The sequence below is a fragment of the Hibiscus syriacus genome, unplaced genomic scaffold (assembly GCF_006381635.1).
Source record: "Hibiscus syriacus cultivar Baekdansim isolate YM2019G1 unplaced genomic scaffold, ASM638163v2 tig00113124_pilon, whole genome shotgun sequence".
NCBI classification, from domain to species: domain Eukaryota; kingdom Viridiplantae; phylum Streptophyta; class Magnoliopsida; order Malvales; family Malvaceae; genus Hibiscus; species Hibiscus syriacus.
This window is the reverse complement of record NW_024063444.1, coordinates 3,759,377-3,820,324: the sequence shown is the minus strand read 5'-3', so window position 1 is coordinate 3,820,324 and position 60,948 is coordinate 3,759,377. Positions and strand designations below refer to the sequence as shown.

Genomic DNA, 60,948 nt, shown 5'->3' with positions numbered 1-60,948 from the left:
AACAAATTAAACTTTTTAAACTAGTAAAATTAACGTCATATCAACAAAAGGGTCAAAATGGAATAATATTAATAGTTTGAGGATCAGATACAATGTTTTAGTGTTTAGCGGCCAAATTAAAATAAGGATCATAGTTTAAAGATTGATTAGAATGTTTTAAGATTTAGAGAATAGTCGTATGTAATTATCTCTTTTTTATAAATATTATAATAAAATATATTTCATTTGAATGCATCAAGAGATTTTATTTTGAGAAGCGTACAAAGCCAAAGAAACGTTGAAAATTACACATGATCTTAAAATTCTTCCTCATTCTATGATGGACCAAACCATAGAGTCCGAAACCTTTGGGATTTGGGAGTAAAATAAATATATATTTTTATCGAACAACACAATTTTATTATATAATTATTTTCTACTAATATGCCAAATATTCATTTTCATCCAAAACAAATGGAAGTAATAATCCAAATTTAAAAATGAAATCTTAGAATAAATTCAACTTCTAATTTTCAACTTTAACCCATCTAAATGATTTTCTTTCTTTCTTTCAATACTGTTAATTTAATAGAAAAAGGGTAAAGCACTCTACATATCACTGAACTATGCTCAAATAATTATTACTGTCATTAAATTTTTAAAAATGATAAATAATTATTAAATCTATCAAAATATTATAAAAAATCATTGACATGAAATAATAATAATAATAATAATAATAATAATAATTTTTATAAATTATTATTATTATTATTATTAAATTTAATGACAGATTTATAATAACTACATTAATAACTATTTTGTAACTTTTTAAAATTTAATTATTGAAATGACCGTTTGAATATATTTCAGTGACTTGTTTTTACTGTATTTTACCCAAAAGTTAATACAAAATGCAAACACATCGGCGAAAGCTGAATCAGCAGTAAAACAAACAAGACCTAACAGTTCTCGCGTTAAAGTTCCCCCCTCTTTTTTTTTTCTTTTACTTTTTAAACTAATTTTTTCTTTCCTTCCAAACACAAATTTTCCTTCCGATTCCTTCATACCTGCAACTTTTCAATTCAAATTCTTTGATTCGTTCTTTTCATATTCTTCCCCACTAATTGACATACGATTTTTCTTGATGGTGGTGATTTACAGTTACCACGAAAAAGAGAGACATAGACAAACACAGTGATTCGTTCGATATAGAAAATTTATTTTTGATTTGATTTTGCTAGTCTTGATTTGGAGGAAACAATGAACAGGCCAAAGCAAAAACAAGTGACGGTTAGTGACTTGGTGGAGGAAGCCAAGAAGCGAATTGTGATTTTAGCTATATGCGTCGTCGGATTGTCCTATCTCATGTCACGTTAAGTTATCAAATCCTCTCTTTTTTTCATCTAGTTACTATTGAATTTACTCTATGATTTGGATTGTTCAATTATTCTTCCCGATCTTCAAGTTAAATCTGATTAATGCTTTTATTCAAGTACTTGTTTTTGAGTTCATTAGGGTTTTGATTGTGTTCAATTGGAGTTAAAAGAATTTTTATATGTTCATTAGGATTTAAATTTTTTCGAAGTCTCGTAACATCACTTTTTAGGATAGAAATGGGTCGGTTATTTATGTTAGTAGAATTGGAGTTTTAAGAAAAGCCAAATTTACGTTGGCACCTTGATTTATAGTTAGGCTTCTTCCTTTTTTTGGGATAATTGAGTTAGGGTTCTCATTATTGACTGGAACCGCAGTCCTTATTTATCTCACCATAATTTAACTAGTCCTGCATTTGTTTGTCTAGGTGATAAATTGCCAGTTGCAACCACTATATCTTTAGCTGTTGTCCTGGTCTCATATTTTCTGAAATAAGATTTTAAATTAACATCCCTAATTGGTTGACATATTTAAATTTAGTGGTACTTAACTTTGGTTCTTTAATGTGAAATTACCATTGGCCTTTAGTGAGAAAAGATAGAGCACACTGGTTCCTTCACATTTTTTACTAATTGCCTGCTAGTGCAGTATAATGCTATCAATCAATGTTGGAATTATATGTATGTAGCCCTGAAATTTTGAATCATATGAAGTTCATTCATTAATTTTTTTTCTTAATTTGGACTTGGATTTGAATATATTTAAGAAGACATTTTCGTTACATGATTTCCATCAATTCATTTCAATCTTCTGAATTGAAATTTACTTCTTTTTTATTATATCAGTGACAAGCTCCTCTGTTTTGGTTAATCTGCCTGCTGCTGCATCCTTAATCATTCTCCTCCGATATTACTCACTAGATTATGAAATGCGGAGAAAAGCTGATGCATACAACAGCCAATCTGCATCTACAAATGCCTTGACTCCAAAGCAACCACCAGAATTTCCTAAAGTTGTTGAACATTGTGATTGGAGAAGGAAAGTAAATTCTCCTGTCGTCGAGAATGCAATAGATCAGTTCACAAGACATCTTATTTCTGAGTGGATGACAGATCTATGGTATTCTCGTTTAACACCTGATAAGGAAGGCCCAGAAGAATTGGTTCAGATCATAAATGGGGTTCTTGGGGAGTTCTCCGAGCGATTGAGAAATATAAATCTCATCAATTTACTCACAAGGTCTGAGTCCATTCCACCATTGATTTTGTTATTATATTTTAAGATGCTTAAGAGGGAGCTAATCTATGTCTAGGATGATGCAGGGACCTTATTAATCTCTTTTGTTCACACTTGGAGCTTTTTCGTATCAATAAAGCAAAAAATTGAAAATCAGCAATCTGAACCACTCACTATCGAATATCGAGATGCTGAAATAAGATGTGTTCTGGCTGCAGAGAACAAACTGCACCCAGCTTTATTCTCTACTGAAGCTGAGCACAAGGTTGTTAAGTTTTTAGTTGACCTTCCAGTTATGTCACAATTAGTCGATTAACCCGAAATTCCTATAAGACTTTTATTCCTTGATTATAATAGTGTCTGCCCTGTTTATTTCAGGTATTGCAACATTTGATGAATGGTCTCATTTCTTTCACATTCAGGCCCAAAGACCTGCAGTGCTCTTTCTTTCGATATACTGTCAGGGAGCTTTTGGCTTGTGCTGTAATTCGACCTGTCATAAACTTAGTGAATCCAAGGTGATCAGTCTTTCTACTTTTCCTGACTTCATTATTTATGTTGCTATTTGGCTCAATCATATTGAATTTTGGTGACAGGTTTATAAATGAGAGGATCGAATCTGCTGTTATATCTAAGAAAAAGGCTAAAGGAGAACTTAATGCTGCTCAAGATGCATCCAAATTTAAACCAAATGGCTCCTCGAAGATCCCATCTGACCATTTTTCTAAGTCGCTAGATCCTTCTGTTACTGGTGTTGAACTTGTACAGTTAAAAACTAATCAGTTTGGAGTTGCTGGAAACACCGCTGCAACAGACAACCTAAATGGAACACAACTTTCCAAGGATCCATTGCTTTCCATGGATACTCGAACTTCCCGTTCATGGAGCTCTGTGCCCATGAACTCACAAACTGGTGCTGAAAGAGGTATTGAAAAAAATCGTTCAGGCGGAGAATGGGGTGACATGTTAGATCTCATTTCACGTAGAAAGACTGAGGCCCTTGCTCCTGAAAATTTTGAGAACATATGGACAAAGGGGCGAAATTACAAAAAGGACGGAGAAAAACGATTAATTGAGCAAGTTCCACGTCATTACTCTGCTGGGAACCCTGCTGCTGTGGAACATGCAAAAGCAGTATCTAAGACCAGAGAGAAGTATCCAGCCAAGCTTAACTCATCTGAGAGTCATGTTTCTCAACCTTCATTAATTGATCAAAGCAAAATAGAAAAATCATTCCCGCATGAAGTTCAGAATGTATCATACTGCTCTTCGGTTGTATCTTCTCAGGAAGATGATCACGACCTTGTTGATTTGGTGGAGGTTGAATCAGAAAGCAGTGATCTCGTGGGCCATATTGTAAAGAAGGCTGGTGGAAGGCATGTCCAATATCGAAGATTAACTAAAACTCCATCCAGCAGGAAAAGATCTAGATCTACCCGTCAGAAGTTGCCTGTCTGGCAAGAGGTTGAGAGGACAAGCTTCTTATCAGGGGAGGTAAGAGTAACAGAAACCTGACTGTTTCTCATATTCATCATCCACTTGAAAATCTCGTGGGCCATATTGTAAAGAAGGCTGGTGGAAGGCATGTCCAATATCGAAGATTAACTAAAACTCCATCCAGCAGGAAAAGATCTAGATCTACCCGTCAGAAGTTGCCTGTCTGGCAAGAGGTTGAGAGGACAAGCTTCTTATCAGGGGATGGACAAGACATACTTAATTCACTGAATGGACATGGAAAAGCTGAATATTCCAGTGATGATTCTGAGACTGAATTCTTTGGTAGACTTCACAGTGGAGCAACTGCTTCTTCTCTCTCTATTGCTGAAAGTCGTAGTTTGACTACTAATTCCTTGCAAAATTCATTGGCTGGAGGTTCTTTTTTTAAATTGAGATGTGAGGTACTTCATAATGACAAATATGCGCTTCATGTCGGTTTGCTATAATTTATTATTACATTATTGCAATATTATTCCTTTTGCAGGTTTTAGGTGCAAATATTGTGAAGAGTGGTTCTAGAACATTTGCTGTTTACTCCATATCTGTAACAGATGTAATACATAACAATAGCAGTTGGTCTATCAAGAGAAGGTGTGTAGAGTGTGCTATATACTTTCTGGTCTTCCGCCCATATTGCATCCTATAGCATTCATTCTTCATTGCAGAGGCATCTCGGTTGGATTTTTCTAAAATGTCAAGCTAGTTACATTTATCTTCACCTCTATTAGAGTTTCTAGTCTTTTTAATTGTTTTCATTCAGGTTTCGCCATTTTGAAGAGCTGCATCAGCGTCTTAAATCATTTCCCGAGTATAAACTTCACTTGCCCCCAAAGCATTTTCTGTCATCGGGTTTAGACATCCCTGTAATACGAGAACGGTGTAAATTGCTTGATGAATATTTAAAGGTTAAATGCTTGAACTCACTCAACCAATTTTCTTCGTGCATGAGGGGATATCTGTTGTTCTAAGTTATTTAAATTGATATTTAACTTCTATACCGAGGTTTCTTCATAAAATATGTTTGTTGGGCTGTTGTTTGATCGCTAGTACTTCCATCTGCAAAAATTGTCATTTAATTTATATATGAGAAATAAACATAGCATATGCTGTATACACTAGATTTGCATATCTTTATGTTTTTAGAGGACTTATTAATATTTTTTTCGTCTTCAGATGCTCTTGCAGCTTCCTTCTATTTCAGGATCAATTGAAGTTTGGGACTTCCTAAGTGTTGATTCCCAGGTGAACTATTTTCCTTTTCCTCCAGGGGAAAATGTTCCTTTTCCTTTCTTCTCTGGGAAGAGAAATTGTTTTATTTTTTTGGTGGTGGTGGTGGGGGAGTCGCAGATTTTCCCAGTTAAGCACAATTTCTTATTATATATATTTTTTGTAATGCAGACATATGTATTCTCGAGTTCTTTTTCTATTGTCGAAACATTATCAGGTAATTCAAACATAATTTGTTAGGTTGTTTGCATGGTTTGCTTTTCCCCCCTTAATCTGTCATCAGATGATTATATTTTGTGTTACTTGGAAACTTTCTAGTTGGCCTTGATGATAATCCGTCTGAAAAAAGCAAAACGGCTTCAAATGTTATGGGGCCTCTGATGGTTCCCTTAACTTCTGGGGGACAACAGTTGGACACTGAAAGCAACGAACCTTCATTGCAAATAAAACCTAATTTTGCAACTGATGGATTGAGAAATGCAAAAAATGTGTTGACTTCATCAAAACTTCCCACTGAAGCACGGTGCAAGTCCTCTGAAGATACTGGCAGTGATTCGGATACTAGAGTGGGAAATACACTGTTGGTAAGGAACTCAAAGGAAAATGTTAGAGGGAGAGAGAACAAAATAGTGGAAGATACTTCTGAATTGCTTCTAGATTCTGCCACGTACCCAACCATTCCTACAGAGGTAATCAATTTAATGTCAAACGTAAAACTTTCATGTTTCATACTTATTTGCAACTTGATTTGAACGGACGTATCTTTATGTGCAGTGGGTGCCACCAAATTTAACTGCTCCTATATTAGATTTGGTGGATGTCATTTTCCAGCTCCAGGATGGTGGATGGGTCAGGTACGTAAATGGCTATATGACTATTCACTTAAGTTAGCATTATATTTTGATTTTGCCTCCTTAAAATGGGAATTCATCCACCCTAATGTAAGTGTAGCATTATCACATCTAATTCTAACTATATGCACAATATTTACCTACTTTGCTTGTGTATTTCAGGCGTAAGGCTTTCTGGGTGGCCAAACAAATTCTACAACTTGGAATGGGTGATGCTTTTGATGACTGGCTGATAGAAAAGATCCAGCTGCTGCGAAAGGGGTCAGTTGTTGCTTCAGGAATCAAGCGGGTTGAGCAGGTAGTCATTTGATCTTGGATTTTCCCCCTTTTAAAATTATAGCAAATTTATCCGTAAATTTGTTTAGTGGCATTAGAGACCTAAAAGAAGTCTCCTCTTGACCAAGTTTGCAAGAGGATGGAAGGGGCAGCTAAACCACAATATTATTTGCTCAGCCTTCTATACAGCTAGTCTAGATCTGTCCAAAATATGCTTTTAACAGCTAGATCGATTGGGATTATGTTCAATGTCTTATCTGACTTGAAATTTATATTTACGTCCTTTGTCTCGTACGTTTTTGCCATGTTGGTGATTCTCTGTATTTTCTTGTGCTTCTATGTACTTCTAATACAGGATGACTGCAATTTCCATGCAGATACTTTGGCCTGATGGAATATTCATAACCAAACATCCAAGGCGACAACGTCCGCCACCACCCAGTAGCCCATCCCAAGCTTCAACACGTCCACAATCTCCTGAAACTTCTTCACCTATATCGAGTGATGAGCAGAAACAACTGGAAGCAGAACGTCGTGCAAAATTCGTTTATGAGCTAATGATTGGTAGTTTGTTTATCACTAATGTTTCTTATTAGAATCTGCATTGCACATTATCTAATGTCACTGAACTGAGTTTTAAGACAGTCAATTAACTCAATTTTCTTGATACAGACGAAGCGCCTGCTGCTATTGTGGGTCTTTTTGGTCACAAGGAGTATGAACAATGTGCCAAAGATCTCTATTTCTTTATTCAGGTAATTTAGGATATCAATAGATTTTTTTTCTTTTAATGTGGAACAGGGTCTTGTTTTTAGAAACAACAGTTATATTATTAACATTGAGTTGAGTAGAACATGATCGCTGCATCTAGTTATGCGTCTGTTCTCTTTTTGTTGCAGTCAAGTGTCTGTTTGAAGCTGCTGGCATATGATGTTATCGAGCTATTGCTGTTGTCTGCAATTCCAGAGATGGATTATGTATTCAAGCAGTTGCATGACGAAAAACACAAGTTTGGTGATTATAAAGCGAACTAATTAAGATTTCGAATGTGGAGTTCGAATAATAGAGAGGTTTGGCCTTATATTTCACATCAAGTAGAAGGTTGAGATCCATGTTTGAGATTCATTGCATCGAGAATATATTTTACTTCATTAATATTTTGCAGTGCCAATATCTTCCACTTCATACACAGGTTTAAATTCTGTAATTAGTCTCTCTTTTCCTTGAGACGAAAAATTTATCACTCTTGGAGGAAAATTGTAAGTAAACCTTGAACCTTGAGCACAGTGAATATATCATATAACTGAAAGCTTCTTGCTGTGGTACCTTCTCTTTTTTTCTCTCGCTATATTTATTCCCTTAAACAGGTGCAATGTTTAGATTAATTAACAAAATAAAAAAGTCAGAGCAATTATTGTAGATAAAAACATGATTTATCTGCGTTGTTTGGCTGAATTTTCATTCATTTACATTATAAATCTTTTTCATTCCCTGATTAATGATAGATAAAAACAAATATTATTTTATCACCAAGATGCATTAATCTACTCTCAGATAAACGAAGAAAACTATTTTTGCTGCACATACCATCAAAATCTCTTGAGAAGAATTGTTCAAGAATCAGACCAGATTCTTCTAAACTATAATTAACTCATGAACCTGTCTCTAAGCAACAATTCTTGAATCCGCCAACCGCGATTATCGACTACAATTACACAAAATTATATAATTTGAGATGCATTATTTTTAAATTTCCAACCATCCGAAACAAGATTACAGGCATCGTAACTCAAACAAGAACGTAATTAACTTCATCAAGGAAAAAGCATCAAGTAACCAAGAGTCGAACACCAATAGCCTAAGCAGCTAACATAAAAAAATAGAAACTAAAAACAATAATGCATCCAACATAACAAAACGACACTTTCTCAAGTAATGTTCCCAACGAAAATTCTCAAAAAAGATGGATTCATCTAAATAAACTCATTGCAATTTAAGCTGAAGAAACAGCTGCAACCTTCTTCCTCGGTGCTGCTTCAGTACCTAGATCATGATCCAGCAGCAATGAAAATTAAGAAGAAAAAAAAATTCTAGGGGAAGATAAACTTTAAACTAGAACAGAATATGTTCAAATAATGAAATTAGAATTCACACACCTTCTCTGAAACCGGTCTTGAACCTGCGAGGAACGTGGCGAAGATACCTCATCCTACCAGTCCCAGTGGTCTTTCTTCGGATTGCCTTAACACTCCAGTTATCTGATTCCCACAATAATCAAGTTCCCCTTAGGTTTAACAATTAATTGATGTACCAAATTACAATCCATTTACACACTTAACATCTTAAACATAATAAACAGGCAAGACCTGAGACTGCACCCTCATTACTGCGATTAGAGGTTACGAATACAAGCACATTTCTTGTGACATTAAAACTCACAAATAATCTAACCATTGTATATGACGGCCGGTAGTACTATGCAAGTAAAAAATTTCGAAGTATACAAGGAAAACAAACCCAGAAAATAATCAGCTAAACACAAAGAAATCCAGATTTAAAAGCAGAACTAATAGCAGGAAGCAAGCAAGCAAGCAAGCAAAAATAAAAAAGAAAACAATAAAGATCTAGAAATGAATGGAACAGAGGGGCACTTACATTTCCTCTTACGAGCAGCAGGGAAAGCACAAGCACTACAACGGCTCTTCTGGAGATGAAAGCTGCGGCGGCCGCATCTCACACAAAGAGTGTGGGTCTTGTTCCTTCGTTTACCAAAACTCCCGGTTCCTTTTCCCTGCAAATTACAATATTCATGTCATTTGTGAACATTCAATCAGATCAAAGGAAGAAAAACAAACAAAAAAAAGGAAAAGAAGAGAGTGCTGCATTTTGCTGTAATACCATTGGAGCTGATGAGGGAGAACCCTAAGATATTGTTCTTCGGGCTCTTAACAAGAAAGAGAGCGGCGGGGGAAGAAAGAATTATGGCACCAAAAGGGGTTTTCAGGATTGAGTTGAAGAGATTGATTTCCTGGATGGGCCTATCTCTGGGTTCATTTTTCGCTTTTGGGCTAACACCAGCGAATGACCTACTTTTTTCATTCCAAATGGACTTAGGTTTGAACATTCAACAACATGATTGAGAAAATATAAATAATTTTTTAAAAAAGATAAAAAGACCTTTTAGATACCTTTTAGTTTTGAAATTATACAAATTGGTCCTTACCAAAAATCAAAGAGCATTCGATTTGTCAATTTTGAAAGTGGACAATTAATCACGAAATTAATATTTTCTTTCAATTTTCTATAATTTTGATTAATTCAATAATAAATTTATTCTTCAATGCTTATATTTTTTGTCATTTTGATTTTAAATCTAGAAATTTAATAAATTTAACTCTCAATATTTATAAAAATGTATAAATTATATGTGGAATTTTATAGAATCAAGATTAAATTGATATGATCCTTGAATATTGATGATTAAAACTATTAAAATTGACGAAAAATATTAAAATTGTGATTATTTTTTGGTTACTTACTTTGAAAATTGTCTTCCTATATTGGGAGGAATCAATTTACTCAGTTTTGAAATTGAGTGGACCGCAAGTTTTAATTTAGCGGGAAAATCATATAGAGAGCAAAAAAAAAAAACATAAAAACTTGGGGAAAGAACGAAGCGAAGGCGCCCAAGTTTCGGTCGAGAAAATAGAGATATGGAAAATGAAGGGGAGAGAAAATTTCCAGCATTCCCGGACAAGCCATATTCAATCCAGATGGATTTCATGAATGCACTTTATCACTCTTTAGATAAAGGCGGCGTCTCCATGCTCGAAAGTCCTACCGGTACCTTCTCTCTCTCTCTCTCTCTATATATATATATATATATATATATCTTGCATGTTTTCTCGATGTTTGGTTGCTGAGAAAATGGCGAGGAGAATATTGGAATATTGAAGTTGGAAAAATAGAAAAGCTAAAAATATTTTGTATTTAACTTATATCGAGTTTCCCCCTTGTTTATGTAAACTTTGCATAATTGATTTTGTACATGCCCTGATTCCTGCTTTATGACAGAACAAAACAACAACTTAATTTGAAATTTTCTTGTAAAATTAGGAACTGGCAAAACACTGAGCATTGTCTGCTGTGCTTTGCAATGGGTGATTGATCAGAGACAAAAAAAAGTCTGAAGAAAGGGTTGAATCTGATGAAAAGAAGGAACAAATAGGTTCAGACGATGAACCTGATTGGCTCAAAAACTTTGCCGTGAACAAAGACAACCAAATCGATGATAAGAAGGGAAAGAAAAAGAAAAATAGGTTTGCATTAGCAAAACTTGGAAAAATAATGAATAAATATAGTCACAGGGATTTATTCTCACGTGATTTAGAAGAGGAATGTTTTCTGCTCGAAGAATACGAAAGTGAAGAGGAAGGTGGTATTGGAAGTTTGAATTTGAAGAGAAAAACGGCAAGTTTCTTGTTAATTCTTCAAGTGACGAAGAGGAGGGTGAGTCCGAGGAGGAGGAAGTGAAATTGAAGGTTTATTTTCCTGACCATGTGAAGGTTTACATTTCAGAGGTTTTGAGACTAGGAATCTCTACTCAAATTAATGAGCGATGCTTGGAGCTTCAAAAGAACAAGAAAAAGGAAACCTCTAAAATGAAGGTACTTGAATATCCCAGTTCTAACTCCACAGTTTAGCTGTAATGCACTTTATCAAGGATTAGTATCTTAAGTCTGTTAGCAGTTACAACCCCTTCATTTGTTACTTATCAATGTTTAATTATGTCATTAACGAAATTAAGACATCGTGTACCAAGGACCGTTTCTTTGGAGACATTTAGTCTTGCTGTTAAGTTAGCTCACATCCTAATCCAAGACTAACAATTGAAATATGTGTTGCTGGGAAAAGAGGGTTTTCTTGACTAATAATAGTAGGCTTTTTCTTTTGCAGAAATTAGGCACAGAGGGAAAGATGGGGCGAACTAAGGCTTCCTCTGGATACACAATGCTTAGAAAACATAAACTACAAAAATAATTTAGGAATGAAGTTTCTCAACAAGGAGCATTGGACATTGAAGATCTTGTTCAACTTGGAAGAAATATAGGAACATAACCATATTATGGCTCCCGAAGTATGATCCCCTCAGCTGATCTAGTAGTTCTTCCATAGCAATCACTCCTTTCAAAAGCATCACGTGAAGTTCTGAGGTTGAATCTGAAGAATGATGTCGTTATAATAGATGAAGCTCACAATCTGGCTGATTCCCTCATTAGCATGTATGATGCGAAAATTAATTTGTCACAGGTATATAATTTTCCCTGGTATTGTCATTGGTGCTTAAAAAATAATGTTTGACCTTGATATTTCGATTTCTTTGTTTCTCAAATATTCCATTTACCGTTTGAAACCTGCATGATGAAAACTTGGAGAAACCAGTTACAAATTAGATACCTTTTCATTTTAAAAGGAATTTGAATCTTCTCAAACATATTGTTTTACTCAGTTTAGATTTTGATGTTATATTGTTGATTCTAATTCATCTAAAACTAAAATCGAGTAATTTTATGTTTTTTTCAGTTGGAGAATGTACATAGCCACATAGAGAAGTCTTTTGGAAGTTTCCGCGGTCTCTTGGGACCTGGAAATCGAAGATATATTCAAAACTTTTGGTTCTTACCCGGGCTTTCCTCCGAGTTCTACTAACGATAAGGATGGGAATTGTTTAAACACTTGCCCAGATGCTGAAAGTGGTGTTGGAGGAAATAAAAACTTTGATTCTTCCATGGCCATAAATGATTTTTTATTCTCCCTCAATATTGACAACATTAATTTAATCAAGCTGCTTTAGTATATAAATGAAAGCGACATCATGCACAAGGTAGATTTGTGTCCATACAATATTTTTTCTTATATTGTGAAATTATGAGTTCAGTTCCTTTTCTCTTGTACTTCTCCAAATTTTATGGTCACAACTCACAATATTATGGCTCCAGGTTAGTGGGTATGGAGATAAAACGACTACCTTGCACAAAGGTTCAGCAGTCAAGGAAAATGGGGAAAGTTGCGATTGTTTTAGCATTCTATCTTGCTTTCAGGCGATGGCAACTATGTTACTGTCGCTGACATATAATGATGGTGATGGAAGGATAATAATATCCAGGAAGAGACCAACATCTTCAGGACAAGGAGCTTACATGGAACATGTTATGCTCACCGGTGAAAAGATTTTTTTCTTAGGTTATTCCAAGAGTTCAATTATCTCAGTGATTGTATTTATTTCCTATATTTCCTTTGTTTGAGATCAATACATGGTGTTAAAGTCTGTGTTTTGGATATTCGACATCATCATGATCATCCTATATTGCAACTTTTTGCAGGTTGTGAATAAAGCACACACTGTTGTATTGGCAGAGGGAACTCTGCAACCAATAGAAGAAACAAGAGAGCGACTTTTTCCATGGTTACCATCAGATCAACTCCATTTATTTTCATGTAGCCATATTGTTCCTCCAGAGAGTATATTGCCACTTGCAGTATCTCGTGGACTATTGTCCGCGATTTGTGACTACTATATATGGTCGCAAAAATATGTGCAAGTATACATAATCGAACAAGTAATACAGTGATGAGTGAGTATCGTATTCATAAGGATTAGAAGAAATTGATAAGTTCAATCAAAACAATATATTCTCTCTAAGTATAGTTAGTGATGGTATGTACATATGAGAATGTTGTGGCAAAATGAAATGACGGTTGTGGAAATAGAATGATGGCAGTATGGTAGCAAATGGAGATGTGGCAAAGTGGATGTAAATACAGTAACAAATTTAATTGTGTTTGGTGCAAAAAAATGGAAATGTAAATGTTGGATTTGATTATCAGGACTTTAACTTTCTCACACGAAAAGCTACTATGAGAATGAATGATAGGAGTCACTTAGGAAATTTAAGTCTACCTCTCAGAATGGTCTTAATTATATGTCTTATCTGCCCGACATAGTTTGCTAAGGGTGTTCTATGCTATCTCTAGTTAAGGGACTCGACAGGTTGAAGATGTCTTGGCAAATCGATTGGAGTTAGCTACTGCAAGGATCTTATTAATCAAGATAACAAGATATGTCACGGTAATACCTTTTTGCGACAACAGTAACATCTAACCTCTCGATCATGCACTACTCTTTTTAGTCGACTGAAATCCTAGCTTTATCTCTAAGGTAGATCAGACCTAGTTACTATCTAGAACTCCTTGCTTATGTGGTTCCTCCTTAGTTTCTCTTGAATACTAAGGATGGACTACTTAGACATTCTCTGGAACACTAAGTAATCTCCTAAGGAATGACTACTCTCATAGCTTATATAACCTTAAGGCATTAAACTTCATAAACAAAACAGATAATAACATACAAAAACAACCATACATTAAAACAAATATTAAATATCCAAAATAAACTCCTACCAAATAAGATTAGTTTATGGTAGGGTTCGAATATATCAAGTACAAAGCAAGTTAATTCGTTTCTTACAACGAAAGTGATAAAAATGAAAGCAAAGAGCAAAAGGAAGGAGGAAAAGCCTTCGACGTGCACTGACAGAGCTTCCCTCGACCACCATAGACTGTCCCAGCAAGCTAGCTCCTCTCGAACGCCTAGTTCGTCACTCCTTTTAGCTTGTCAACGGAGGAAGGCCATGACAAATAGGATTGGTGGAGAAAGGAGAGACATTTTTCCTTCAAATTTTTAGGCTCAAGGCGGCGTGTGTAAAAGTCTCTTTGCAAGGTAGCTTAATCTCATATTTATAAGTGGAGAATAAACCTAGGAATTTGTGTTGAAATTCCTAGGATACCCCAAATCATGTTTAATTCACGTGAGGGTGAGTAGAGGTGACAGTGGTCCCCTTGGGCAGCTGGCAATGGTCCAGCCTAGGAGGCTGGCTGAGTACCCAACAAGATCAGGTTGCAGCAAGTTAAGGCCCAACATAATCAACTACAGCAGCGTGTGGTCCCCTCTAGGCAGGTGTCTCCTCTTGTGTAGAGATCACGTGAAGATAGAGACAACTGGCTCTAAAAAAATATATTCTTTTGTTTTGTTCGCTCTCGAAATGCCAATCGAATCGGCATTTGCATTTTGCTCAGCAGTCTCGTCTTGTCACGACATTTCCTTTTTTCTTTTCCTTGCTCTCAAATCCTGCACATCACCAAGCAAACACCTTCCCCATAAAGCAACATCGATTACAAAATAAAATGTCAAGACAAACATAATTCCACCACATGCAACTATATGCTCCTAAATACATCTATATGATCCTAAATGAGCTCTTAGACAGTCAATAACTTAAGTGAAAAGATCCCAAATATGACCTTTTTACGGAGTTATCAACCATAAGGCAGATCTTTTGATTTTAGCTATGATTTGAGAGGTTCATCAACTATGGTGAGTGTATAGCGCTCAGAAACTGTTATTGCAATGAATTTTGTAACCAATTGTTTATTGAATCTTTTTTTTTCTCAAACTGATTATGGTCAAACTCCACTTAACTGACATCATTTATATTTTATGTTGTTGGTTTTGATTATACAGATAGAAGAACTAGGGCTCTTGCTTTGCGATTTGGCAACAGTTGTTCCCGAAGGAATTGTTATGTTCTTTTCTTCATTCGAGTATGAATGATAGGTCTATGATTCATGGAAAACCTCAGGAATACTTGAAAGAATCATGAAGAGAAAGCATGTCTTCAGAGAACTTAGAAAAAGTACAGAGATAGAGGCCATTCTCAAGGAATACAAGGAAACAATTGATAACCCTGCTCCTAAAAGTGGTGCAATACTCCTAGTCGTGGTTGGTGGCAAGATATCAGAAGGCATCAACTTCAATGATGGGATGGGGTGATGCATATTCATGGTTGGACTTCTCTATCCTTGCCCTTCTGACATTGAATTATTGGAAAAGGGTGAAGCATATTGAAGGTTTAGGTGATGCAAGTTTTACGAAAAGCTAAAGCTTTTTACTAATGAAGAATTTTATGGGGGAGACGTTCAGTCTGGTTTCAGCATTCTAAGGAGTTGTAGGCGCAGGGGAAGAGAATATTATGAAAATCGTTGCATGAAAGTTGTAAATCAATCAATTGGTAAGTACAAAGCACTCTAAGGATATGTTTTCTAGTATAGTTATTATACTCGCTATATAGGGATGGAGTTGAAACCGGATTCCCTAGGCTTATTGGTCGGTGTTTACATAGGTAAAAAACCATTGGGCTGGTTTCTTTAAGACCGACCAGGATTTCTAGATGTAGGATGTCTGTTTGAATGGCGCCTATAAATATAACTACATATTTTTGTTATGTCTTGATTATGTCAATCTTGATTTCTACATTTAACTGCATCTTTATGTTCTTAACCCTTATTTCATTGATATGTTTTAGGCAGAGCGATTCGGCATATAAATGAATATGCCACAATTTTACTGGTGGACATCCATAACTCATCAGATTCTTCGAAAAGAAGTTTTTCTCATCCGAGTAGCAAGCTCCCACAGTGGATAAAAGATCATCTCTGGAACACCTATTTCCCGTATACATCCCTGTACACAAGTCGTAGATGTCACATGTCTTTTAAAATGTTTATGTACTTGAAAACCAGTAAATTTTGGTTTCTTTAAATAAAACAATTTAATAAATAAATATACTTCTACTTTGTCAAAACTCATATTAAAACAATATGAAATCTTTTTACATGTATACATGTCAACTAAAAATTTAAAACAATAGTAGTATGTCATTACTAATATCGGTAAGTAATCTTCGATGATTAATGCCAAGCTAAGCTCCTTATTCTACTCGATCCTTTTACCTACGCGTGAAAATCATCACACACTAAGTATACACTTAGTGAGGCATAAGAAAAATAAGTAAAACATTTTTAAACATAAGTCATAAAAGATCAAAATACTAATTAAATCGTATAATATATATATATATATATATATATATATATATATATATATATATATATATATATATATAACTGACTTGATAAGCTAGATTTCCGTCACATAACCTACGAAACATTATTTCATATGCATAACATACTTATCAATCGGTCTATTAAAAAATATCCAATCACAACTTAATGTATGACACTTGAGAATGCAAGGTACATAAATTGCACATAAGTGCTAAATAAGAGTATAGGTATTCAAGGTGTAACATCCTCCACACCGGGTTAGTGATAAAATTTTGAAATTTTAAAATTTAGTGACCAAAGTAGAGATAAATTGAATAGTTGAAAGATCTAATAGGAATGTTTCATGTAGGATGGATAAGCAAAGAAGGGAAATTAAGAGGGCAAATGAGTCTTTTAGTAAGAGAAATAATTAAATATTCCTTAAGGTTATTTTATAAACCACGTGGAAAGCATTTGAGAGAAAACAAGGTTCCAGATATTTCTATCTTCTTCTTCTTCTTCTCCAACCGTGAAGCTTGCAAGCAAAGGTGAATTGTCTTCTTTTGGATTAATTCTTATGAGTTAAGCATGGTTTTGATTAATGAAGATTTAGGAAAGATGATGGAGAGAAACAAGGACTTAGAAACTCAAAGAATTCTAAGTTAAGGGAGATTAAAGGTTGGGAGCCATTGAATGAAATTTTGGATTAAAGGTCATAATAAGAATTTGAAGCTGAATTTGACTTGTCATCAAGCTAATTAAGAAGTATGAGGTGATAGAATTAAAATTAGAACAAGTTGGAATTTGAGTAAGATTCTTAAATTCTATATGGAGGATTGGTTTTTTTTTAAGTTTTAGAGGTATTGAATGGATAATAATTAGTTTAAGTAAGTGTATGAAAGTTAGGAATATTGAAGGGAATAAAATATGAAGGTTTGAGCTAAAAATGAGATGATTTTCGAGCTCAAAATAGGATTTCTAGGCTAGGGGAATCGGTACCCATTCAAGGGGAATAGATACTCCCTCAAACGAATATGAAATTCCAGAATGCCAAAGGAGAATCGATACCCCCACAGTAGGGAACCGATTCCCCCTAAAGAAAAAAAATAAAAATCAATTCCTTAAATTGTTTAGGCTATTAGAAGTTAATTTCAAGACTTAGGCATCTGATAATCATATTGAAAATTATGTTTATGTAGATATTGAGCCTAATCGAGTTCTGGAAGAATCGACAAGTAAGATCGATCAAGGAAAAAGCAAGGAAATATAGGTGATTGCATTTGCATAGCATGAATATAGTATTATATTCAGTTCTAGACTTGTGATATGTCTAGATTCAATATTTGATACATGATCACATTCCATATTATGATACTTGATATGAATTCATATTATATGAATTATGTGACATGATATGCAGGAAAAGTTATATGAATTATGGATAAAGTATGGAAAATGAAATGTTTATGTGATAAAGGTATGGAATGTTATGTCTATGCGATATAAATTATGTGAATTGTAAAAGCCCATGTTATGTAGATGAGAACTATATGTATAGTTGGCATTCCAAGGGTAGAGGGTCTACGTGGTCCTTCGGGATATATATATATATATATATTCTTTGAAACATTTGTGAGGTCTTTTGAGACACATAATTGATCATTGGCATATGTATATGATTCTTAAGGAATTTATATGTGGTCCTTCGGGATAAATTATACGCGATCCTTCAGGACAAATCTCTACGCGGCACTTAGGTGCAATTTATACGAGCTGTGGTGACAACATAGTGCACAACCTCACAATACTCATGTAACTTAGATTCTCAGTATGGTATCATGGGCCAATAAACTTATTAATACAAATTCGTGAATGCTAATGTAATATGCTTATGGGTAAGGATCATGGTGATATAAACTACATTGATTAAGTATACGATTTCATCTCATTTCATATCATTATGACATTTTCATTTAGTTCCTTGCTATTATTATTTTTACATTGCCTCACTAAGTCGATGACTTAGCGTGTGAGTGTTTCACGCGTAGGATCCGAGAAAGTAGAAGATACAGGTTAAGCAGCTGACATCATTACTCCTGCAACTATCAGATCAGAAGCAACCTAATCAGTAGGTCATTTTGTTATGTAAATGGGTGTTGGCATGTAATTAAAGGGTTAAGTTGTGTATTCTCTGAGTATTTTGGTAAACTTGTATTAATATATGTATATTATCATATTTTCTTAATAAAATTTTAAGTATTTTGTTATTATTTGTTAAGAGTAAAGTTTTAAAAAGATAATGTGACATCTCAGACTCGTATTCGGGTCGGGTACGGGTTTGAGGGTGTTACATTTAATGGAATTAGAGCTATGGTTTAGCCGATTCTAGGCATAAACCAGAGTCTATAGAGTCTTTAAATAGAATACATACCAACAAAAAGTGAGAACTTCTGATCTGGTATAGTATGATTATGTTGTTTTGCTAATGGAGCGATATGTTTATTCTTATTAGATGTTCGGACATAGTAACTCCCGAAGTGAAGCGGGAGAAGATAGGCCTGCTGAAAGCAGTAATTCACCTGCCCTGGCCAGGCAAGGTGAAGAACATGCATTTCAAGCAGTGCATGTGCAAGATCATGATACGTTCTTCAGAACGTTAGACGCTATTCTGATGCGTCTTCAACCTCCTGCTCCATCAACTCAAAGAATGAATATAGCAAAAGATTTGAGAGGTTTAGGAGCTCCCGAATTAAGGGAGAAGCTGAGGAAGGTCTGGTTGCGGCGGATCTTTGGTTAAATGATTTGAAAATCATGTTGGATGGTCTCCACTGCTCTGAAGTGGAGAAATTAGATGGAGCTGTCTCGTTACTGAGGGGTCAGGCGAGGATGTGGTGGACGAACGTCACCATGAGGATGTCAAATGACCAGTTGACTTGGTCTTTGTTTTTAGAAGAATTCAAAAACAAGTACATTGGAGAGCAGTTCATTCGGCAAATGAAGCAAGAGTTTATGAATTTGAAGCAGTTGAACCGCTCTGTATATATGAGTATGAATGTGAGTTCAACAAGCTTAGTCAGTTTGCATCTGAGCTAGTATCAACTGAAAAAGAGGCTTGTGAATGGTTTGTAGAGGGCTTACGCCCTAGATTGGAAGAGATGTTGATAGTATTGAATTCAATCGTGCCAAGGCTCTTGAAAGAGCTCAGAATGAGAGATTCTGGGACTTTAGAGTTCATACATCAAAGAGGACAGGTGTTTCTTTTAGCTTAGCACCACCAAAAAGAGGAAGAGACTCAGGATTTCGATCACAAGCTAGATAAGAATCAGTTGCACCATCTGCTAGGGGAGCAAGTCAGGAAAGACCTAGACAGACGCAATCAGTGGGATCTGGTGCTGGGAGATCCACACAGAGTCAATCGAGACAGTGTCAACACTGTGGGAAAAACCATTCTGGGGCTTGTCGGATGGCTGTTGGGACTTGTTTCTGATGTGGAGATGACGTACATTTTATCTGGGATTATCCATTGATGGTTGGTGAGCCTGCACCATCTGAAAGAGTTGGCTCTGCCTCACAGAGAGGACGAGGAAGGGGCAGAGGAAGAAACCAGTCTGAATCCTCTGCACAACATAAAGTTTGCTCAACTGCTCGGGTATATAATTTAAAGACAAGTGAAGATCGGGATGATCCTGATATTATAGCAGGTACTTTTCATCTGTATGATAAATTAGTATTGGTATTGATTGATCCGGGTTCTACTTATTCCTACATTACAAGTAAATTAGTAAAGAAAATGAGGATTCCCTTATAAGCCACGAGTAATGAGATTATAGTAACTAATCCTTTAGGCCATAGTGCTCGAGTAAACAAAGTCTGTAAGAGGTGTCCCATAAAGATTCAGGGAATTGAATTACCTGCTAATCTGATGGAATTACCCTTTGACGAGTTTGAAGTGATTCTGGGAATGGATTTGGTTGTTCCGTTACTATGGGGATGTTAACTGTAGATCAAAAAAGATAACCCTGAAGAGTCTAGGAGGAACAAAAATAAGTGTGACCAGTGAAAGATTTAATCCTTTAGCAAATGTAATATCATTATTGTATACTAAGAAGATATTGCTACAAAGATGTCAAGGTTTTCTTGCAAATGTGATAAATACCAGAGCTAAAGAGAAAGGATTGAATGAGATTTTAATAGTTTGAGAATTCTCTGATATTTTCCCTGTTGAGTTGCCAGGATTACCTCCAGATAGAGAGGTAGAATTTCAAATTGAAGTAATACCGGGAACAGCTCCGATTGTAATGTCACCTTATCGGATGGCTCCGAAAGAATTGCTAGAGTTAAAGAATCAATTGCAAGAGTTGTTAGAGAAGGGATTTATTCGACCAAGTGTGTTGCCTTGGGGAGCTTCGGTGTTATTTGTTAAGAAGAAGGATGGATCAGTGCGTCTATGCATTGATTATCGACAGCTCAATAAGGTGACAATCAAAAATAAATATCCCCTCCCACACATTGATGATTTGTTTGATCAGTTAAAAAGAGCTTCGGTATTCTCGAAGATTGACTTACATTCTGGTTATCACCAATTGAAGATTCAGGAGAAGGATATTCCAAAGACTGCTTTTAGAATGAGATATGGTCATTATGAATTCATTGTAATACCATTCGGAGTAACGAATGCACCTGCTGCTTTCATGGATCTCATGAACAGAATTTTTCAGCCCTACTTGGACCAATTTGTTGTTGTCTTTATTGATGACATACTGGTTTACTCGAAGCCCATTGAAGAGCATAGCGTACATTTAAAAATAGTGTTGCAAATTCTCAGAGATAAGAAGCTTTATGCCAAATGGTCCAAATGTGAATTTTGGCTTAATGAAGTGATTTTCTTGGGGCATGTGATCTCTGCAGATGGGATTCGGGTGGACCCTCAAAAGATAAAAGCTATAATAGACTGGGAAGTTCCAAAGAATGTATCAGAAGTTCGGAGTTTTCTTGGACTTGCCGGTTATTATCGAAGATTCGTTAAGAATTTTTCAATGATAGTGTTGCCTTTAACGAAGCTGATGAGAAAGAATGTACCATTTGTTTAGACTCCTGAATGTCAAGATAGTTTTAAAGCTTTAAAGAGAATTTTGACAGAAGCTCTTGTATTGGTTCAACCGGAATCTGGCAAGAATTTTATAGTATTCAGTGACGCATCTCATAATGGTTTGGGTTGTGTATTAATGCAAGAAGGAAAAGTAGTAGCGTATGCATCGAGACAGTTGAAACCACATGAAAAGAATTACCCCACCCATGATTTAGAAATGGTTGCAGTGGTGTTCGCTATCAAGATTTGGAGTCATTATTTGTATGGGGAACGATGTTACTTGTATACAGACCATAAGAGCCTGAAATATCTGATGACTCAAAAAGAGTTTAATTTAAGGCAAAGGACATGGGTTGAGTTTTTGAGAGATTATGATATAATAATTGACTATCATCTTGGGAAGGCTAACGTGGCAGCAGATGCTTTGAGTAGAAACACATTTGTAGCTTTACGAGCGATGGATGCAAGGTTATCTATGACTAAAGACGGTGGTCTATGTGCAGAGTTAAAACTTAAACCAACATGGTTGGAACGAATAGGAGAATTACAAAGTAAAGATGAAAGGTGTTTGAAAAGAATTGAGCAAGTAAAGAGATTAAAGACTTTGAGGTTAATTTGGATGAAAATTTGTATTATAAAGGAAGAATTATGATACCAGACGATGAAGAGTTGAAGAAAGATTTATTGGTCGAGGCTCATTGCAGTCCATTTACGATGCACCCGGGTGGAACTAAGATGTATATGGATTTAAAAGATCGGTATTGGTGGCAAGGGATGAAGTGAAGCATTACTGAATTTGTGTCCAAGATTTTGATAAGTCAACAAGTTAAAGCTGAGCATCAAGTTCCATTAGGATTATTGCAACCGTTTTACATTCCTCAATGGAAATGGGAAAAATGTGACGATGGATTTTGTTTCGGGGTTACCCTTGACTCCGAACAAAAGAGATTCAATCTGGGTAATTATTGATCGATTGACTAAGTCAACGCATTTCCTTCCGATTAGAATAGATTTTTCTATGGAAAAATATGCAGAACTGTATATTAGAGAATTTATTAGATTGCATGGAGTGCCTGTTTCCATAGTCTCTAATCGAGACCCTCGATTCACTTCGAGATTCTGGAAATCTTTGCATGGAGCGTTGGGAACTCGTTTAAACTTTAATACGGCTTTTCATCCTCAGTCTGACGGACAATCAGAGAGAACTATTCAGATATTGGAAGATATGTTGAGAGCATGCGTAATGGAATTCAAATGATCATGGGAAACGTATTTACCTCTGGCAGAGTTCGCTTACAACAATAGTTATCAGTCCAGTATCAAGATGGCCCCATATGAGGCATTATATGGGAGGAAATATCGTACTCCATTAAATTGGTATGAACTCAAAGATTGAAGTGTTCTTGGTCTGGATTTGATTCAAGATGTAGAAAAGAAAGTTCGAGAAATTCAGCATAACCTCAAAGTGGCCTCTGATCGGCAAAAATCCTATTCTGATCTTAAAAGAAAAAGAGATTGAATTCGAGGTTGGAGATAAAGTTTTCCTTAAAGTATCCCCCTAAAAGAAAGTATTACGATTTGGTCGGAAAGCAAAGTTAAGTCTGAGATTCATTGGGCCATATGAAGTTGTTAAGAGGATAGGACCCATGGCATATCAATTATCTTTTCCACCAGAAATGGAGAAAATTCATAATGTTTTACATGTGTCTATGTTGAGGAGGTCTAGGTCTGATCCCTCTCACATCATTGCACTAGAACAAGTAGAAGTCTAATCGGATCTGACATATGAAGAAGAGCCAGTGAGAATATTAGATTATGAAGTAAAAAAGTTGAGGAATAAAACTATACCATTGGTTAAAGTTCTCTGGAGGAATCACAAAGTAGAAGAAGCTACGTGGGAATGTGAAGAAGATATGCGATTTCAATATCCTCATCTGTTCGTGCAATGAAAATTCGAGGACGAATTTTCTTAAGGGAGGGAGATTTGTAATATCCTCTATACCGGGTTAGTGATCAAATTGTGAAATTTTAAAATTTAGTGACCAAAGTAGATAAATTGAATAGTTGAAAGATCTAATATGAATGTTTCATGTAGGATGGATAAGCAAAGGAGGGAAATTAAGAGGGCAAATGAGTCTTTTAGTAAGAGAAATAATTAAATATTCCTTAAGGTTATTTTATAAAACCACGTGGAAAACATTTGAGAGAAAACAAGGTTCCAGATATTTCTCTCTTCTTATTCTTCTTCTCCAACCGAGAAGCTTGCAAGCAAAGGTGAGTTGTCTTCTTTTGGATTAATTCTTATGAGTTAAGCATGGTTTTGGTTAATGAAGATTTAGGAAAGATGATGGAGAGAAACAAGGACTTAGAAACTCAAAGAATTCTAAGTTAAGGGAGATTAAAGGTTGGGAGCCATTGAATGAAATTTTGGATTAAAGGTCATAATAAGAATTAGAAGTTGGATTTGACTTGTCATCAAGCTAATTAAGAAGTATGAAGTGATAGAATTAAATTAGAACAAATTGGTCTTCTTTTGGATTAATTCTTATGAGTTAAGCATGGTTTTGGTTAATGAAGATTTAGGAAAGATGATGGAGAAACAGGACTTAGAAACTCAAAGAATTCTAAGTTAAGGGAGATTAAAGGTTGGGAGCCATTGAATGAAATTTTGGATTAAAGGTCATAATAAGAATTAGAAGTTGGATTTGACTTGTCATCAAGCTAATTAAGAAGTATGAAGTGATAGAATTAAAATTAGAACAAATTGGAATTTGAGTAAGATTCTTAAATTCTATATGGAGGATTGGCTTTTTTAAGTTTTAGAGGTATTGAATGGATAATGTAGACACACTTTTTTGACCACACATTTATATAAATTATTATTATTATTTCATTAATATTTTTTATTTTTACCCCCATTCCAACAAACCACCGACTCCACTACCCCACCAATTCCACTCTTATCCTTTTTTTTTCACTTCCCCACCAACTAAAAACAAATCAACCCCTACCCCAATTTTCATGTTTCTCACTATCCAACAACCCACTACCCCACTAACTAAAAAACAAAATCCCATTTTCTTTTTAGCTTTTTAAGGGGGCTATCAGAAAGAAAAAAAAGGGGGGGCATTTTGTGTTTTATCTTCTCTTGCAGTATGGTTGCGGATCCGAACAATCTTTGATTTTTCTTTAATGCCTTCGATTTGAATCTGAAAACGCTCTTCGTTTTGACTTCCTGCACTCCTCTACCAGTACATTTCCAGCTTGCTTCTCAGGCGGTTCAACGTTCAAGGTGTCGACCGCCCATTTAGCATCCAACTCCATAATTATTCTTGTAGCCCCTAGAGATTTTGAGAGAACAAGGCCCTGTATCAACCCCCACAATTCAGCTGAAGCACCGTTAGCTCTTTCAATGCGGAGCATAATCCTCTGAATCCTCATTCCATCCTTATCTTGTATCAATCCTCTTGCAGTTGCTAAACCCGTGCTCGCTTTATATGCTCCATCTGTGTTCAAAATCCAGCTCATTTCTGATGTCTTTCTCCACTTCACCCAAATTGGCTCTTTAATTACGTTACCATGTTGTCGTTAGTGCCATATTTATGTCCCTAGCCAACCATGTATTTGATAGTTTCCGACCGACAGCAGTAACCCTTTCGGATGCTGCCTTAAAGCTTAAAAAATTATATCAAAGTTTGTTTCTAATGCCACAGTGGCTGACAGTGTTTTTCAGGCTTATATAGAAGCTGCTGAAATTATGCTTGAGGATGATGTGGCTACAAACAAAGCTATTGGGTCTCACGGCTCTAGTTTGCTCCAGCGGCAACAGAATAATTCAAAGAGATTTTCGGTTTTGACCCACTGCAACACTGGGAGTCTTGTCACAGCTGGATATGGTACCGCTCTTGGTGTAATCCACGCCCTTCATGCAGCTTTAGAAAGGGCATATTGTACCGAAACCAGGCCCTTCAACCAGGGATCCAGACTCACGGCTTTCGAGCTGGTTCGTGAAAAAATACATGCTACTCTAATAGCAGATTCTGCTGCAGATGCGTTAATGAAAGAAGGTCGTGTTAGTGTTGTTCAAATCGGAGCAGATCGTGTAGTTGCAAACGGTGACACTGTTAACAAGATTGGAACTTATAGCCTTGCCTTATGTGCAACGTATCATCATATTACATCCTACGTTGCTGCACCGGTTACATCCATCGGTTTATCGCTTTCTTCTGGGAATGAAATCGTTATCGAGGAAAGATCGGTCAAGGAGTTGTTGCACTCAGGGGAGGGAGGCAGCAGATCGGGGGCAGCCAATAGCAGCCATGTCGCTGCTCAATGATCTCATCAACCTCTTCTCTTTTCATCTCTCTTGCTTTCTATTCCACGAAACCTGAAAATCCACTAATTCAACACCATCGTCTCCACTTCACTACGAACTGAAGCAACCATATCTAGCGGTGAAATGCCACCTAATCTTGGTCAAGCTTTTAAGGACCATACGAGTGAGATGTTTGCATATCACGCAACAATGGTGTCAAATACTCTTGGAGTCTCCACTGTTGTCTTCACTAGAACTGGTTTCATGGCCATATTACTTAGCCATTATCGTCATTCTGGCACCATCTTTGCCTTCACAAATGAGAAAAGGAAGCAAGGAATGGTGAAGGGGGAGCAAGCATCAAGCTCTAGCCCTGACTACTCTGCAACAAGAACCAATCTTTTACCTCTTTGATTTCTTCTTTCCCACCAAAATTTTCCATTTCTGGGTTCATTCTCATACCAAATCTAAACAAGGGTCCCACGTTCCTTTTTTTGTTATATTTCCACACACACAATTGAGAAAACAGTACATGCAAAGCAAACAAAGGGTTTCTAATTTCATAGACAGAATGGAGGAGCCAAAGGATTCGGATAAACTTGTGGGATCAGATTCAGATGAGGAGTCCATCGGGTAACCCGCTTGTTCATTGAATATCGTGTGTTAGTCACTGGATTGCCATCTTCAGCTTCATGGCAGGATCTTAAGGAACATGTGTCGGCCGAGGATAGCATGCACATGCAGAGCGTGGATCAAGGTTGTCTTTTATATTTTTAATTACATGTTTCACAACTGTTGAGCTTTAGTTTTTTTTTCTAATGTTATGAATCAGTAATACGGTGAAGAATCTGGGATTTTGTAGTGTAGATTTGTCCAGAATTATATATATATATATATATATATATATATATATTATCATATAGGTTTTGAAAGATTTTTTTTCATAGTTATTTTTCGTAATCTAACAATATTCTTGACTTTTTAGGAGAATTTTTAATCAATCAAAGGTAAGTAACTCGAATCGGATTTTTGAATTTTAATTTAAATTTGCAATTTTCGCAATTAAGACAACCGATAAATTAATTGGTACCGAAAGGGCGGTTCAAGGGTGCTAATCCTTCCTTGACCGTAACCGACTCCCGAACCCGACACATTTCTGGTAAAAACGTAGATCAGGTAAGATGGTGTCTCAACCCACCTAAATTCGTTTCAAAATGGTCGGTGGCGACTCTAACCCAATCAATTCAAGTCGAAGCCCAATTCCGGGGCCCAACCGAAAGACGGTTTCGACAGATAATAATTAGTTTAAGTGTATAAAAGTTAGGAATATTGAAGGGAGTAAAATATATGAAGGTTTGAGCTGAAATGAGATGATTTTCGAGCTCAAAATAGGATTTCTGGGCTAGGGGAATCGGTACCCATTAAAGGGGAATCGATACCCCCTCAAACGAATATGAAATTCCAGAATGCCAGAGGGGAATCGATACCCCCACAGTAGGGAACCGATTCCCCCTAAAGAAAAAAATAAAAATCAATTCCTTAAATTGTTTAGGCTATTAGAAGTTAATTTCAAGACTTAGGCATCTAATAATCATATTGAAAATTATGTTTATGTAGATATTGAGCCTAATCGAGTTCTGGAACAATCGACAAGTAAGATCGATCGAGGAAAAAGCAAGGAAATATAGGTGAGTGCATATGCATAGCATGAATATAGTATTATATTCAGTTCTAGACTTGTGATAAGTCTAGATTCAATATTTGATACATGATCACATTCCATATTATGATACTTGACATGAATTCATATTATATGCATTATGTGACATGAATATGCAGGAAAAGTTATATGAATTATGGGATAAAGGTATGGAAAATGAAATGTTTATGTGATAAAGGTATGTAATGTTATGTCTATGCGATATAAATTATGTGAATTGTAAAAGCCCATGTTCTGTAAATGAGAACTATAGGTATAGTTGGCATGCCAAGGGTAGAGGGTCTACGTGGTCCTTAGGGATATATATATATTCTTTGGAACATTTGTGAGGTCTTTTGAGACACATAATTGATCCTTGGCATATGTATATGATTCTTAAGGAATTTATATGTGATCCTTCGGGACAAATTCTACGCGGTCCTTCGGGACAAATCTCTACGCGACACTTAGTTGCAATTTATACGAGCTGTGGTGACAGCATAGTGCACAACCTCACAATACTCACGTACCTTAGATTCTCAGTATGGTATCATGGGCCAATAAACTTATTAATATACAAATTCGTGAATGCTAATGTAATATGCTTACGGGTAAGGATCATGGTGATATAAACTACATTGATTAAGTATATGATTTCATCTCATTTTATATCATTATGGCATTTTCATTTAGTTCCTTGATATTATTATTTTTACATTGCCTCACTAAGTCGATGACTTAGCGTGTGAGTGTTTCACGCATAATATCCGAGAAAGTAGAAGATACAAGTTAAGCAGCTGACATCATTACTCCTACAACTATCAGATCAGGAGCAACCAAATCAGTAGGTCATTTTGTTATGTAAATGGGTGTTGGCATGTAACTAAAGGATTAAGTTGTGTATGCTCTGAGTATTTTGGTAAATTTGTATTAATATATGTATATTATCGTATTTTCTTAATAAAATTTTAAGTATTTTGTTATTATTTGTTAAGAGTAAAGTTTTAAAAAGATAATGTGACATCTTGGACTCGTATCTGGGTCGGGTACGTGTTGGGGGTGTTACACAAGGTATTAACAAGTGCTCATTGTGAACACCATAATTGCACACGTAGTGCCATAGTACACAAATTATTGGTACGAAAATGCAATAGTGCATTAAACAAAATCGATCGATAATCATCATATTCAAAGTATGTCAAAATGCACATATGACTCTCAATGTACGTGCAATAGGTTGTTATATCCCAAAACGCATATTAAACATTTATTATGAAATGGCAATAGATGTTAAATAGAGTAAAATACATCCAATTGTTTTAGGACAGTTCATACCCTAAAATCCTTAAATAAAATCATTTTCATAAACTTTATGAAAATACTTCGGAATGAGTTAAAAATATGCTTAGTAAAAACACTCGAGGTTGACTCATCGCAAGTCGTCCTCATATCACACAAGTACATAGTTCATGTGGATCTTAAATTAGCATGCAATAATAGATCTTAAACGCTATCATTTTCATTTAAGTTCCTAATTTTGCTTTAGTTCAAAGATCCCAAATAGTAAAACAACTATTTAACAATTACACATTAACCCACAACTTTTCCATAATTATCGAATAGGTCTCCCAACTTTCATAAAACTACAAAAGAGTCCCTATAAAAGAATCCTTCCTACTTCATTTCCAACCCTTCCATAATTTTTCTTACTTCTTAAAGCTTAGGCCGAATATCAAGAGTGTAGGGTTTCATGATTTCACTTGATTCGATTCGAGCATGAAATTAACCTATATTCAACATTTCAAAAACTTTACAATTAAACCCCTAACTTAATTTCATCAAATCATATCTTTTCCCTAAATTTAGGGTTAGGCCAAAACTTATATACACATGTATAGGTGATTTTAATCATCAATCAAACTTGGAAATGAATCTACAACCTCAATAACCTCAAAATTCATCATCAATTCTTAAAAACCTAACATGAACATAAACCCTAAAATTAGCATGCAATAATGATACCAAATGATAGCGTTTTTCAAATAGAACAATTTTCTATTTCACGACTCGATCCAAAATCCAAAGGAAATTGCTCAAAAATAAAAAAATAAAATTTTTCTTACCTAGTTTCGGGGAGCACGAAATGGAGGCTTGAAGATGAGTTTGTCACGTGAAATTTCTAATTAATTTCATGTTAATTTGTCATTTATTAAACTTAAATGAATTTAAAATTCATTTAATGTGAAATGACAATTTTATCATTAATGAATCCTCATATTTACATTCATACCAAGCCACATAACCCTTATCATCTTTCCAAATTCAAAGATAGACAAAATATTATACCATTTACCATTACCATTTTATCAATGCAACTTTCGAAAAATTTCAATTTTGTCACTTTAATCCAACAATTCAATTTGAACATGAAGGTAAATTCTTAAATCTAATGGTTCATATTATTTTCCATCATTTTAACACGTGGAAATAATATTTTTAAAATAACCTTGAAATTTTTTCAGAATTTCAATTCGATCCGATTTACCAAATTTTTACCTGACTTTAACACTTTGTAGATTTTAACACAATTTTCAGATCAAGAATCTGATTTCTACTTGAACGTCATTCTTGGGGTGAACGATTTATTTACGGGCCAAAATACATAACTTTTGAAAAGTACACTTTTAGTCCCTAAACTTTGGGAAATTTACCTTTTTCATCCCTAAACTTTTTCCTATTTTTTTTTACTTTGGCTACCAAACTTTCAAAATTTACATTTTGTTCACTAACCAATTTTTGGATATTACAGTCTCGTTTCTACAACTAACAATTATGGTGAAGTTCACAAGCTGCTGCATCAGTTCTTCAGATTCAACAAGAACAAAGGTGGCAAGTAGAAGCCGATTTGAGCTCGGAATGAGAAAGCATATTTATGAGGGAAGAGTGAAGGTGCTTTGCTGCTCTGAATGGAACTTTCTTGGTTCCTTTAAGCTATATTTTGTCCAAAACCATAGCCAAAACACATGGGTTCAAGCAGGATTGGTCTAAGGACTTCACTTTCTGCAAGGCAACTGTGAGGCGATGACTTATCCAAGGTATCAGAATGGGCTTTTGGGACCCTTAGATACCATCCCTCAACAGCTAAGGACCATTCACCCCCGTTAACGAATGCAAGAGATTTTGTTTCTTTTCCAAAGGGATGCGATAAAATAATCAAATTATAGATTCGTGAGACCTCAATCCAGGACACTATTCTTGTACGTATTGATATCGGTCTATTTAACGTATTATTTTAAATTTATCGATATATTTTAAAGTTGTAAAATGATTATTAAATTGTATCAAACTATTACAAAATTATCCTTAATTGTTTTATAATCTTCAATAGCTAAAAATATCATTAAAATATAGTTTAGTGATCATATGTGTATTTTACCCAAAATCTTATTCATGCATCACATTCAATCTTATACATAAAAGAATATTCATACATCAAATCAAACAACCTTTATGACTTATACGTTAAGCAGTCAAAAGAAGGAACGAACTGACGAATGAAATCAAAAAGAAATACCTTTATAACCGAAGCTATCGAAAAAGCCATCACAAGTTTCAATCTATCTTTTTGTTAATAAGTATAGTAAGATATTTAATCTTTAATGTTTATATATTTAACTAAATTGATCCTAATCCTAAGAGTATGTATGCTTGAGTTCCTTTCAAGGAAATTGCAGCTCGGTCACAAGCGAGAGCTGATTCTTCAGCCGCGCTAGAAGTGCCAAACCAATGCATTTCTTTCGTCATCAAGTCCATTATTTCAATCGTATATCAACATCATAGTCATCGTCTGATATTGAAAATTCTCCCTGATTCGATCCCAGAGATTTATTCCTTCGGGACACCATAAAATTGAAGCCTGGTGATGGGTTTGGTTAGCAGGTTCATATTAATATGCTTTGCCCTTTATCCATGGTTTTTGATATGGACATGCCATGAAAAACAAGGATAGTAATATTAATGATGTCGCTAGAATTTTTATACTTCAGTAATCATATTAGAAACATACTAATAATTTGATGACTAATATTGTAATTTACCACCTATTTACCGAATATTTGTTTTTAAGGTAAATTAAGTATTTAGTTACCCATGTTCGTTAAAAAATAAACAAAAACTATTAAAATGTCAAATTTTATTTTTTTTAACGATGATATGATATTATTTTATAAGGACATATCAATATTACCCTTAATTTTTAACGATAGATGACCAATATACAATCAAAACGTAACGTTATATGTGATTTTTACATCGACACATAGGAGAGAACTAGCTGCTGGCTAATACTTGGCTGTTCTGGTAGGATCTTGCTGTGTACACTATCACCAATTGAGCAAAAGAAAACTCGAAAGAATCGAATTAAGAAGACTTTAGATTCCCTTTCCTGAAAAAAAAAATAATAACAATTAGTGACTAAAACGAAACTATTGAAATAGATGGAGGAATAAATACATAGTTTACCCATTAATTTACTTTTTCAAAACAATCCACGTGGTTCCTTGTTAGAAACTTCTAGAACAAGTCATGTGGGCGGTTGTCTTGCTGCTTACAGAGGAAGGCGCCGAACGCACCGCCTTAGACAGCCATAGGTTTTTAAATGCCAGTAGATTTGCTTTTCGTTGAAGACTGACGACATATGATTCTTTGCGTGCATAGAAAGCAGTAATCAGTAAGGAAAAAGTTTTCGAAATCCCTAATCTGTGTTTATCTTCCCAAGGAAACAAAAAAAGCGAAAGCCAAAACTCCATTTCATTCCTTTGCGAACAACTCGCGCACACAGTTTTTAGCATCATCATCATTATTCAGTTTATTTTATCGAAAAGAAATTCAGTCAGAAGAAAGAAACGATGGCGAAATCAATTGTTTCAGCCGTTTTGGAGAAGTTGGGTTCCTTACTAACTATACCCGATGAGATAAAACAGAACGTTGAGTTGGCCTTGGCTCTTGAGGAAGAAATCGGGAAGCTGTCTGTTCATTTTCAAGATATTATATCAGTTCTTCAAGATGCAGAATCGAAACAGGTAAATTTTGCCTCTAGTTTTTTTTTTTTATGGACGAGTTTGAAAATTGGATTTTGTTTTGTTTATATATATGATTTTCAAAGCCGGCAACTTGTATTTTGTCAGCCATGGGGGCCCTATCAAATACTTTTCCTCTCAAAATGAATTTTTACACAATATTTATATCTAAAATTTAAAAAAAAATGTTTTGACTTTTGTATCTAATTTGAGCATCTCCCGCAAAAAAAAGCGCCTTAAGCGGTATTGAATTTGACATTCTGTTGAATTGAATGTTTTAAATCCGGAGATAGTCGGCTTCGATTCATTACTGACAATATTTGGATTACAAATAAATTGCTCATGAAATTACTTAAACTATCGGAATTCAAGATATTAAATGAAGTTTATGTTGTTAATCTTATCTTCGTTTTCAACAGGTAAAGGATGGTAATGTGAGAAATTGGTTGAAGAAACTCAAAGATGCAGCGTATGATGTTGAAGACGTGTTGGATGAGTGGAAATCTGCGAAACTGAAGCCACAGCTTGAGAAAGAAGAAAAAGAAGTCGGAAATTTCCCCTTGTTCAAGAAGATACGCCGTTCTATCTCTTCTCTTACCTTTCAAACTATGCTACACTATAATATTGCATCGAAGATAAAAACCATAAACCAACAACTTGATTGTATAGCTAATGAAAAAGATAGATATAAGTTTGGGTTAGAGAAGGACGTTGAAGAATCCCAAAGGCTAGTAACTGCCTCTTTCATAGATGAAGATGAAGTTTATGGAAGGTTTGAAGAAATTACAATTCTAGTGAATATGTTGGTAGGGGAGAGTAGTAGTGGAGGGTCAAGTCTCGATGTCATCTCTATAATAGGGATGGGAGGGATCGGGAAAACAACACTTGCTCAACTGGTTTACAATCACAATGATGTTGAAAGTCATTTTGACAAGAGAATATGGATTTGTGTCTCAGACCCTTTTGATGAGATAAGGATTGCCAAAGAGATACTTGAAGCATTTAAAGGTGAAAGTCCAAAATTAGTTGGAAAGGATAACATCTTGCAGGAAGTTCGTAGCCATGTTTTAGGGAAGAAAATACTCATTGTGTTGGATGATGTGTGGACTGAAGATGCAACAAAATGGGAGCAATTGAAAAATTCCCTCAAGTATTGCTCTCTTGGGAGTAGAATTTTGGTAACTACTCGTAAGGAAAAAGTTGCTATTATCATGGGAACAATGTCATCAAACGTATTTCTTTTAAATACTTTGTCACAAGAGGAATGTTGGTCATTACTCAGCCATAGAGCATTCTGTGGGAGGACAAGAGATGAGAGTGAAAATTTAGAAGATATCGGTTGGAAAATTGCCAAAAAGTGCCAGGGCTTGCCACTTGCTGCAAGCATTCTTGGTGGTTTGCTGTTGTTCAAGAGAACTAGAGAACAATGGCAGAGTATCTTGGATAGTGAAGTATGGGACATTGAAGAGGCTGAACGAGATCTTTTCCCTCCCTTGGCTTTGAGTTATTATGAGTTACCTTTGGCTCTAAAGCAGTGCATTTCATATTGTGCTGTCTTTTCAAAAGATACGATATTAAGCAAAGATGAATTGATCAAGTTGTGGATGGCACAAGATTACCTGAAGGGAGTGCGGGGTGAGGAGATGGAGATTGTCGGTGAGGAATATTTTGATGAGCTAAAGATGCGTTCCTTTTTTGAGGCTTTTAAATGGGATGAACTTGATAGTGGTATTGTAAAATACAAAATGCATGATTTGGTTCATGATTTTCTTCAAGTTTTAATGGAAACGGAATGTTTGATGATAGTAAGTGATGGGTTTGAAAAGTTAAAAGTAGACTCGTCTTGTGAAAGGGTTCGCCATGCGACATTGAATCGTAGAGAAGCTACACCCACAGAACCTAACATTTACCATTTCAAAAATTTGCGTAGCCTTCTAATTGACTCGAGCTATCATGATACTTCCTCTCTAAGCCCATATTTGCCCAAGTTGTTTGATCGATTGACTCGTCTAAGGACATTAAATTTGAGTAACAGTTTGTTTGGAAATTCAATTGAAGAACTTCCTGATGAAATAGGAAAATTGGTACACTTGAGATATCTTAACTTGAAAAACAATAGAAAATTGAAAGAATTACCTGAATCGCTGTGCGAGTTATGCAACTTACTAACCTTAAACCTAAAATGGTGTGATAGTCTTAAAGAATTACCGAGTGGGATTGGAAAAATAATCAACTTGAGGCATCTTGAGAATGAGCGAACAGACTTGAGCTTGATAGCAATGCCAAAAGGAATAGGAAGATTAACTAACCTTCAGACACTAAGTGTGTTTGTGGTGACTGATAACAGTAATGCATCTACTCTTGGAGATCTTCAAATGTTAAAGCATCTTCGAGGGCATCTTAAGATTAGTGGGTTGGGAGCTGCGTGTGATTTGGCTGAAGCTAAGAAAGCAGAAATTCGAAAAAAGGAAGGCCTACGCACTTTGATTCTGGATTTTGCTACTCTTAAGGGATTAATGTCGGAAAGGTTGCTGAGAACAAACGATGGTGACCTTCTTGAAGCTTTGGAACCACCTACTTGCTTGGAAAAATTGGAGATATGGTGCTACCGTGGCCGCACCATATTCCCCTGCTGGATGATGAGTTTGACCAAGTTGAGCCATGTTTCATTAGGTTCTTGCTTGCATTTGAACTCTTTGCCTCCCTTGGGGAAATTGCCGTCCCTTGAATCACTCTACATAGGGGAAATGAGAAGAGTGAAAGAAGTAGGAGTGGAATTTTTGGGTGTAGAAAGAGAAGAGACATCAGCACTGCCATCATCTTCTGAATCACCTTCATCGTCTGTTATTGCCTTCCCTAATTTAAAACATCTTGAATTCTTTGATTTGAAAGAGTGGGAATCTTGGATGCCATTGACAATCAGAGAAGAAGAGCATATTAGTGTAATGCCTCAGCTTCGTTCCCTAACTATTGGTTCTTGCCCGAAGTTGAGGGAATTACCGTGCTACATTCTTCAGAATACTAGTCTAAGGCAATTGGATATAAGTCAGAGTCCTATTCTTTCAGGACGTTGCAGAAAGGAGACTGGAGAGGACTGGCTAAAAATTTCTCACATTCAAAGCATCATAATTGACGGTCTATGCACTCAAGTAAACAGCTATTCTGTTGAAGAGTTTGGGGTATTGCAATTTCAACCAATACACAGGTGTTCTTATATTTTATTATTATTATCTGTGTAAACTACAACACATTCAAGTGTATAATTTGCCAAAATTAGTTGTTGAGCTGTCCAAAAATTTTGCGATAAGGATCTACCTTTTCTGATGTTGTTACCTTGAACTATTGTCATTACTATCAACTAATTATCTCCTGCTATTTGCATGCTTTTCAGCTCTTCATCAACTATGGAATTTTTACTCAAAGGCTTCCAACAAAATTGATGGGAGGTACGTATGAACTATAGTTATCATTAAGTCTTTTTTGTCAAACGATCATAAAGTCGTTGAAATATATAAATCTTTGTTTAAACCTTTCTTTCCCTTGGCAATCAAGTTGATGCTAATTTCTAGCAAGAAAACCAAATTATACTCGTAGGAAATGGTTAGAATGTTAATTTTGTGTCAAGGCACCTCTGTAAAATTATTTAAATGAATACAATGTTCATCGTCCTTTGAAGTTCATGCAACATCTAGATTAATACTTTCGATTTCAGAGCATGTGAAAGGGAATTTCTCCCTTGAAACATCTGGGTATTGCATGGAAATTAGAGTTTGGTGCTAAGTTATTCCTTAAATGTTAATGACAATTGGAACCAAGTAATTAGCAGTTTAAAGTTTAGGCATATTTGTTCTGAAGTGGTGTTTTCTAACTAACCATTGATGCTGCGAAGACGGACTGGAATTTAAGGCCAGTAATATGGGATGACGCCATTGGAAATAAGGAAGGTTATTAAAGCATGCTGTTTCTGTAGATTTCGTGTGGTGCCAATAAAGGTCAACCGGCAACAAATCGTGGTTATGGAAGGAATGCATTATTGTTCATCATACATTGATCCTGTGTCGAAATTGATCGTTACTTTGCGAGTCATCCTTCTATGGGTAAATCCTGTTGTGTAATATTCGTACTCGTGTGGAACATAGCTTTTACCCTTGTGCATATTCAACGTTCATGTCAAAAGCACTTATATGTTTAATGGATTGTACGACTCTTTTATTCTTAATTATTCAAAATTTACTCGTATTGTTTTAGATTTTTATTAATGATTGGGCATATTGTAACAAAATAACCCTTAACGTTTGACAATATTATCAAATTTACTCGTATTGTTTTTTTTATATACTTGACCACTCAACGTTTCAATTTGGTCAAAAGATCCTCTGGATGAAAATCGTTATTCAACTAACGGTTAATGTATGTAGATGATATTATAAGTTTACATAACATCATACTCTGATGTTAGTAAAAATTAATTTATTTTTAAAGTAATTATATTTAAAAGGATTGTCAACCATTGCGATTATGATACGTATCATCATCTCATTAGGTTAAATATGAAATTGTAAAATGATTATACGTGTCATCATCTCATTGGGTTAAATATGAAATTGTAAAAGTTGCATTTAGTGGGGTATTGAACTCGGCTTCCTAAGATTAGAGTCTATACACATTACCACCAGGCCAGATTGACAATTTGGTCATCTCTCGTAAGATTTAATATTTATATTATGTATTGTCTCCCACACATCAAAAAACACCTTTTCTTCGTTGTAATTTTCAATACAAACAGATGGGGAGCTAACCTATTTTCCAGAAAGAAATAGCAAACAGAGAGGTAAAAGAAGATTAGAATATCCATTTTATAAAATAAATTAACTATAAATAACTAGGTTATTGCACAACTAAAATAATTAAGCAAAACTGAGTTAAAAAACAAAAAACAAATCAAATTCTAGACATAATAAATATCAGTAATTTAATTCTAAACTTCTAATATCAATGGACATCATTATTGCTAGCCATACCTGGGAAAGAAAAGTTGCAGGAAATCGGGGAAGGGTTTCGGCGGTGAAGGAAAAGGAAATGCGAGAAAGTGATAGATGCGACAATGGTGGATGTGAAAAAAATTAAAGAAAATGGAGTGGTTTAACACTGTAAAATGAGTGATGTAAGAGGAAAGGTGTTATGGGAATAAGTTCATTCGTGCAACTTGAAATAAGCTCACCATTTTCTTTGTCCATAAGCCACGAGCACCATCTTGCTTTTTCCTCGTGAATCTTTGTCCATAATCCTTCGAACATTGTTGTAGGAGTAAGTTGTTACGTACTTGGATTTCGCTTTGAAGAACAACTTGAGAAGAACTGATTTGCAGTTCTTGTCGAGTAAAGTTCCAGTGATACATCGATGGAAAATTGGGTGGAGTACAAGTTTGATTCAGCCCAACTCATCTCGAAGCAATCTTTCACGATTCCCAGGGATGTTATTAACCTACCAATCGTAGTACATGCTAAGCCTTTTCGATATTCTTCTTCATCTGTTGATTGTCGGCGTTATGGTTTTGTTTAGGAACATGATGAATTCTCTGATTAGGAGTCCTAGTCAATGTCTCCCCCCTCAGACCAGCTACATATCGATCGCTCGTATCCTCTTTCCGCTGGAGCTCCCCGAGGTACTCCGCTAATCGCTCTTGGTTCACTTTCCCCATCATCTTATCAAAATCCATGAAATTAATCACGATTTGTCAATGAATCAGGCGGGCAAGCATGGCTTGATTATGTAAAAACATTTTAATTCATCATTAATAGATGAATTAAACATGGATGGAGCTGAAGAGAAAATGAGGGGAAGGGGTGGTCACGTGGGACTTGGGGCGGGGGTTCTGGCGGAGCTGGGCCTCCAACTGAGGGTTGCGGGAGTTCGTGAGTTGCATGACGTCGTAGCCGATGACAACCAGAACGACGCCACATATGGTGGCGAAGGCCAAGAAGAAGGGATTCGAATCCCTCGTCTGCCTCACAAGCCACCGTCAGGTCTGGCTCTTTTCACCTGTTATTTGTGTGTAAGAGTTTCATTTCAGAAAGATAAAAAAAAATAGAGAAGTTGTAGTTTTTTGTCTTTTTCTTTCTTGCTCCATGCGAAGGAAAAAGAACTTGCAGGGGAAGAGAGAATGAAAAGAGTCTTTCATAAAATGTGTTGGGAACAAAAAAATGTTAAATTCGTTTCCTTGCATAAATAACTCAAAAAGCAAAAGTTAGTTGGTTGTTGGCATGTAAATGAACTGGACGTTTCGTGCGGCGGGAAGTTCGTTTATTTATTAAATGAACAAAATTTTAAGTTCGTTTAATTAAATGAACGAACATGAACAAAGGGCTCGTTCGTTCATTTAAGTTCGTGAACGTTTGATTATATGTTCGTTTATTTATGTTCGTTTATGTTCGTTCATTTTTGTTCGAACAGAGGACAAATTGAATATGTTACGAATATTATTGAAGTTGTTTGGATTTTAAAAAGATTGTTTTGTTGAACAAATTAACTTTAAGACTTTATTATATTCATATAGCTTATTTATGATTTATGTATGTTTTTGTCGTATTCGAATAAATTAACTTTAAAGTTGTAAGTTATATTAATGAATTTTAAGTTGTTTACTTTTTTTAACATTCGTTTGTTGTGTTCGAATAAGTTTTTTGTTTGTTTGTGTTGTTCGTTTATGTTCGTTTATTGTGTTCGTTTATGTTCATTCGTTCGTGTTCGTTTATTTATTTAAATGAATGAATATGAACAAGCTATATTCCTTAATGAACGAACATGAACAAAAAAAGTTTTGTTCGTTTATGTTCGTGTTCGTTTATTTACATGAATATACCTCATTTCGTGTGTGTTCGGTTCGTTTACAAGCCTAATTTGATGGTTGGGTGTTTGAATTAATTGTGTGACGTTTCAGAGGTTCGACTCCCTACAAATGCAAATTTTTGCTTGCTTTAAAATTAAACCATTGAGGTTGTGACACATCATCATCGTTACTTTAATTCAAAACGCGTACATGTCACGTCAATATCTAGGTATACGTGTTCTTATTTGGTTAGCATTATAAATTGATCATTAGTTGACTAATAATTTTCATCCAACATGAGTTTTTTTGACTCAAAATAAAATATTTTAATTCAAATATTCCCCCCCCCCAAAAAAATACGAGTAAAATTGACAGTATTGTTGAACATTATTTTGATGCATTATGTCTAATGATTAAAACCGAAATATCTTTTTAGATGTTTTATCCTTCCGAGAAGCTCATGGGCTCAACCATCCTTTGAATTACTGTTTCGTATTTAATTTCCACCACCCTTGTGGTGGTGCCGTGGTGGTGTCCAATGATCCATGTATTAGTTTGAGAGAAAGTTAAATCATAATATAAATATAAATATATTATACAAGTGAAATGATCCACGAAGTTTACCCCAATATCCCAAATAGAATGAAAGAGTAAGTTGAGTAGTCTTGCATGTATTATAAAATGGAGCTAACAATATTGATTGAAGGCATCTTTGCGCTTGGGGCAATGACGCAGCTAGTGAGGTACTAACCGAGGCGCGTCTATTGCTGGTTGAAAACTATTTCCAAACCCCCTCCTAGGACTTGGTTCTGCCCTGGCCTTGGAGAATTTCTGGAAGGGCTCCCTTCGGGGTAAAGCCCTACAATTACTAGTTTACAAAAGTTTTTCAAGTGATCCCAAATTTTATCCTCTAGAACTTGTCCTTTTACAAGGGCAGATAATCAATTTTTTGGACAAGTGAAAAATACTACATTCAAAAGATTCAATCTGCCAACGAACTAAATATTTAAAACAAAACAATAAACCTTCAGCCTCACAAGTGGCTCACCAACTTTGCCTCTAGAGCGTACACCCTGTGGAAATTTCGCCGGTTTCTTTCCTTACATATTTAGAGTAATGAATCCGTTCCACGCCAAGCAAAAACATAGGCAACAACGATTTCCCTCTAACATTACCGCACCCCTAACTAAGCTCCTAATCTCATCACATAACCGGGAACCGGCCTTGCCAAGTTATAAGCCTGCAAAATATTGCCCCAAATATGCTTAGAGTACGCTCACTTATGTGACCACTGGTCTTAACCTTGTTCAAACACAGTATACAAATGCCGTCAACATTTAAACCAAACGTTACAACCGACCCCTTGTCGGAAGTCTATCCAAAACCTCCATCCAAAAAATTACAGGGTTCATTAGTATATGGCCTGAATGTCGCACCAATCTATCCCAAGCCGCCCTCTCTCCCTACGGATGAGCTTCCAAATTGCAGAATCTAATACCGAAAGACCCACAAGGTCTTCAATCGATGCAGCCTTAGATCTCAACTGAAATTTCGATATCCATTTTAGCTTAAGATTGGATTAAATATTTTTTATTAGATTGAATAATATTATCATTGTTTAAAATCACATTCAACTGCAAAGCTAGTTTTCTTTACCAAAAACAAATTTTAATGTCTAACATTGCATGGAGGAACAACAATACTAACCTACACCAGAACGTTTGTTTTCATAGACAATCTCAAAAAGATAAAAATAAAAAGGGAAACTAGCCGACAATCACTTGTCTATAGCAAGGATACACCTATAGGTTCTTCAAAGTCCAAAAATCCCATATCAAATTCAACTGTTACTATCATTTTTGTTAAAATCTACCTTAGGCAAGAGATGAATGCCGTTTAGAGAGCTCCTTGGCTCCAAGCAGAGTACTGGTTCTGAAAAACGGAGGAATTATGCAGAGTAATGGTATATCGAAGTGAATGAATTCTCATAGATGGACATACTTGAGCACTCTGACGGAATTAAGGCTTTACTTGGTGCATGAATTCTTGTATATTTCTTCCTTACTCCTCAAGACTTACAATATGGTTTGTCATTTGTGTGTGGGAATGCACGATTATTATTTGGTTGATTCTTTGATTCATCTCGTTTGTTTTCAATGTTCCTTTGTGACATCACCTGTTCGATTGATTGTTAGACCTAAATAATGGATGTTAAATTTTCTTTCGAAGAACACAATCAAGTTAAATAATTTTCCTTTTTCAAAATTACAATTTCTAACAGTTGACACGAAACCAAATAAATAATTTATTTTTGTATCTTGTAAGTCAATTGACCCTTCAATCGAGAGTTCTTCAACTCATCTTCTTTTTTAAATAGACAGTAACAAATTTAATATCTGAATACAAAGAAAAAAATACAACATAACATAATATAACGTAATAAAAACTTTGAATCAATGTAAGATAAATGAGAAAATAAATTTCGTATTACGTAACCAACAATCTTGAGTCAAAATTAAATTTAATCTTTTAAATGTTCATAACAGTGGTCAGAAGTATAACAATCCGAGATAATAAAAATAAAAAGGAAAAAGAAATCTTATTAAATAATCGAAAATAGTATAGAAACAAATACACGATCGGAAATGAAAAAATTGTTTGGAAACGAGTTGAGGCCTCACCTATGCAGTTTCCTTAAAATATATTTTCGGTCACTCCATGGTGTTTAAGATCATTGGTCGTCTGTCTCCAGGATACAACAACTAGTTGATAGCTACAGTTGCACTGCTGTATAGATCATGAATTATTCCTTGCCTTCATCTATCACCGAAAAAATTAAAGGAGATAATTTTTTAATAGTTTTTGAGTTGTTTTGAAGTGTGTTTAACTTAGTAGGTTTACACATTATTCATAAGAACTTCACATTGTGAACAATTGGAAATTTTTGACCTAATGAAGCATTAATGAGAATCAAGCAATTTCCAAAATTATTGTTTTGAATAAAGGAACCTTTTAATATTTATCCTTTTAATTTCAAAACAAAATTTGAAAATATATTGCTCTATTTGAAGTAAAATATTTCACATTTGGGTTAAAATATTCGCAAGCCCACAAAGAGCCCAGCCGATTCGGACATTCATGCACATCGTACACGTTTGCACCTATACGAATCAACAATTGGATACACATTTTCCTCAATAACATTTGGATCAGTTTCTCATTCAAAGCTCCAAAATTATCAATTTTTTCCAATAATCTCCCACATGAAAGAAATTGATCATTTTATCAAAAACATTTTGACCTGATATGGTGATAAACTTTACGATCGATAGTTGCATAGGATAGGAAGGTGTCATCCTTTGAACCTTCCCTTATGACAGTATATTTACTTTACTGGCTAAACAATAAATGTGATATCCTTAAAATATTATGTTGTTTGTGTAAACGATGATATATTTCACTCAACTACATTTCTCATAAGAATTGTAGTTATCATGGGTATGTCCATATAGCCGTGAACATTGTCTGGTTCTGCAAGAGTTTGAAAGAACTATGTCCAATAGTCTCCTTGAAGTGACCCCAATTCACTCTCACATAGGAGACTTATGTTGTTCGACTCATCGAAGCACACAATGGTCATTAAAAGCTTTGTTTAGCCTATACTAATTTGATCACTATTTACATCATAGGAACAGACTTGGGATAAGAAACCCCCACAGTGACTGCACATGATTTATGCAATTAGGTTGTCCCTTTGAATCTAGATCTTCGGATCTTCAGTTAACTAGGTATAATTTTCCTTCACATAAACATTTAAATTTCATAGGCTTTAGTTTCATTCTTTTATATGTTTTCTCAACTTGATCTCAATTTAACCCTTTGGTTAGTAGATCCATGATGTTATCCTTTGATCTTACAAAATCAATAGAGATAACTCCATTTGAGATCAGTTTTCTAATGGTATCGTGTTGATGATTCATGTATCTCGAATTACCATTATACATAAAGTTATGTATTCTATCAATTTCATTCATTTTTAATATATGAATATTGTGGGCACACACTTTGGTCATTCAAGAATATCCTCCAAGAAATTTAAAAGTTATTCAACTTATTCTCCAGACTTGTCTTGAGCTACAAACTTAGATTCCATTGTGGATCTAGTTATAACCATTTTACCATTTTCTTGAGGATTTTCATGACACGACTCATCTTTCTAATGTGAAAGATATTCACTTGTGCCTTTTATATCTTGAATATAAAATGTTCAACTGACATAGGAGTATCCTTATAGAATAATGCAATTTATGATCTTGAGCATATATGAAATATGTCAGTTCTCTCACAATTGTTTTTCAAAAGTTTAGCCATGAATAACATGTGAATATGCTTAAACTGCTCACTAGGGTGTTCACTATTCGGTTTTAACTGAATTAACCGACCCAATTGAATTATTTTGGTTAATTCGATCGGGGAACGATTAATGTTTTTTTCAATATTCAATTAACGGTTAATTTAGTTTAAAATCGGTTAATTAACCGAAATTATTAAATATTATATATATTATAAACCTATTTTAAGCTCAAACCCATTAAAAATTAATACCCAATTATTTTTTTAATCACACTAGATTCATTAAATTATCAATACCTAATTAATTTGTAACTCAAAAGAAAATATACATATATTATATTTAAATTAATCTAATTATAAAACAATTTCGGTTAATTTGGTTAACCGACCGAAATAATCAAACTTTGTTCGGTTCGGTTAACGGTTAAAGGGAAAAAAGTTATGTTAATTCAGTTAATGGTAATTTTGTTCGGTCGGTGGCCGAAATAACCGTTTGAACACCCCTACTGCTCACAGTGAAAGCAATATCTAATCTAATACAATTCATTTAGACATTCTATTACCATTGCATATTCCATTTGGTTAACGTCTTTAACTTTTGTTTTTGGACAAATGTTGACTCGTATTTATTGGAGTTGTACCTATGTCGAAAACATCCTTGTCAAACTTATCTTGTCCATGAAGTGTGAATTCATCAATATGAGACCATCATAAAAATGTTATATTTTGGATGTCCAAAGTCATATCAATCAGCCTTATATTTTTTAATGTCAAATTTTAAATTTAACATATCTTTGGCACATTTTACCATTTCATTGTTACTTTTAACAATGAGTATGTCAACAACATAGGATGCCTATAATTTTGACATATACACATTTTTCACACTTCTTTGTCATCATGACAATATCTCTGGTTGAACATCTAGACTTATCTTTATTTATAACCTTTGATCAAATATCTTCAAAGAACGAAACATTCTTTGTTTCTAGTATCGTGCTCTCGTGAATCTCAAGGTTCTTTGATTTATACAAAAGATATTGATATATCTTGTTATAATCTATATAGCCAATGAAAATATAATCCACAATTTTGGGGTTTATTTTCGTTTCCCTTGATAATGAGATCATTATATTTACAACATCTTTTTAAGTAATTATAGAAAGATTGTTTATATTTCCATAACTCTTATGGTGTATTATCATTTTTTTTTGGATAACCTTTTTTAAAAGGCAATTCACTGAAAACAACTTCATCCACATGTTCTGTGATAACCCAGAACTTCTTAGCATTGTGTTAATCATTTACTTTTTAAGAATTGATTCTTCCACTTTGTTACTCCATTTAATTTAGGAGAGTATAATGGTGTCACTTCATGAATAATTTATTCACCACCATAATCACTTCTGACCATCTTAATAGTTTTATTAAGCTAGTTTTCAACTTTTATTTTATAAAGAATAAATCTCTATAACTTCATTTTTGCTCTTTAGCAAAAAAAATATGACAATACCTTTTGCTATCACCACTGAAGGTAATAAAATATTTATTGATTCTTGTTTGTAAAAGTAGATCAAATAAACACATTAAAACTATATGAATTAAATTTCCAAATTTAAGTTTATTTTCAAGATCTCACTTTACAAACATATCGATATTTTCAAGAAATAAATTTAACGATTTATGCCTTTCTTTCAAACTAGAATCATACTTGATTCTCAAGAAAATAAATTCAATCCAACGATTTATTTCCTTTCACGAACAAGAATCATATAAGATTAAAAAATTCAATGATTTATTTTTTTTACAAAATAAGAAAATAAATCCAACGATTTATTTCCTAAAATAGGAAAATAAATCCAACGAATTATTTCCTTTTAAGAAATAGAAAAATAAATCCAACAATTTATTTCCTAGTACAAAATAAGAAAATAAATCAAACGATTTATTTCATTTTATAAAATTGCAAAATAAATTGTATTTTTTATTTTCTTTTACATATCAGAATTATATAATATTCTTAGGAAAATAAAATTCAACGATTTATTTCCTTTTTAAATCAGGAAAATAAATCCAACATTTTTTTACAAAATAGGAAAATAAATACAACAATTTATTTCCTTTTATAAAATATAAAAAATAAATACAAAGATTTATTTATTTTTAAAAGATGGAATCATTAATTATAAGAAAATAAATTCAACAATTTATTTCTTTATAGAAGATTTTCGAGAAAATAAATTTAATAACTTATCTCTTTTAACAAAATAGAATCATTTAAGATTCTCAAGAAAATAAATTTAACAATTTATTTCCTCTTTCAAAATAAAATCATTTAAGATTCAAGAAAATAAATTTAACAATTTATTTCTTTTTTAAAAGATAGAATTATACATGATTCTTAAGAAAATAAATTCAACAATTTAATTTTCTTATAAATTTAGAATCATTCAAGATTCTCAAGGAAATAAATCTAACAATTCATTTTCCTTATAAAGTTAAAATAAAGATTCTCAAGGAAATAAATTCAATAATTTATTTTCCTTACAAAGTTAGAATTAACTTGAGATTCTAATGTTGAAATAAATAAAATGATTTATTCATCTCTCCTTTTTTAAGTTCATATATTATGTTAAACGACGAGATTATAGTACTAAAACCCGTAACAAATATATCACGACAACCCGATTATGTTTAACAAACAGAAACCAAAAGGAATTAATCCTTTAATTTTAGCAACGCAATAATCAAAAGGAACTAATCATTTGATTTTAATTTTCGCAATCCAATAATCAAAATGAACTAATCCTTTGATTTTAATTTGGCAACTCAATAAACACAAGGAACTAATCCTTTGATTTTACTTTTGACAACTCAATAATAAAAAGAAACTAATACTTTGATTTTACTTTTGACAGCCTAATAATTAAAAGCCTTATATTAAACTCTGAATCTGCTTGTATTTATAAAATTTCTCAAAAGAAATTATTAGTATGATAATAAAACTCATAGTGTTTCCAAAACACAATCAATAATTATTATAATATTTATAATAATTATAAATAAAAAAGATATTTTGTATTCATGTATATTTCATATTAAAAGGCCAAAAATTTTATGGTAATAATCGCAAAGTAATAATGTCACGAATAATGTTTACATTCACTTTTATGTGCTAAATCTTACTATAATGATATTACCAAAATAATATCATAACATAAAAAGAACCATAACAATTCTTTAATTTCCCATGACAAAAAACACATATGAAAAAAAATTGAGACAAAAAATACATTAATTCTTTATTACATATTCATCATTCTGAAAACCGGTAATCAATGTTACTTTATCTACAATTTCTATTTAAATAGATTTGTTCACTTTCAGCAAACCCGTTAAAATAGTAGGATAAATCTCAAAAACGAATTTAATTGCTTTTCATGATTTCGGCAAGATTTCTGAACTATCTCAGATTACAGAAATGTAGAAGAAAGAATATGTCTTAATATTGTTAGAAGTATAACAATCCGAGACGATAAAAATAAAAGGAAAAAGAAATCTTATTAAATAAAAAATGATATACGACAAATACACGATTGGAAACGAGTTAAGGCCTATAGCTACGCAGTTTCCTTAAGACAAATTTTTTGTCACTCCATGGTGCTTGAGATCATTAGTTTTCTGTCTCCAGGATATAACAACTAGATGATCATCTACAGTTGCACTACTGTAGAGATCACGGACTATTCCTTGCCTTCATCTATCACCGAAAAAACTAGAGGAGAGAACATTTTTGAATAGTTTTTGAGTTGTTATGAAGTGTGTTTAACCTAGTAGGTTTACACGTTATTATAGGGATTTCACATTGTGAACAATTGGAATTATTTGAGCTAATGAAACATTAATGAGAATCAAATAATTTCCAAATTTTTTTATTGTTTTGAATAAAGGAATCTTTTAATATTTATTTTTTTTAATGCCAAAACAAAATTTGAGAAGATATGTTCTATTTGAAGTAAAATATTTCACATTTTGGTTAAAATATCCGCAAGCTCACAAAAGCCCGACCATTTCAAACATTCACGTTACGCACATTGTGCACGTTTGCACATGTATAAACCAACAATTGGTTCCACATTTTCCTCAACAACGTTTAGATCAATTTCTCATTCAAAGCTCCAAAATTATCGATTTTTCCAACAACAATCTATCCTTCAAATAGTTTTAAATTTGAGTAGATAAAGATAGGAGTGTTGTGCAAGTTCAATGGAAATTGTTTAGTAAAAAAACTCGTGGTACACAAAATTAATCAATACCATGAATGTTTTCCGATCACGTTTTGTTGTTTAATTAAGAACCCTTTTAGAGAAGATGGAAGTTGAAATGAGATTCAAGCATTTTCAGATGTACAATGTTGACTAAAATCCCACATCCCTATCATATGATAAACAAGAAACAAGGACGGTGTATAAATAGAAAGCATGACCCAGCGTTAGAACATTCTTACCTGGACGGGGTGAAAGGGCGATCAAGAAGACTCATGGCCTGGAGCTGTGACCTCCATTGCACTGGGGAGGGGTGGTTCTCTAAGGTCTCCCCAAGTGGGAGAGCCTATGTCATAATTTGTTTCTGAGGGACTTGCGTTCGCGCAGCCCCTACCATTACTTAGTTATAACTTTTTTTTTTCTTTAAATTTTCATTTACTACAAGTATTGAATTTCTATAATGGCTCAATGATTGAAAATCTAAGCAAACCTATTTTACTTTAGTTTTATTCCTATGATCTTCAAAATCTTAGAAACAGCCCTATTTTGATTGGATGAAAGTTTCAATATTTTAAATTGTAGCAAACCTATTTGATTTTAGTTTATTCATGTGATCATGAAAATCTTAAAATGTTTAAAACAAAAGCTAATCACTTTGCCCCTCAATAAATTTCCAAGCAAAATAGTAGATAAAATTATTGTTGAATATAGTAAAAGATAGAACCAATCTTTAAAGATTGAATATGATTTTGAGGTTATTTGGCATTGAAGTTTACATAGATTTGATAATTTTGATTCAAACCTGATTAATCGAACTGAATTATGACATAAGATTTGATATAGACCCGGATATAATGGTTTGAATTTGATGCACAATTTGAAAAAGAACTAAATTGAATCAAAATTTATCCAAATTTTAGTTACAACGATATTAACCTAATCCGATTAATTGTTGAAAAAACAAAGATTAACATCATCTATCAATTTGAATTTTTAAAATTTAAATACTAATAAAATGACTTTATTTTTCAAATTTGGATATTAATTTAAGACATTCAAATATTAGATAACATGTTAAATGATCGGGATGTATATAGATGGCCATTAGCCTTATATATATATTAAAAAAAAAGATGTTTTAAAATTTATACATGTCTTTTTTAAAATTTATACATGTCTTTTTGGGAAAGGATACCGATTTCATGACAAGTGTTATCAATATGATTCTTTGATTGTATGATTTCAAGTTGACGATAGGTATGATAGACATCCATGACAAGTGTCATGAAATTAAGTAGGAGAAAATGTCACGCCTTGGAAAGGTGATGGAGACATTCGACAGGTTCCGACCCGACCCTACCTGATCAGTCGGATTTTTTATAAAAAAATTAAAGTTCTGGTTGGGCCGGGTCGGGTTTTTTGAAGGTTATATTCTGGTTGGTTTGAGTTTAGGGTTAAAAATATCATATTAAATTACAATTTTACCTTATATACCTCTATATATTAATTTAATTGGATCCAGCTTTAGCAAAGTGATGAGCTTGTTTATCGAGCAATGTTAGTGTTACTAAGCTTTGTTTTTAAATTTACATGAACATAGAAGAATAATACTAAAATCAAATAGGTTTGCTACAATTTAAATGATTGACACTTGAACCCATTAATTTTAATTCAATGAAAAACTGGAACTTGTGCTCAGCAGCGTACTAAAAATGGTTCTGATTTCAATCAAAGCAATGCAATCAATAGACCCAACTAGTATATATGTAGCAAAATAAAATAAGTTGAATAATGTTATGATTTTCAATCATTGCACCACAATAGAGTGTCAATACATGTAAAAGAAAATACAAAAATAAAATTTTTAACTAAATACTGGTAGGGGCTGCGCGAACGCAAGCCCCCTCTGCAACAAATAACGACGTAGGCTCTCCCACTAGGGGAGACCTTAGAGCGGCACCCCTCCCCAGTGCAATGGAGGTCACTGCTCCAGGCCATGAGCCTTCTTGATCACCCATTGACCCCGTCCAGGTAAGTATGTTCTAGCGTCGGGTTATGCTCTCTATTTATACACCATCCTTGTTTCATGTTTGTCATATGTTAGGGATGTGGGATTTTAGTCAACATTGTGCATCTAAAAATGGTTCAATCACATTTCAACTTCCATATTCTCTAAAAGGGTTCTTAATTAAACAACAAAACGTGATCCAAAAACATTCATGGTATCTCTTACAAGCTCTTTAGCTTTGTTCAATTTTGTGCACCCATAGCTTTTTTTACTAAACAATATTCATCGAACTTGCAAAACACTCCGATCTTTTATTTGAAGGACGGACTGTTATGAATTTTTAAAAGATTAAATTTAATTTTGATATCTTATAAATCTTTCGATGATAGACTAAAGATTGTTGGTTATGTAATACAAATTTTGTTTTCTCGTTTATCCTATTATTTATTTAAACTTTCCGTGGGCTTTATGGTCATTATGTTGAAAGTGTTAGGGTTTCCTCCCGGCTATAAGATTTTTAACAAAGGACAAACCGGTAAAGGAAGTCAGATCTGTAATTTTACTTTAGATAATCAAGACTCAGGTGCATTTGGTTCACTGAATGTAAGATTATCAGTGAGAATGTAAGATTATCAGTGGGAATGTAAGATTACCAGAGAATAGGAATACTGAGAATGTTGTATTTTGGTTGGTTTAACAGGAATATAAGATTATCGTGTTTGGTTAAAAGAATAAAAAATTATTGGAATGTATATTTGACCAAACTGTCCTTATTATATATTTATTTTTTTAACAAGTTGAAAAATATTTATATATTTTCTTTAAAAAATTTAAATTCATAAATTTATATATATATATTTTTACAAAATTAAAAATATAAAATGTTTAATGAAAGGGTAAAATTTTATTTTAACTCCTGAATATAAAATAGTTTAAGGATAAATTTGTAATTTAACTTTCGTATAATTTTTATTATTTAATGACAGAATAAGGATATTTTTGAAAAAAAATTAAGGGCATTTTAGTCTAAAACGCCGATAATACAACAATACCTAAGGAAATGAGGTAATGACATTCCCGATAATATACTCAAAAAATCTACTATTAATAATAAAACATTGCCGAAACTGAGATTCCCGACCAACCAAATATGGAAATGTGGATTTCATTCCATAGGAATCCACACTCCTTGAACCAAACAGGTTATTGCGTGGATGCAAAGAATGGTTCTTTTACTCTTACTAAAGAACAATATACTAGTCTTTTGAGTTTGATAAAAGACAGAGGAGTTCCTCAGCAAGATTTTTCAGCAGCTCAAGTTAATATGCTTTCTTCAGTGATTGATGTTCCATCAAATTCTACTAGTTTAGGTATGGTTCTTAATTGTTTTAGTTCCCGTTCTAAGAATAATTGGATTATTGACTTCGAAGCTACTGATCATATTGTGAATTCATTAAAATACTTTAGGGACTATTCTTCTGTGAATGAAAAATTCGTCTGATTACCAAATGGTCAATCGGTTCAGTTTACGCATGTAGGCACTGTATAGATCTCATCAAGATTAGTTTTGCAGAATGTGTTCTTCATACCTAATTTTACCTTCAATTTAATTTCTACTTCGCAGGTAACTAAGAATGGTTCATGTTGTTTGATTTTTTTTCTCTCTTGGTTCTTGTCTTATACAGAAGCTGAATCCTTGAAGGACGATTGGTATAGCTAAAGAAGTTGATGGCTTGTATGTTTTGGAAGTTAGTGAAGAACAAGGTTCTACTGTTTTTGCTTGTAATTTTACAAATTTTAGTCTTTAGCATAATAGGTTAGGGCATCCTGCTAATCAAAGGATGAATTTTTTTTCTGAATTGAATAACAATGTACCTATTGCTTCTGGTTTTGAGTGTGAAGTTTTCCATTTAGCCAAGAATAAACGACTTCCTTTTCCTGTTAGTCAAACTGTTACTAGTAATTGTTTTGATTTGGTTCACATGGATGTATGGGGTCCTTTTCCTGTTAAAAGTGTTTATGGACATACCTATTTTTTAACTGTGGTTGATGATAAAAGTATATTTCTGTGGATTTTTCCTATGAAAGCAAAATCTGAGGTAAGGAGTCTGATTGTTGGTTTTTATAATTTAATTGAAACTCATTTTCAGTTAGAGTTAAATGTTTTAGAGTTTGATTTCTGTGGTTGATAATGCTAAAGAGTTTGATTTGGTTGATTTTTTCAAGGACAAAGGTATTGTTCATCAAAACTCATGCACTCACACACCACAAGAAACAGTGTAGTGGAGAGAAAACATCAACATATTTTAGCTGTGGCCAGAACGTTAAAGATCCAAGCTGGTCTTCCTTTACATTTTTGGATTGATTTTGTTTTGCATTCTTCTTATTCAATTAATATTACTCCTACTCCTTTTTTAGACAACTTAACTCCTTTTGAAATTTTGTTTCAGAAAAAACCAGACTTGGACCGTTTGAAAGTGTTTGGCTGTTTATCTTTAGCTTCCGTTTTGCCTAAGCCAAAAACAAAAATGCATCCTAGAGCCATTAAATGTATCTTTCTAGGTTATCCAAAAAATATGATAGGTTTTAGACTATATGATTTAAATAACAAGTCTGTATTTTTTTTTCAAGAGATGTTGTATTTACTGAAAACATGTTTCCTTTTAAGGAAGATCTTTCTTCTGTTTCTAATAACGATGCATCTTCTTCTGACATAATGTTACATGTTTATAATGGTGATGTGTTTTTTGATGACTTGAGTCAGTTAACAGGAAAGTCTTCCCATAAAGATCAACCATCCCATGTTCCACCATCTGCTGATGCTGTTAGCTTGCCTGATGCTAGCTCCCTGAGTGCAACTCCTTCCACAGAAAGTTTTCCAATTACAAATTCACCTGTGCAGCAGTCCAATAACCCAGTTACTGACTTAGTTCCCTGCAACTCTTGATTCTGCTTCAGCTTCAATCAATTTTGATGTGCCTCAACCAACTTCTACCATGTTTCCACCAGGCAGGTCCTAAAGAAGTATTTGTTTACCACAAAAGTACAAAGATTTTAAAATTTCTTTGCCTAAGGCTAAAACTACTCTTCATAATATATCTCAGGTTTTATCTTATGATAAACTCTCTTATAATCAAAAGTCTTATATTTGTAGTGCTTCCATTCTTGTTGAACCCAAAACATATGCTCAAGCAATTTCTCATGAATGTTGGAGGACAGCTATGAATGCTGAAATAAAAGCCTTAGAGGATAATAAAACTTGGGAATTAGTACAACTTCCTCAGGGAAAACAAACAATAGGTTGCAAGTGGGTTTATAAGACTAAACTTAGATCTGATGGAACTTTAGAAAGGTATAAAGCTAGGTTAGTAGCTAAAGGGTATACTCAGAAGTCAGGAATTGATTTTCTTGATATTTTTAGTCCTGTAGCAAATATCACCACCATAAGAACCATATTAGCTATTGATGCTGCCAGAAAATGGAATTTGTGTCAATTAGATATCAACAATGCCTTTTTACGTGGAGATTTGCAAGAGGAGGTGTATATGGATTTACCTCTTGGTTTTCATAGTGATCAACCTAATGTTGTTTGTAAACTTAATAAAAGTTTGTGTGGCTTGAAACAGGCTACTAGAAAATGGAATGAGAAATTGACTAGTTCTTTTCTTGCTCAAAATTTCAAGCAGTCTACGTCTGATTCTTCTTTGTTTTTTAAAGGTGAAGGTGATAAATTCATAGCTCTAGTTATCTATGTTGATGACATTGTTATTACTAGTGCTGATATGGATGAAATTAATAAAGTTAAACATTATCTTCATGACATGTTTAAAATAAAGGATCTTGGTGATTTAAAATTCTTCTTAGGTCTTGAGGTTTCAAGGTCTAAAGATGGTATAAATTTGTGTCAAAGAAAATATACTTTGGATCTTCTGAAGGACACAGGTTTTTTAGATTCCAAGCCTGTTTCCACTCCTATATTGTTCAAAAATAGGTTGTTTGAAAGTAAGGGTCAACCTCTTTCAAACATTACAGAATATAGGAAACTTGGTGGTAAATTGCTTTATCTCACTAATACTAGGCCATATATTACTTATGCGGTGCAGCAACTTTCTCAGTTCCTATCTGCTCCTACAGAGGATCATTTAGTTGCTGCCCATCGTGTTCTTCGGTATCTAAAGGGTAATCTTGGACAAGGGTTATTTTTTCCTGCAGATAATGATATGACACTCAATGTTTTTAGTGATTCCGATTGGGTCTCATATCTTGGAAGTCTAAAAAGCAACAAAGAGTTTCACGATCGTCTAATGAGGCTGAATATAGAGCAATGGCCACTGTTACTTGTGAAATACAATGGCTACAATTTTTACTTAATGATTTAAATTTTTCTAATGTTGCAACAAATCTCTATTGTGATAATCTTTCGGTTATACGTCTTACAGAAAACCCAGTTCATCATTAGCGCACTAAACACAGAGATCTATTGCCATCTGATTCGACAGAAGTTGCAGCAGCGGGTCATTGTTCTCATGCCAGTTTCTTCTCAAAACCAGTTGGCTGATTGCTTCACTAAGGCTCTTCCTACACCTTTTCAGCGGTCTATTTTCAAGTTGGGCATTCAAAATTTGTATGCTCCAACTTGAGGGGGGCTAACAGAATATTAATATGTATGTGGGATCAATTAGTTAGTTGAGTATTAAGTAAAATAGTTTATATATAAGCAGTTGTAAAAAGGCGCATGATTCATAATTCAGTCTTCTCTTCTTTCTTGCTCTCCTCTTCTTGACTTCAATATGTATAATAGAGAATTTTAGCTGCTCTGATATATATTACTTATAAAATGGTTTGTAATATAAAATCTAGTATTGTTTTTGATACATGCATCACATGGCTCACATTAATGGAAGAAGTAATAACTCTTCCAAATGATCCACTCGTCCAAGCATAGGAAAAGAAGATCAGAACAGAAGCAGACTTGAGACGACTTTTTTGAATGGTATCCTGATCTTATTTAGTTAAGATATCTTCTGTAGATACGACCGTTTATCTCTTATCTTTCCAACGGTTCTTGAATCGCATCAATCCGATATCGGGAACTCAAGATATGGTCATTTTACTGACGGTGCATGAAGAAAATCCTAAACGGGATTAATACGGGATTTTGTAAATATTACGAATTTTTAATATTTTTATTGATTATTTGTAATATAACTTAATATAGGATGATGCATTATCTTTTAGGATTAGATTTATTATTTTATTTGGAATTAAGGTTGGGTTAAAATATTATTTTTAGTTATTATTATTTTATTAGGAATTAGAGTTAAGACATGTTTAGTTTATTATTATTTTATTCATTAGTTATTTAGGACCTTTAGAATTCAGTCCCTATATAAAAGAGGCTTCATTCAACTTTGTAAAGGAAGATTTCTTTGATTAATAATACAACGAGAGTTCGTTTTTGCAAGTGCTGATTGCCTTGTGCCTTCGAAGCTTCTTCTCCTCGAGTTCTTTTAAGTTCTTGTCGAATTTCTTGAACATTCTACAGGAGGAATTTCGTGGTGAAAAATTCCATATTGCAACTTCATATATTAAATATCATTTACACAAAAAAAGTAGAATATTTGGAGATCAAGAACACCTTCGAACAAAGCGATCAAGAAAAATAGACTGTTTGAGGACTCACCGTTCAACAGAGTCCACTGGATACTACTGAAGGTATTTGGTTCTGAAATTTTACAGGTAGTTTCTTGACGCATCGAAAGACATTCAAGAATTTTTTTAAAAATTTTCGGACACAGGTAACCCCCTCAAAAACATTGCTCAAGTTTATCAAGTGTTTTCTAGGTTTATGGGTTGGTTCTTTTTTTTCTTTGACTTTTAGTGCTTTAGGTTCTTTTGTTTTTTCTTCTTATTGTTCTTTTGCATTATCTAACACATTATCTTTCTTGTGTTAGTAGGATTAAAGAGTTTTCATACTTCTTCCTTCCTTGCATTCTCGTTCTCTTGGAGTCTAACCCTTGTTTGGCCTCTTAGAACTTTTAGGTTTTCTTATCGCCTTTGCTAGTAATCAAACTCCGATACGAACTGTGGAAGACTACTTGGTAAAGTGAGTTTTAAAGAGTACAAGATCGGCTTACTTGCCTCTCGTTGTATTACTTTCTTGGAGTGACTTGTGAGGTTTATTGTTTTGTTGAATTTTGTTTCTTTTATTTTTATTTTACTTTAAAATTTTCTTTCGAGTGTTATGATTTCAGGATGGGCGACAAAAACAACAAGACACTTACGGCTATCTTAGCCGCACTTGCCCGACTCACGACTCAAGTTGAAAGATTTGATAAAATCGTGAGAGAATGAAAAGAACCACAACTGGATCTACCAAACCAGAATCCAAGACCAAACAATACTGAACTTTTGGTACTCAGATGAGAACAACCACGTTTCCAAGCACTCGAACTCTTTACAAAACCAAAGTTCACGATCCCGTATTTCAAAGGAGACAACGATCCAGACAAGTACATCGAATGGGAAGGAAAAGTTGATCTCATGTTCGCATACCATGACTGCCCCCAAGCTAAACAAGTTCACCTCGTCACCATACAATTCGAAGGATATGCTTGAACTTGGTGGATGCAAACAAGGAAAAAGATCCAGAACTTCCAAATTCCAACAATCACTTCTAGGACCGACCTCAAGCAAACCATGAGGAAGAGATTTCTACCGGTACATTATACACGAGAAGTTAAACTACGACTACACCAACTTTGACAAGGTAGAAGTTCAGTTGAAGACTACTACAAGGAGATGATGTCCTTACTCAATAGGGCTAACATAACCGAAAAAGAAGAGGTCACCGTGTCAAGATTCGTCATCGGCTTAAACTCAAACATCACTAATCTTCTTGATCTCCAGGGGTACGAAAACCTTGAAGATACACTAAAGAAAGCAATGACAATCGAAGCACAAATCCAAAGGAGATTCCAATTCATAGAATCTAACCAAGGTATTTCATCCTCTTACCAAGGTAATCCTTCAAATCCTTCATCATCTTCTACTCCATATTCTCAAAAAAATCCAAGAGATGGCAAACATACAAGGAGAAAGAACGACCAGAAAAGAATGACACACTTCTAGCCCTTAAAGATCAAATGATAATTTGTGAGGAGTTAGGGAAAGCAAAAAAGAAAAAGATGAGAAAGAGGTAAAAACAAAAGAGGCCACTAGTTACAAAAGCCAAAAGAATAATGACCCATGGGAGGTGAGTGAACCTAATTGTGAGAAGAAAAGAGTGACTCAAAATCTATGTGTGAGCATAAAAGAATTGAGAGAGAACCTTCTTTACAAACAACCTTCCATTCTTGTTCACTTTAGGGAATCAATTGTTTCGATTTCTAACATTAACAAGGATTTTCCTAGTGTGTTTTCATGTTTGTTACAGGATTTTCGAGAAATGTTAGGTGATTCACCTAATGAATTACCACCGAAAAGAGGAAAACTACACCAAACCAATCTAATTCAAGGTTCTATTATACCTCGTCAAACATACAATCTCGAAGAAACCAAAGAGTTAGATTTGTTACAAAAAGGCTACATCCAGGAAAGCCTTAGTCGTGACGCCATCTTAATAACGAAACATGACTTGAACAACTCCACAGGCTTTATATTTTGTGCACAGGGAATCCATGTAAAGGATGAGAAAGTAAAAGCAACACGAGACTGGCCCACACCATCTTCCATCGCCAAGAGTTGTCAAATAGTGCTAGATGACCCTCCTGACGGGTTACCACCTGAAAGCCCTAATCACTATGTCATATCAATGAAGAGTCATAATTTACGAGAGTCTAAAGATTCGAGGACGAATCCTTTTGAGGAGTGGGGGAATGATACATGCATCAGAGTCCATAATACATGCTTCTTTGGACTAATGTTTCTACTCGAACCTATTAGAAGAACAAAGTCTCGAAGATTCAAAGCACATCTATTTGATTCGAGGTCGAATCTTTTTGAATAAAGGGAGGATGATACATGCATCACAAGGTTCACATTAAAGGAAGAAGTAATAACTCTTCCAAATGATCCACTCGTCCAAGCATTGGAAAAGAAGATCAAAACAGAAGCAGACATGCGATGACTTTTTTGAATGGTATCCTGATCTTATTTAGTTAAGAAAATCCTATACGAGATTAATACGGGATTTTGTAAATATTACGAATTTTTAATATTTTTATTGATTATTTGTAATATAACTTAATATAGGATGATGCATTATCTTTTAGGATTAGATTTATTATTTTATTAGGAATTAAGGTTGGGTTAAAATATTGTTTTTAATTATTATTATTTTATTAGGAATTAGAGTTAAGACATGTTTAGTTTATTATTATTTTATTCATTAGTTATTTAGGACCTTTAGAACTCAGCCCCTATATAAAGGAGGCTTCATTCAACTTTGTAAAGGAATATTTCATTGATTAATAATACATCAAGAGTTTGTTTTTGCAAGTGTTGATTGCCTTGTGCCTTCGAAGCTTCTTCTCCTTGAGTTCTTTCAAATTCTTGTGAGGGAGATTAATCTTCACACTCCAATTTGCCTTTTCATCACGATTAGGAGGGTTGGTTAGAGCCATATTATCGTGTTTGCCTTTTCATTGCGACTAGGAGGGCTCGATAGGACACTTATCCATCTATTTTTCCATATATCCATCCACACCATCAATCATCTTTACCGTTCACCTTCATAAGGGAGATCTTTTGATTTCTTGGTTATCTTATTTTATTTGCAATTCCTTTATCTTTTCTTTATCTTGTTTTAATCTTCATTCTTACCTTGTTTCCAGCACCTAAAAGAAACTCTAAGAACCCTACTTACTTTCGCCACCTTCCCCTATTCATTCCCCATTATTCTTCATCGAGTCTAGAGCTTTCTAGGTTTGATTCTTCAACAAGAGCAACGTTCATTAACCCGCCACCGCTTCCCTATCAGTTTTAAAATAGATAATATTAAGTATTATTAGTAATATAAATGAATAGTTTAATATTAAATTATGTTTAATATTAATTGGTTAATTTTGTTGAAAACATTTTGATGTTTCGATATAACAAATTAAATTAAAAGAATTTTAATTTTGAAAATGATTTTTCTATGCATATTCGATATATTAAATTGAATATCAAAATATTACTCAAAGTATTTCAAAGTTCATTTTAAATCCTTACTAAACTGTAAAATTAAGTTTTAATCTTAAAATAATTTCAAAACAATTTTACAAAGTATTTCGAACCGTTTCAAAGCTAAAAATTACAGTTTGTCCAGAGAGAACCAATTCCCTCTGAATGGTTTTGCTCCGAGAAATTCCAGTATGCTTGGAGGGAACTGATTCCCCCCAGGGGGTATCAATTCCCCCCACTGTTCAACGGTCGAATATTTGAATTTTACACTTAGGGAACTGATTTCCCATGAGAGGGTACCGATTCCCCCCACACTCCAAGCAGAAATATTAATTGTTTTCACACTTAAACGACTCCAATAACTTCATTAATGATCCCCAACGTTCAGAAGTGATTCAAGGTGTATTTAAACAAGCTTAGAAGCCATTGATCAACAACAAGAAACTAGAATCAAGAGAGAATCAAAGAGAAAGCATCAAACCTCAAGTTTGTGCATTTCAAGCCTATTTTTCATTCAATATTCATTTTGCTTTCAAGAACACTACTTATACTCAATTGTATTCATTCTTGAGTGTTCTTTTCTTTGTTCTAGAATTGTGCAAACAATCTACCTTGTTAGGATTTCCTTGTAAGTTTGTAAATTTGTAATATTCTCTTTGGAAAAGAGTGTTCTCAAGAATTGTGGTATATTCTTGAGGGTGTTGTAAGGTTATCTCTTTGGCCTCAAAAGAAATAACAAATTAGTGAATTTGTTGGAAAATTCTTAGTGTGGATAGCTAAGGTAGTGGACGTAGACTTTGATTGAGAAAGTCAAACCACTCTAAATTGTTGTGCAATTACTTTCAATTTTCTACAAAAGCTTCCAAAAAATTTTAATTGCCAATTCACCCCCCCTCTTGGCCGATTTCGTCAATAGATTAACTCAACAATTGGCATCAGAGCCTAACTCATTTGAAGGTTTAATCGCCTCTTGAGTCGATTCGGGAAGAGTTACATCGATAATCAAAGTCATCAATGGCCTCTACTTCAAACTTCAACTCCGGTCTCGATTCGATGCCCGTCAACAAGCCTCCTTTCTTCAATGGGGCTAACTATGCCTATTGGAAAAATATGATGATGTACTTCATTCAAGCAAGTGACATGGGAGCATGGAATGCCGTAGAAGAATGATACATCAAGCCTCTCACTCATCCAAGATTGTGGAGTGAATGAGAGACAAGAATGTTCCAGCTCAACTCCAAAGCCATCCATATCATATTTTGTGCTCTTGGACCAGATGAATACGGAAGAGTTTCATCTTGTACAACCGCCAAAGAAATATGGGACAAACTTCAAGTCACTCATGAAGGTACCGATGAGGTAAAGAAATCTAAAATTAGTATTCTAACGCATAGCTATGAAAATTTCAGGATGAAACCAAATGAAGATATCAAAGCTATGACAGATAGATTTTCAACGATTGTCAATGGTCTCAAATCATATGGAGAGATCATTTCAAATGAAAAGCTTGTGAGGAAGTTAGTCTACTCTCTTCCAAAATCGTGGCAATCAAAGAAGACAGCAATCATTGAGTCTAAGGACCTAACGTCCTTAACTCTTGAAGAACTAATCGGTTCCCTTCTCACTCATGAAATGATGCTTGAAGATGAAGTGGACCTCGATAAGATTGACGAGACACCAAAGGAGAAGGAGAAGAAGGAAAACATTGGAGTTACTCTCAAATCCATAAAAGATGAGAGTGATTCGAATGACGATGATGATG

General features: G+C 34.2%; 2 protein-coding genes, 3 non-coding genes and 3 pseudogenes across 6 annotated transcripts; 6 read left to right on the top strand and 2 right to left on the bottom strand.

The window, feature by feature from the left end:
- The first annotated feature begins 919 nt into the window (after nt 1-919).
- LOC120185789 lies at nt 920-7,672 on the top strand (annotated as a pseudogene).
- Nucleotides 7,673-8,286: 614 nt separating this feature from the next.
- Nucleotides 8,287-9,486, bottom strand: LOC120185581 (60S ribosomal protein L37-3-like). Its single transcript, XM_039189756.1, has 4 exons — nt 9,342-9,486; nt 9,099-9,234; nt 8,600-8,701; nt 8,287-8,486 (listed from the first exon to the last, which is right to left on the bottom strand). The coding sequence occupies exons 1-4, from the start codon at nt 9,342-9,344 to the stop codon at nt 8,437-8,439; spliced, it is 291 nt and encodes a 96-aa protein (XP_039045687.1). The 5' UTR covers nt 9,345-9,486; the 3' UTR covers nt 8,287-8,436.
- Nucleotides 9,487-10,084: 598 nt separating this feature from the next.
- On the top strand, nt 10,085-30,444 carry LOC120185647 (annotated as a pseudogene).
- On the top strand, nt 25,077-25,810 carry LOC120185548 (annotated as a pseudogene).
- A 1,720-nt stretch (nt 30,445-32,164) lies between the features above and the next one.
- On the top strand, nt 32,165-36,781 carry LOC120185867 (putative disease resistance protein RGA3). Of its 2 annotated transcripts, none has more exons than XM_039189970.1 (4): nt 32,165-32,569; nt 32,986-35,771; nt 35,958-36,012; nt 36,537-36,781. In XM_039189970.1, the coding sequence occupies exons 1-3, from the start codon at nt 32,396-32,398 to the stop codon at nt 36,004-36,006; spliced, it is 3,009 nt and encodes a 1,002-aa protein (XP_039045901.1). In that variant the 5' UTR covers nt 32,165-32,395; the 3' UTR covers nt 36,007-36,012; nt 36,537-36,781. The 2 variants fall into 2 exon arrangements, with proteins under 2 accessions (XP_039045901.1, XP_039045902.1); XM_039189971.1 differs by having other exon boundaries at nt 36,456-36,781.
- Nucleotides 36,782-40,103: 3,322 nt separating this feature from the next.
- On the top strand, nt 40,104-40,254 carry LOC120185879. Its single transcript, XR_005522166.1, has one exon. It is a non-coding gene; the product is annotated as a U4 spliceosomal RNA (small nuclear RNA).
- A 7,993-nt stretch (nt 40,255-48,247) lies between these two features.
- LOC120185878 lies at nt 48,248-48,407 on the top strand. Its single transcript, XR_005522165.1, has one exon. It is a non-coding gene; the product is annotated as a U1 spliceosomal RNA (small nuclear RNA).
- A 1,484-nt stretch (nt 48,408-49,891) lies between these two features.
- Nucleotides 49,892-50,052, bottom strand: LOC120185876. The gene has a single exon (XR_005522163.1). It is a non-coding gene; the product is annotated as a U1 spliceosomal RNA (small nuclear RNA).
- Nucleotides 50,053-60,948: the final 10,896 nt, after the last annotated feature.

Coding starts and splice junctions, on each gene's coding strand:
- LOC120185581 (XM_039189756.1), bottom strand. Junction 8,702..9,098: donor TGCTGCTCGTAAGAGGAAAT/GTAAGTGCCCCT, acceptor TGTGGGAATCAG/ATAACTGGAGTGTTAAGGCA. Junction 8,487..8,599: donor CAAGACCGGTTTCAGAGAAG/GTGTGTGAATTC, acceptor ATCATGATCTAG/GTACTGAAGCAGCACCGAGG.
- LOC120185867 (XM_039189970.1), top strand. CDS start 32,396: ATGGCGAAATCAATTGTTTCAGCCGTTTTGGAGAAGTTGGGTTCCTTA. Junction 32,570..32,985: donor AAGATGCAGAATCGAAACAG/GTAAATTTTGCC, acceptor CGTTTTCAACAG/GTAAAGGATGGTAATGTGAG. Junction 35,772..35,957: donor CAATTTCAACCAATACACAG/GTGTTCTTATAT, acceptor CATGCTTTTCAG/CTCTTCATCAACTATGGAAT.